The sequence below is a fragment of the Phoenix dactylifera genome, chromosome 2, assembly GCF_009389715.1.
Source record: "Phoenix dactylifera cultivar Barhee BC4 chromosome 2, palm_55x_up_171113_PBpolish2nd_filt_p, whole genome shotgun sequence".
Classification (NCBI taxonomy): domain Eukaryota; kingdom Viridiplantae; phylum Streptophyta; class Magnoliopsida; order Arecales; family Arecaceae; genus Phoenix; species Phoenix dactylifera.
The window spans coordinates 21,256,158-21,324,886 of NC_052393.1; the positions used below are offsets into that span (position 1 = coordinate 21,256,158).

The following is a 68,729-nucleotide window of genomic DNA, read 5'->3' on the forward strand; positions in this document are numbered from 1 at the left end:
TTGGCTGACACATTGTTGATTTTAGAGACATAATTTTGTACTTGACTATTTATTATTGAATAAATAAAAGGCGTCTTTTCATTCATATTGTTTATGTGTCTATGAATCGTCCAAGAAATTAATAAGATGATGATACATATTCTCAAGAGTTGAGAATTTAAGCCATGTATCATTGGTGATTAATTTCTAAATGCTCCTGATCAATGGATCATCATGAGGACAGTGATTGATCCGATCAGTGCACAGATCACTTTCCTTCTGGATGGACGAGACTTGAGTCCACAGTGTAGGGACACTGAAGTGATAGTGCAGGTGCTTGTTAGAGAACAAGGGTACTGAGCGTGACCAAGACAAGAAGTCACTTGGATGTCTATCCACTCGTCAGTGACTTGCTTGATGTTGCAGTAGTGTGACTGGTCCTTTGACCTGCGGTGCTTCGGCTACTCACAGTGAGGTTATTGTAGTTTGACTGCACACATACATGGTCTCTAGCCATATGGGTCCATGCAGTGTAGATTGGCTGCAGTAAGTTCACTGTAGGAGTAGGGTATGCACCTATAAGGAATCTATCGACCTTGATAGAAGAGGAGTGGTCCTATGTGATTTGTTAGACTGAGTTCTAAGACCTTGGCCAGGGCAGTAAAGTGGAGAAAGAGTTTTCCACTATCGAACTCAAGTCGAATAAATCTTGACATATGACAGACGATGGGGTTTGACGAGTTGTCCATGACCTCCGTCCTGTAGGGATCCACGATAGTAGGACTGTATCACATGTTAACTGCACCTAGAGGTTCATCATTCCATTCTGCTGGGTAGCCACTACATGCTGCTAGGTGTCACTGGTGGATGGTGGGACTCATAGGGATTATCTTGATGATCGATAAACCCTAATGAGTTGAGTTGGAATCGTTCCAACCCATTGAAAGGAGTTTTCAATGATATAGTGATAGAGATCACAATATATCTCACTACCAGTCAGAATAGAACCTATGGGGTCACACACACTAGAAGTATTGACCGATCCGATGGTTTTAATCGTGATTAGGAATCACAAGAAATCAATTTGATTGATAAAAGTTGAAGAAGGAACAAAGGGAATTAATTAATTAGACTTAAACACAAATCCTACTTCGGGTAGGATTCCTAGAGTCCTAATTGGATTAGGGCTGGGAATCCTAGTTGGAGTAGGATTGGAATTCCTACTTGGAATAGGATTCCTACAATCCTAATGAGATTAGGAATTTTGAATTAAAATAGGATTCCTACTTGGAGTAGGATTCCTAGAAATCCTAATTAGATTAGGATTTCGGATTCAAATAGAGTCCTAATTGGATTAGGACTAAAATTAAATACATCCTAATTAGATTAGGATTCCTTAAGTCTAAATTAATTATTAATCTAATGAATCAACATGACTCCTAATTGGATTAGGATTGAAGAGTTCAATTGAGTCATGGTTCATTCAAGTCCTAATTGGATTAGGACTAGCATAGATTAAACCCAATTTGGCCAATCCTAATTAGATTAGGATTAAACCATGAAAGAGGGACCTAATCCTCTTTGGAAGAGGATTAGGCTAACCAAGTAAGAGGGGCATCAGCCCCTCTCCACTTGATTAGGTGCGACATGAAGAAAGAGGGGGCCGGCGCCCCCTCTTGGAAAGTTGTCAAGGCTCCTAACTTGTAGGAGCCCTTCATCCTTATTAAAGGAGGACTAGGGCCGGCGCCCTAGATGACCCTTTCTCCTCTTCATCACGTGGCCACCCCCTCTCCATCTCTCCTTGGTTCAGCCGCCATCAGCAAGGGGAAAAGAAGAGGAGGCGTCTCCCTCCTCTTGGTCTTCTTCCTTGGCTTCAGCGCGTGTGAAGAGAAGAAAGCTGCGAAGGGATTTGATCTTCTTCCTCTTCTTCATCCTTCTTCTTCCTCCTCTCAAGTGCAATCAAGAGTTGATTGAAAGAGAGGACATCAGCCATCAAAGCTATCTCTGCAAGGGAGCTAGCACCCCGGTGAGATAGAGAGCTTGGATCGGATCCTGCTTCGTGTGGATACCCGTAGAGGCCGGACGTTTGAACGGCTTCAAGCGAACCCTCTTCCAAAACCACGAATTCAGATTTGCGGTGATCATCTACCCGCGCAAGGTGAAGATTTGATCTTCCTAATAATTTTAAAAGTTTTAATTCCTACCTAATTATGAAAGGTCTCGAAACAACGTTCATGCGATGAACGTCGATCCCGCACATGCCCCCTTTCCGCTGCCATCTGATTTATTTTTGAAATATCAGCGGCATGGGCGGGTTCCCAACAATGGCATGGTAAGAAACCAAGTCTTGGTCATCTCAAGATTTGGGGATGTCCGGCCCACGTCAAAAGACTACAGGCGGACAAGCTAGAGGCTAGGACCATAAGTGCTCGTTTTATAGGATATCCTAAAGAGTCATTAGGATACAATTTTTATGTCTCAGAGGATCACAATATGTTTGTGAGCCGTCACGCCATCTTCTTGGAAAACCAGTTTATCCTTGATAGAGGCAGTGGGAGGAAAATTGAGCTTAAAGAGAAAGTCTCTGAAAAGCAACGAGTCACGGATCCTATTGAACCCATTCATACAGAACCAGTACACGTTGTCCCTCAACCACCTCGCAGATCTAGTAGGGTCTCCCATCCTTCCGATAGATACTTAGGTGTACTAGTAGAGGATACCGAGGAAATTTTCCTAGTGGGAGATAGGGATCACATACAGGATCTGAAAACCTACAACGAGGCGATATCTGATATCGATTCCGAGAAATGGTTGGAAGCTATGAAGTCAGAGTTAGACTCCATGCATTCCAACCAAGTTTGGACCTTAGTAGATCCACCAGAAGGTATTGTACCTATTGGATGCAAATGGATCTACAAAAGGAAAATAGGTTCGGATGGAAAGGTAGAGACCTATAAAGCAAGGCTAGTGGCGAAAGGATATAGTCAACGCGAAGGCATTGACTATCAGGAGACCTTTTCACCTGTAGCCATACTAAAATCCATCCGAACATTGCTTGCCATTGCAGCATTTCATGATTATGAAATCTGGCAGATGGATGTGAAAACTGCTTTCCTAAATGAATATCTTGATGAAGATATCTATATGTAACAGCCTTTGGGTTTCACTTCCAGTGATGGAGATCACAAGGTCTGCAAGCTGCAAAGGTCCATCTATGGACTAAAGCAAGCATCTCGGAGTTGGAACACTCGTTTCGATGATGCAATCAAAACGTTTGATTTCATCAAAAATGAAGAGAAACCGTGTGTTTACAAAAAGGTTAGTGGGAGTGCTGTCGTATTTCTCATATTGTACGTGGACGACATCCTCCTGATAGGGAATGATATTTCCGTGCTAACCTCGGTCAAGGTCTGGTTGTCAAAAGAGTTCTCCATGAAAGACCGTGGGAAAGCATCCTATATTTTGGGAATAAAGGTCTATAGAGATAGATCTAAAAGGATGCTTGGCCTATCACAGAAGATGTACATAGAGAAAGTGCTGAAAAGGTTCTGCATGGAAAACTGTAAAAGGGGTCTCTTACCCCTAAGGCATGGAATTCATCTCTCCAAGAAGATGTGCCCCAACACATCTGAAGAGATTCAACGCATGAGCAAGATCCCCTATGCATCAGCAATAGGGAGCATCATATATGCCATGCTATGCACACGATCTAATATAGCCATTGCTGTAAGTGTCACAAGCAGATACCAGTCGAATCTAGGTGAAGAACACTGGACAGCTGTGAAGAATATTCTTAAGTACTTGAGAAGAACTAAAGATTTATTCTTGATTTTTGGAGGATCATCAGGGCGGCGCTTCCACCTCATACGCGACTATGTTGAGAAGAAGTATGTCGAGGTGCAGAGAGTAGACTCCGCGGACAACATGGCAGACCCATTCACTAAGCAGTTAAGTCAACAAAAGACTGAAGCCCATCTTGAGAAGATGGGACTCAGATATATGACTGATTGGCTTTAGTGCAAGTGGAAGATTGTTAGATGTATGCCCTAGAAGCCAATTTTGGCTGACACATTATTAATTCTAGGGACATAATTTTGGACTTGACTATTTATTGTTGAATAAATAAAGGAATCTTTCTATTCATATTATTTATGTGTCTATGAATCGTCCAAGAATTAATAAGATGATGATGCGTATTCTTAAGAGTTAAGTATTTGAGCCATGCATCATTGGTGATTAATTTCTGAATGCTCCTGATCAATGGATCATCACAAGGACGGTGATCGATCCGATCAGTGCACACATTGCTTTCCTTATGGATGGACGAGACTCGAGTCCACAGTGTGGCGACACTGAAGTAATAGTACGGATGCTTGTTAGAGAACAAGGGTACTGAGCGTGACCAATACAAGAAGTCACTTGGATGTCTATCCACTCGTCAGTGACTTGCTTGATGTTGTAGTAGTGTGACTAGTCCTTTGACCTGCGATGCTTCGGCTACTCACAGTGAGGTTATTGTAGTTTGACTGCACAAATACATGGTCTCTAGCCATATGGGTCCATGCAGTGTAGATTGGCTGCAGTAGGTTCACTGTAGGAGTAGGGTATGCATCTACAAGGAATCTATCGACCTTGATAGAAAATGAGAGATCCTATGTGATTTATAAGACTGAGTTCGTAAGACCTCGGCCGGGGCAGATTGCATAGTGGAGAAAGAGTTTTCCACTCTTGAACTTGAGTCGAATAAATCTTGACATATGACAGACGAAGGGGTTTGACGAGTTATCCATGACCTCCGTCTTGTAGGGATCCATGATAGAAGAACTGTATCACACGATAACTGTACCTAGAGGTTCATCATTCTATTCTACTGGGTAGCCACTACATGCTGCTAGGTGTCACTGGTGGATGGTGGGACTCACAGGGATTATCTCGATGATTGATAAACCCTAATGAGTAGAGTTGGAATCGTTCCAATCCATTGAAAAGAGTTTTCAATGATATTGTGATAGAGATCATAATATATCTCACTACCAGTCAGAATAGAACCTATGGGGTCACACACATTAGAAGTATTGACCGATCCGATGGTTGAATCGTGATTAGAAATCACAAGTAATCAATTCGATTGATAATCAGTTGAAGAAGGAACAATGGAATTAATTAATTGGACTTAAACACAAAACCTACTTCGAGTAGGATTCCTAGAGTCCTAATTGGATTAGGACTGAGAATCCTAGTTGGAGTATGACTGGGATTTCTACTTGGAGTAGGATTCCTACAATCCTAATGAGATTATGAGTTTTGAATTAAAATTGGATTCCTACTTGAAATAGGATTCCTAAAGTCCTAATCGGATTAGGACTTCGGATTCAAATTAGAGTCCTAATTGGATTAGGACCAAAATTAAATAAGTCCTAATTGAATTAGGATTTCTTAAGTCCCAATTAATTATTAATCTAATGAATCAAGAAGACTCCTAATTGGATTAGGATTGAAGGGGTCAATTGAGTCATGGTTCATTAAGTTCTAATTGGATTAGGACTTACCTAGATTAAACCCAAATTGGTTCACCCTTGGTCCAAGCCTAATTAGATTAGGACCTAACCATGAGTGACCTTCCTAATCCTCCTTAAAGGAGGATTAGGTTAACCATGAAGGAGTGGCACATGCCCCTCCTCCTTTTCCTGGCTTGGTGTGGCAAAGAAGAGGGGCCGGCGCCCCTCTTGTTTATCAAGGAGCTCCTACAAAGTAGGAGCTCCACATGCTATTTTAGAGGAGGCGTGGGGGCTGACCTAGGGCATCATTGAAGCCCTCTCCCTCTCCAATTCGTGGCCCCCTCTCCTCCCCTTCCCTTGGTTCAGCCGCAAGTAAAGGAAGAAAAAGAAAGATGGCCTCTTCATCCTCCCTTCCTCCTTCCAACGCAAGAAAAAGAAAGAAGGCTGCAGGGGTTTTGTTCCTTTACTATTCTTCATCCTTCTTCTTCCTCCTCTCAAGCACATTCAAGAGTTGAAAGAAAGAGAGGAGATCAGCCATTAAAAGTTGTCTCTGCAAGGGAGCTAGCACCCCGGAGAGACAAAGAAGCTTGATCGGTTCCTGCTTCGTGTGGATACCCGTAGAGGCCGGGCACTTGAACGGCTTCAAGCGAACCTTCATCCAAACCACGATCATCAGTTTGCGGTGATCATCTACCCGTACAAGGTGAAGATCTGATCTTCTAATGTTTTTAATCCAATTAGGAGTCTTGTTGATTCATTAGATTAATAATTAATTAGGACTTAAGAAATTCTAATCCAATTAGGACTTATTTAATTTTGGTCCTAATTCAATTAGGACTCTGATAGGATTCCAAGTCCTAATCCAATTAGGACTCTAGGAATCCTACTCTAAGTAGGAATCCTAGTCCTACTCCAAATAGGATTTTCAGTCCTAATCAAATTAGGACTCTAGGAATCCTATTCCAAGTAAGAATCCCAATCCTACTCCAAATAGGATTCTCAGTCCTAATCCAATTAGGACTCTAGGAATCCTATTCCAAGTAGGAATCATATTTAAGTCCAATTAATTAATTTCCTTTGTTCCTTCTTCAACTGTTTATCAATCGAATTGATTACTTGTGATTCCTAATCACGATTCAACCATCAGATCGGTCAGTGCTTCTAATGTGTGTGACCCCATAGGTTCTATTCTGACTGGTATTGAGATATAATGTGATCTCTATCACAATACCATTGAAAACTCCTTTTCAATGGGTTGGAACGATTCCAACTCTACTCATCAGGATTTTTCGATCATCGAGATAATTCCTATGAGTCCCACCATCCACCAGTGACACCTAACAGCATGTAGTGGCTACCCAGCAGAATAGAATGATGAACCTCTAGATGCAGTTATCATGTGATACAGTCCTTCTATCGTGGATCCCTACAGGACGGAGGTCATGGATAACTCGTCAAACCCCTTCGTCTGTCATATGCCAAGATTTATTCGACTTAAGTTCGAGAGCGGAGAAATCTTTCTCCACTATGCAATCTGCCTCGGCCGAGGTCCTACGAACTCAGTCTTATAAATCACATAGAATCTCTCCTTATCTATCAAGGTTGATAGATTCCTTATAGGTGCATACCCTACTCCTACAGTGAACCTACTGCAGCCAATCTACACTGTATGGACCCATATGGCTAGAGACCATGTATATGTGTAGTCAAACTACAATAACCTCACGGTGAGTAGCCGAAGCATCGCAGGTCAAAGGACCAGTTACACTACTGCAACATCAAGCAAGTCACTGACGAGTGGATAGATATCCAAGTGACTTCTTGTCTTGGTCACGCTCAGTACCCTTGTTCTTAACAAGCACCTGCACTATTACTTCAGTGTCGCCACACTGTGGACTCGAGTCTCGTCCATCCATAAGGAAAGCAATGTGTGCACTGATCGGACCGTTCTTGTGATGATCCATTGATCAGAAACTTTTAGAAATTAATCACCAATGATGCATGGCTCAAATTCTTAACTCTTAAGAATACGCATCATTATCTTATTAATTCTTGGACGATTCATAGACACATAAACAATATGAATAAAAAGATGCCCTTTATTTATTCAATAATAAATAGTCAAGTACAAAATTATGTCCCTAGAATTAACAATGTGTCAGCCAGATTGGCTTCAAGGGCATACATCTAACATCGTCGTCGTCCTCGGGTCCTCCGCCATCAACCGCGTGCGGCGTCTTCTCCTCCAAGATCAGCGACCCAGCCGCGTCGAAATCCCAGCATCGTCGCCCTGTCTTCCGCCCGTGGCGCATCCGGAGCGACCAGATCCTCCGCCACTTCATCAGTCGGCACCTCTCTCCGCCATCACCGACCAGATCCCGTGGCCCCTCTTCCTCCTCTCCCGCGATCTGCATCCCGGCACCACGCCCCAAAATCAGCCGCCGTGATCCCTTCTTCCCTCTCTCCGCGTGCGCCGAACGGCTATAAAAGGAGGGGGCTGAGGCGTTCGGTGAAGGAGGGAGGGGGGAGAGCTCGGTTCTAGAACAGAGCTTGCTCTATTTCGGTGAAGAGAAAGAAATAAAAAAAAGAAGGAAAAGAGAATAAAAAACCAAGAGAGAGTTTGAGGCGGATGGCAAAGGAGTTCTTCAGCATACCAATGGAGATGACGAGCATCATGAGCAGCTAAGCCTCGGTTTAGGGGTTTGATGAAGCCATAGAGGAGTATTCGTTTCATTTTTATTGATTTGAGTTTGTATTGTAAGATGGTTGCATGATAAAAATTTATCAATTGATCTTATGATTTATCCAATTTATGTGAATCATTTATCTTGCATAAAATATTTTACATAGATTGATCTATTTCATCGAATCCAGCACCTGTGGTTTGGAGGAGATATTCATGTGACATCGATTTCATGTTTAATGATTTAATGATCAGATGCATCATGCTAGGTTAGACAGGTCATGCTTATCGTTAGAGTAGATGGTTTGTGCTAGACTTAGATGATTCATGCTGCGAATTAATCATAATTTTTCATGATTGCTTTGGCTTGTAGTCGGAAGCAATCAAGTCTTACATACAACTCAATCATTGAAAGCATCACGGATATAAATCTATCGGTGGAATCTAGCCCTAAAACACCTCTCTCCATAGATAATTCATACTACTACACCCATATTAATTCTTAGTTTTTATCATTTACTCTAGCTTATCCCCTTTGAAGTAATTATTTAATTAGAAAAAATAACTTGTCTCCAATCCCTATGGACCGACACCCGTAATCACTATCCTACAGGATACGTGCTATTGCGTGGTTTATTTTTGAAATTGAAATAACCAATCAATTTTTGGCGCCGTTGCCGGGGATTGCTAGCATAGTTATTTTTCCTATCATTAAAAAAAATTAATTAATTAAAAAAAATTTCAAAAATATATATATCTAAAATAAAATTAAAAAAATTATTTTCTATTATTGTTACTTTTTTTAATCTCCTTTTTCTCTTCTACTAATTTTTTTTTTTAATTTTTCTTCTGGTCTTATTTGATCAGGAATCGAAGAGGAGATCTAGGCTATCAAAAAGGAATGCTTTAGAGGTTTGCTTAAAAAATTTTAAATTGCTGGAAAAATTTTCTTTGGTAATCTCTAAACCTTTCTTATTTAAATTAATTATTAGCTTGAAATTTTGTGGTGATTGTTTGATTTTAATTTTAGCAAAATTGTCAATGCATGCTTGATACACATACACAAATTAATCTGCACATAGTAAGGGCAATCATCCCAACAAGATAAGAGCCGGATTTCATTACCGGACTCTTGCCCAACTTAGGTGAACTCAATCTCACATAGTGTCACTTTAATTAAAATCAATTAGATATTGGCTCCTAGGGACATTCGAGCTCAATAGGACGAAGATCACCGAAAGTTGCACCAATTTTGCTCTGTGGCTTAGTTGATGTCTAGGCAAGCTTTGTCCCTATAAGGGAGATAGTTCATCTGTTCGAGGCAAGTGGATTTTAAGTGGGACCTTTGCGAACGCATAGTGACCCCTCCACTTACCTGGGAGCTTACCTGGTCAACTCGGTTCATTAGACCGGATTGGAGGCTTAGGTGCCCTCTTCAAACCAGTTAGGAGCTGTCGAGTGATTTTAGGACAAATACAAGGATTGATGTATTTATCTTTTATTGCATGCTTGACTGGTCAAGTACTAGTGTATGCAAAGAAGTCGTTCTAGAGTACGTGACCTATTACCTTTTGACCCTGAAATAGAACGGACCCTTAGAAATATTCGAGCTAAGATCAGAACAATAGAATCATCCCCACCTCCTGAGATGGCTGAAGAACAACCCAAAATCCTGAGGGAGTACTTTACTCTCACCATTTACACTTTCCCCATCTTGCATTCGATTACCTGAAGTAGCAGCTATACAATATGAAATAAAATCTAGTGTGATCCAAATGCTCCCATCTTTTTATGGGCTCACCAATGAAGACCTATATAAACACCTAGATGAATTCTTTGAGATTTGCACCACTGTCAAGATTCAGAACTTTACTGATGATGCTCTAAAACTTAGATTATTCCCCTTCTCCCTTAAAGATAGAGCCAAACAATGGCTGAATTCTTTAGAAGCCAACTCGATTCGTTCTTGGGATCAAATGCAACAAGAATTCTTAAAAAAATACTTTCCCATTGGAAGAACGAACCAGTTTAGACGTGCCATCACAAGTTTCTCCCAAACTGAGGGAGAAGAATTTCATGAAACTTGGGAGAAATTTCGGGACCTAATCCGTAAATACCCACATCATCAAATACCTAAATGGCAGCTAGTGCAATGTTTCTATGATGGATTGACTGAACGAAACCGTCTGATGATTGATGCCGCATGCGGGGGGACATTCATGCTTCAAAATGAGCATGAAGCATGGCAATTATTTGAAAATCTTAATGAAAACTCCCTCCACCATGCTTCTTGTTCTCGTCAAGCACCCCTGAGTTCTCAAAGAAAAGGGACCATTTGTGAAATAAGTCATTCTATGGACCTGTCTAGCAAGGTAGATGCATTGTCCCATAAGATTGATCAACTGATGATAGGTAGGTATTACATGAACTCTTCCCAAGCACAAGTGTGTACTATCTGTTCTAGCCCATCCCACCCTATTCATGAGTGCCCTTCAGTACCCCAATTTTTCGAACTCATGCAAGAACACATCAATGTTGCTCAAACACAGTCTAGACCGGATAATGACCCATTTTCCAATACATATAACTCGGGATGGCGAAATCATCCAAACTTTTCTTGGAAGCAGCAAGTTTCGAACACAGCCCAACCCTATTCCCAAAATTTTGAAAATCCTCAAAATTTTCAAACCCGACAAAATATTCATCCCTACCGTCCCTCGACTTAATTTCAACACACTCCTCCTCCACCCCAAAGAAACACAGCCTTTGAGGAGAAAGTGTTGAACGCCCTTCAAGGTTTGGAAACCATTACACAATTGGTGCACTCTCACACGCAATCCATCGTCAAGCTAGAATCCCAAATGGGGCAACTAGCTAATGCACTGAACAAGCGAGAGGAAGGAAAGCTTCCAAGCCAACCACTAAGTAATCCTAGGGGACAATACATGGCTCAAGAAAATCAATTAAATGCAATTCATCATGAACAAGCCAATGCTTTGACTACCCTAAGGAGTGGACATGTAGTAGACAATAAGATTGGGGAGGACAACAATAAGAAAGGTGAAAAAGAGGATAAAAATGTGTCAAATGAAAATCTAAAACCTTCTTCTTCTTCTTCAGCTAGTCTACCTTCTGCCAAAACTCATATCCCAAAGGCCCCTTTTCCTGAAGCTCTTAATTCACCCTCTCCCTTTGGCAACAAAGGAACTTCACTAGAGGAAATGATGGAGGTTTTCAAACAAGTGAAAATCAACCTTCTGCTTCTTGATGCTATTAGACAAGTTCCCTCCTATGCCAAATTTTTCAAAGATCTTTGTACACAAAAGCGAAAATCTAGGACACATGTACCTAAAAAGGTCTTCCTAACTGAGCAAGTGAGTTCTATTCTCCAACACAACACCCCTCCGAAATTCAAAGATCCTGGTGCTCCCACCATCTCCTGTGTCTTAGGAAATAATTTCATTGATCGAGCATTCTTAGATCTAGGGGCAAGTGTCAACCTTCTACCTTATTCAGCTTATGAGAAACTTGGGTTAGGTGAGTTAAAACCAACCTCGGTATCCCTTCAATTGGCTGATCGATCTGTAAAAACACCACATGGGATAATTGAAGATGTTCTTGTCAAGGTAGACAAATTCTATTTTTCGGTAGATTTCATCGTCCTTGATATGGAACATGAACCTAATCCTAAGAAACAAATCCCCGTGATCCTTGGGCGCCCCTTTTTAGCAACAGCCAATGCATTTCTCAATTGTAGAACAGGGATAATGAACATATCATTTGGGAACATGAAGGTAAAATTAAATGTGTTCAATGCGGACGACCAACCCGCGGAAAAAGTTGAGTATTTTATGATAGACAAAATAGATGAACTCATAGAAAGAGATGCAAAAACTACCTCACTGTGTCTAGCTGAAGACAATAAACTTAGCGCTTGTTGGGAGGCAACCCAATTCTTTTAGTTTTCTTTAACATTGAGGACAATGTTAGGTTTAGGTTTGGAGGTATTTTTAAATATTTTAATCATTTTTTGTTTTGTTTGCATCTCTTGCATTCGTTTTCACTTCATAATGTCAAGTTTATCAAAAAAAATAAAAAAATAAAAAAATAAAAATATCTTTTAAAAAAATGTGTACATTTTCATTTTTTATAAAATAATAATAAAAAAAATAAAAAAAGTTTTTATTTTTAAAAAACCTCATTCCTATACATTAATGCGAGAATGCTAAACACATAAGGTATACAAAATCTAAAAAGCCCAATGACTAGTCGGAAGTAATACAAATTTAAGTTCTTTTCATTAAGTCTCTCTTAGGGAGTTGTAAGCTAATTAATACTTTGGAATTTTACTACACACTGGCCGACACTTCTAAGGTCTAGGCTCGACATTATGTTGATAGTATAGTAGCAACCTTGGACCCTGATGAATCATACTTATCTAATCCAAAAAAAAAATATCAATAATAATGGATTTAGTCAGGAACATCGAAAAGGGCTACCTATTGTCAAAGATCAAGTGGGCTTATGATGAGAACTCCGAGCATAAGTCCGTAGGGGAGTCTTGATGCCTGACACCTTGTGCCAACTAGTGTGAGAGTTGTCGACTGATTGCTCGTTACACAGAGAAATCACCACAAGAGTAAAAGTGCACAATTTATATGTCTTTATTAAAAAAAAACTCTGTATTGACCTTGAAAAAGATAATAGTGTGAAAGCCGTCGTTGTAAAAATTCGAGAAAACTGGAATATTACAAATAAAGCCCGTGAGGTACTAAAGTAAACATCCACAACTCTCGAAATCTTGCAGATAAGATGATTTTGAATCAGTGAGCAGGTTCTTTCGACCAATCCTTGGAAACTACTGGTATTAGCAACATTTTGAAGATCCAAATCCTTAGCTTGTGAACGGTCCAGATTTCACCGAGCACTCCAGTATAAATGAGTCTTACACTTCCCTAACAGAAACTTGATGACTTCAACTTGAATTGCATCTTGACCTAGGATTTGGGCTGACTTAGTAAATAAAACCGTGTGTGCTTTGAAATTCTTATCATTTATGTATCTTAAATTAGATTTTAAAAAAAAATTCATAACAATAATGATTTATTTTAATATTGAAGTTTGTGGGTATCTTTACTGAAAACCCTCACGAGACTATAACTCGTCCACTAAGGTAACCTAGGGGTTTAAAGCCTTGTTGCATGTGGTAAATGCAATCGCGATGCCTGCGAAAGTGAGTTAGAGCTTTTTTTTTTTTTATTTTGCTCGAGGACTAGCAAAATATAGATTTGGGGGTGTGATAAGTGCTTAATAATTCATAATTTAGTTATCTTTCCATAGCACTTATCAATGTTCTTAAACTAATAAATACATATTTTACCAGAAAATTGAATAATCATTGAAATAAATTTGAAATATGTTTTTGGTTACGATCTTTCATGAAAACTACCCAAAAAAAAACATATAAGGAGGAGATTGTGTTGATTCGGTTTGGTAACCTGATGAAGTTAAGGTTAGAATTAAATAGGTTTTAGTCCTGGCTCGATCAAAAGTTATAATTAAATTTGCTAAGGAAAACATTTGATTAACCCTTTTTATTAAGTCATGGTCTTGTTTCTAGTCTTAACTGGTCGAGTTCGATCTGAAGCAGTTTAGCAATAATTAAATTTGGAAGACATTAGGCTCGAAAACAAGTTCAAGCAACTTAACGATCATGACCCATCGCAATCCAAAGCCAATTTCCAACCAATTCATTACTGCCTTCATATAAAATTTATAATAATAATAATAACTAAATATTCACGATTCACTGTTCATATCAACAGTGTCCAGTTAAAATACTGTTCATATGAACAGTGTTAAAAAAAAAAAACCAAAATGCCGAAAACACTGTTCATATGAACAGTGTTCGTGAAAACACTGTTCATGTGAACAGTGTTAAAGAAAAAAATAAAAATAAATAATACATAATAAATAAATAAATTGTTGCCCAGAGATGGTCACCCAAGAGGGGGGTGAATTGGGTGTTTTAAAACTTTTCGCCTAATTAAAAATAAAACACACAAATATATGCACTAAAGTAAAGAAGGAGGAATGAGAAAGGTCAATCGCAAACACAAGGTTTTATAGTGGTTCGGAGCTTCCACTGCTCCTACATCCACTCCCCAAATCACCTTTGGGAATTTCCACTATAATCCAAGATTACAGTACGGTAGTTTTGCGAGTTCACTACCTAACTCGTTGTTTTACACCGGGCTCACAACAAACCCTAACACCCCCAATTTCACTTAGGCTTGGGACGCCTTTCCCTTGTTCCACGTCCCTTGACTGGAACAAGCACCACAATGAAAGAGTTTACACAGAAAAGAAAAGCTCTAGAAAAGCAAATATGGCAATGATGAACAATAGAACCCGGAAGAATCTGTTGCCCAAGGTGACAAGCCAAGAGGGGGGGGGTGAATTGGTTTCTTCTAAATTTTGGTGATTTAAACGTTTTTTAATTAAGTGCGGTGGATGCTTCCTTAAACTATTTGAATGATTTAAACTAGTGCAAAGATAGAAGATGATGCAAGAATAAACGTAAGCACAAGCACAACACAAACACAACAATATATAGTGGTTCGGTGCTCTCCTTAGCACCTACGTCCACTCCCCAAGCGTCCCCTTGGGAATTCACTATAATCCCGCGGATTACAGTTGGATTGTTTTCCGGGCTCACAATCCAAAAACCTTTGTTGGTTTTACGGGCTCACCAACGAACCTATACACTTTGGTTTTTCGGGTTCACCAAAAACCTTTGTTGGTTTTACGGGCTCACCAACGAACCTATGCACTTTGGTTTTCCGGATTCACCAAAAACCTTTGTTGGTTTTGCGGGCTCACCAACGAACCTTTACAAAGTGTTTAATAACAAAAGGAAAGATTCAAACTCCTAAATGAGCATATGAAACAATATAAGCTACAAGGAAGAGTTAGAAAGTATTTATCGCTTTGAAGTCGCTTTGCTCTTCTTTGTCAAGGATGCTTCACTCTTTAAGGGGGATGGAGCTCTTGATGACTCTTTGAATCTGCTCAACCCCTTTCTTTTGACTCTTGAATGAAGCTCTTGGATGAAGCTTGCCTTGCTAGGGTTCTCTTTTGAATGCACTTGATGTATTTTCCCAAAAGCTTGCTTCCTCTGATGAATACTCCCTCTTAAATACTTCTCCAACCTCCAAATAGTCCTTTCTGACCGTTGGATTGAAGAAACTAGCCGTTTATAGCCGTTGGGAGTCCAAAAAGCATTTCTGCACAACTAGCCGTTATGTTCAGCCCGTGTTTGGGTCGGCTCAACCTGTCCTTGGGTCGACCCAACCTTCACTTGGGTCGACTCAAACATTCCTTGGGTCGACCCTCTCAAAAACCACAGAAACCTCAATTTCAGCCTTCCTTCCCATGGGTCGACCCAACCATTCTTTGGGTCGACTCAAAGTTCACTTGGGTCGACTCAACTTCTTCTTGGGTCGACCCTCTCAGTAATTCCAGAGAACCATTTTCTGTCTGTCTTTCTGTCTTGCCTTTGGGTCGACCCTCTCAGGGTTTGGGTCGACTCAAGATTGGGTCGACTCAACCACTGTGTGGGTCGACCCTCTCAGTAAATTCAGAGAGCATTCTTCTGTTGTGTTTTGAGGTTCTTTGGAGGTTGGGTCGACTCATACTTACCTTGGGTCGACCCAACTCACTGTTTATTTGTGCCATTTTTGCAGGAGTGTGCCAGATGACTTCTTGATGTGCCGGGGTCGACCCAATCAACCTATGGGTCGACTCAAACCACACTTTGCTGCATTCTCAAGGTTAGATTCATCCAAATGAACAAGGCCATTTATCCATTTTCAATTAAACAAATATACTGAGAGTAATGAACTTATAAATGAAGTATCAATTTAACTTATAGCATGCTCTAGATAATTGCTTGTTAATCATCAAAATAACACTATCATCCTCAATCTCCCCCTTTTTGATGATTACAAAATAAAGAGTATAAGCCTATTGATACTTGTCTTTAAAATCAGTTTATAAAAGGGATTAAACTGCTGAATTTCAGCTTTTCATATATACTTGTGAAATCTCCCCCTATATCATTTAAATGTTGCCAATTTGACTCTTTGAATTGCTCCCCCTTTCATTTATAATTCATTAGCGATAAAACTTCAAAAATTTGAGATAATATGAGTTTCAGGCTATGTATCGGGGTGCGAGAGGTGCGTGCCAAATTCTGAATTTATGTGTGCCAAATTCTGAAATTTGATATAAATTTTTGAGTTGATCATTTTCATTGTTGCAAATTGCTCCCCCTTGGATGTATATGCTTTCCTATATGATTTTCAATTTGTTTTACAAATTATTTCTCTTTCTTTCTTTACTTCTCCTCTTATTACTCTTTCTTTACTTCTCCCCCTTTTTGTTACTCTATTTACTCTAAAGATATCTTTACTTCTCCCCTATTACTCTTTCTTTACTTCTCCCCCTTTTTGTTATCATCAAATAGGTACATGGGAAAAGATGCAATAAATACCAAACTTCAAACTTCATTGATCAAAATAGGAAACATTTTAGTATATCAAAAGCAAAAGCAAATACAATATTCCTCAATCAAAGTTTAAAGATGCATGATAACCACCAAATACATATGAGAACTAGATACATATCCTAGTCTCTAAACAAGATCGTGAGACTCTCCCGGATCGCTTGGCTACGGCTCTCTCGGGTCCCATTTCTCCAAGATCTTGAAGTAATCTACTGTTTGGAGATGATTGGAGAAGATTTGAGAGTGGAAAATAAGGTTTTCGGAAGAGGACAAAGGGTAAACAGTGCCCTAGATAGCTCACGGGTCCCCCTTTTAACAGTGGGATCCCGACGTTGGGTCGACTCAAGAAACTTCTTGGGTCGACTCAACGTTGGGTCGACCCTATTCTGGGTTGGGTTGACCCAAGTGCAGAATTTTTCTTTTCTCTTCCTTTTTGCTTCTAAAAATTTTCCTTGCTTCCAATCCTTATAAATTCTTTCTGGGACAATGATACATGAGTAAGGAATCTATAGATAACAAGTTTGACTCATGTTTCATGGATTTTTAGAAATTGGAGGAATGTATCATGAGACTACTTGCTCCCTTTTATATTTCTTCAATAAAAAGGATCACATATACCTAATTCTCTCCTTAGCGTGCAGAATCTATCTTCACTCAAGGGTTTTGTGAATATGTCGGCTAATTATTTTTCAGTACATATATGCTCAATACATATGTTTCCATTTTGCACACGATCCCTAATAAAATGATATCTTATTTCTATGTATTTGGCTTTAGGAATGAGATATTAAGGATGTAAGCCAGAAGTGATCTCTAAATGTAGATTCCAAAGATATTTTTCAAATCAAGTGTAGATGGAATCTTTTTCAAGTTATTTCAAGGAGTATCAAGAATAATATTCAAAGAAGGCACGAATGAAAACTCAACATCTTTATATATATATATATATATATTAAGTATATAACAAGATGAGAGCAATCTAATTAATTTTCAGAGTATAGTATAAGAGCAAATAAAGATCAAAACTTATATACTCGAAAAACATAAGATTATGTTGAATCCTTAATTCTTAATAACTTCAAAGTTCTTTCATGATATAAAAGTATTGGGGCATATATACCAAAACATGAATTTATGCAGTGTAGGATATAAAATTCAAGGCTTTGAAAGTTCTTTTAGAGCTCTCTTAAAAACTTTCTTTTACTCCTTTAAAGATCATAGCATCAAAATCAATTAAAATGAATTGGCTCAGGATTGAAACACCAAAGTGCAAGCCAATAAGAACTCATAAGTAGATTCCAAGATAAATTTTCAAAACTAAGACAGATGGAATCCTTTTCAATTAAATTTTCAGAAATAAATGATTTACCGATGAATACAGATGGAAATCCAACTTTCAAAAGATATTCAATGAAGCACAAAGTTTAATACCACTTTACATTTAGTATTCTTTGTCTCATCTTTAGATGCGAATTTATACGATTAAGTTCTATATGATCTCTCACTCTGAAATTTTCTTTCTCCCCCTTAATTAATCATTCCATTTGAGAGTTTAGAGTTTGAAGATAATTTTCAATAAAGAGATTGAGTATTTAAAGCTCCCCCTCAAAAGATGCATTTTCTTTGAAACCTTTTTTTTTGTTCTTCTATAATATCAAGAATGTAGAGTGATCTAGAATTTTTTCAAAATTTATAGCAATCACTCTTTTTAATCTTTCAAGAATAAATTATATTTCCTCTTTTTTTTTGAATATGTATGGAAATATTAATCAGAAAATAATTCTTTTGAAGCTCAAATTTCTTTCAAAAGTAATTACATTTTCTTTCCTATAAGAATTATTGAAGTGAGTTGAAATATTCTAAGCTTTAGGATCATTAACTCTCTTCTTAAAAATAGCTTTTCTTTTTAATGATAGAAGCATTTAATTATGTAGGAGTGTATATTCAAAATATTAATTTCTTAGTCATAGTTTTTCAGCAATGTATATATGAAGCACCATAAATCTTTTTAATATCAAAATAATATCATATGTTTAGAACCAATTATTTGCAATCAAGATCATTGAAAAACGCATCATTTAGACTAATTTTAATAAACTTATAAGATAGAAAATGATATGTTTCAGATGCGTATCGGAGCAAACAATCAAGGCATCAAAATTAATTCTATTTTTCTTAGACCGTAGTTTTCATCTAGGAATCATATTGAGTTATTCCTCAAAATGATGCAATCATTGAAGCATATAATGAAAGTTACAAAAATGCAATGATAGAAGTATTTTTTTTTAAAATTAAGTTTAAGCTTTTATACAAAATCAGATTCTGAATTTCATAAAAATTTTCAAGGAGGCTTTCAGGATTATAATTTGAGATATGCATCTTCTACATTGTAGCTCATCTTAAATTATTAAGATTGAAAACACATATTTCAAGAACATTAGAGCACATCCAGAATCTTTGTAATTCATATTGAATTTTGGTACAAATTGGAGGACATTATGTACTAATGTTAGACAAGATAAAAGATAAATCAGAATCAATTCATTTTGCCTAATTTGCAAATTCAAATTATTCTTTTTTTTTATTTTTCAAAATATATTCATTAAAACAAAATGATGTTGTTGTTGGTAATAACATGTTTCAATCAAATTTTATAGGCATGAAGCATTACAAGTTATATTTAGGAAAGATCTTTGTTATTTGAATATTGAAAACACATAATTCATAACATCATGTTACATGCAAAACATAATATGCATTAAGTCATAACATCATGTATTAAAACATTAAGAGCAAGCATGTCAAGGATCAAAATTTATTCTTTTTAAATAAACTCTCCCTATTTATATATAATTCTACACTGATTTTATCCTAAAGGTGTATTTTCAAGTGATCGAAACTTTATTTGGGCTTTTCACAAGCTTTTTATATACTTTCATTTATCTTGTCATTCATTTCCTCATTTTTGAATTTCTTCCTTTAACCATTCAATGAACATTTTTGATTATCTTCATTTATTTTTCGGTTTTACTTTTCTATGCTCTATATTCTATTTGCTCCCTATCCGGTGGAGTTGGAAGGAGCACGAGGTACTACCACTAGCCTCCCTCTTGTGCCGTCCCTAATATGCCCTACACCGAATAGTTGGGTCAAATAGTGCCGGGTACTACCACTAGCCTCCCCATTGGCACCATCCCTATAATGAGCAATGTAGAAATGTTAAACTGTTCTCTTTAGCAACAAGATATTCACTCCAAACTCTCCTTATTTAAATATAATTAATTACGGATTTTATCCCTTCCAAAAGAATGTTCACACAAGTCTCACAAATATGCTGAATATATTATGCTTGCGCTGCTTTTACTTAAGATTGGAGTATTTACTTAGCTTTTACTTCTTCTGAGCAATGTTCATTTTCTTTTTCTTTATCTCTCTCTCTTTTTGTCATTTTCAAGTAGTTACATGAAAGAGCAGAATAAAGAATTAATCTAATATGCTGCATATAAATATATATCATGCAAACAGCATTTTCATTATGCCCAATGATTCATAGCTTATCACAAGTTATTTTGAATTAGAAACTTGAGGCATAAACTTGTGTATTTCATGGTTATACATTATACAGGCAAAAGTGAACTTCAATTTAATCATACCATGAAACAATTATCATTAGCATGAGAATGAAGCATGATATCAAGAAGATTAGCAATTAAATGTTTAATCATGCTACCATATAATTTCAGACTATTAATTTTGCTCAACTAACTCACAAGAGAAGGTTTAGATTACCAATGCATTTAGCATTCTTCAAGCCAAATACCTTTTAGATTCTTTACACCCTTGGCTGAAGAAAATCTCTCTTTTTTTTGTTTGCAAGGGGATGTTTATTGTATCTTTCATCGAGGTGTCCTTCAAGTTGAAATTTCTTGCTCATAAGTCCTATATCATTAGCTAAATCTTTTTCTTTTCTTGAAGGCAATTCATTAGGTTCTCTAGGATACAAAAACATTCATACAACATATTTCTTAACTAGATGACTCAACATGAGACATGATAATAATTAAATTTGAGTCACTTTACTGAAGAGATTGCCTAAATATAAGCAAGCACAAGTCACTTGAACTAAAGAGATAACTACATTAAGTAAAATGGTTCAAGGACAAGCATGTGAGGCAATAGAAGGATTCATCAAGGTCAAATCAAATTTTTTTTATTTTTAGAATTAATTTAGCTTAGATTCTATTTGCTTAAGATAATTATCAATAAGATATACAAGTTGAGTTTTAATCAAATTATCTTAAACAGTTGTTTCTATCAAAATTTTGATTATGATTAGTTTTTCAATACTAATAATCATCGTTTCAGGGAGTTGAGCAATCTTCTTTTAAGAATAATATAAATTGATCTTTCTACAACTAGTATCTTTTCATTGAATATTCTATATGCATTGCTTAAAGAGTAATATCCAAAGAAATACTTGTTTTATCAGATTTGGCATATATTTCATTCTTGAGAACATAATATGTATAACTGAAAAACATGAAGGTATGCAACATTTGATTTTCTGTTTTTCATGAGTTCATATGGGGTTTTCTTTAAAAATAGATTTAATAGAAACCTTATAATATGACAAGCTGTGATGATAGTATTAATCAACTGCTATCACAAAGCATTGTCCTTACACAACAAAGGTTCTATATTTTTTTTTATTTTTATAACCCCTATATGCAATAGTGTTCTTGGTGCAAGCACAATTGTATCCAATACCATTTTATCAACAAATTGGTTTTCAAAGCTGTGCCATGAATTTTCACAGTTTGCAAACCTTTTCATTTGAAACCTTTTGTAAGTTTGTGCCAAAGCAGAAAATATTTCAATTTAAGTGCCAAGAATAAAACCAACATTAGCTTTGAGAAATCATCCATAATTACAAAATTAGAGAGCTTATCTCCTAGGTTCACAATCCTAGAGATCCAAATAAGTTCTTATGGAGAATTTCCAACGGCTAAAAGGTGGAAACAATATTTTCAAATTTAGAAATGATTCTAGTTTATTTTTCTAGATGACATACATAGCAAACTTTGACCTTGCAAAAATTAATCTAAGTGAACCAATGACAAGGTCTTTTGAGATTAAGTCATACTAGTATGAGTTGATTTTATATGCCAAAAGTGGTTTCTTTAATCTTGGTATTCATAGTGCATATATTTAAAGGCATACCAAGTATACATTCTCATGTCTATGATCAATAAGATAATACCATTGATAAAAACTCTCAATCAAGTAGATAGAGAATTCATAGAGTTATTCTTAATAAATTGATTAATCATTTAGCAACTTATCCAGCAGTAAGTAAGGCATACTATAAAATGAAGTGATTTGATTATATTTTTTAAAAATATTACCTATATCACAAAATTGATTAATACCTCCAATTTATGTTTTAATTAGATACTAAGGCAAAGAGAATGATGAGATGCAAGGATTACTAATTTCATTATTCTTTTCATTTCAATTATTTTTCTAAAGTATATTTTAAGTTTCATTCTTTAATATATGTCTAGAGCACCCAATTTCTAAATTAGCATCTTTTGTTGGAGCCTTGAGTGCTAGACACACCTACAGAAAATATTCAGATTTTCAACTTAGGAAACCCAAGCTCTTTTGGGTCCTTGTAGGTTAGCTATTATTGTTCCTTTTGGAACCCATATTTTCTTAATGGCTATTTTGTCCATAGGCTTGCAGAATTTAGGATTATAAGGAATGTATTTCTGCATACTCTTATTAAATTTAACAAACATTGATTTAATATAAGTGGATGATGGATTTTTAATTTTTGTTTTTGTTCATTAGGTTCATCAGATAAATTAGAATCCGTTTTAGGATAGATAGTGGAGGATTTAACACATATATCATTAAGGAATTTTTGTGTGTACCAAGATTGATATCCTAATCCAGCCTTTTCAAATTCAGTTCTTTGATCATTTATCATTAAGTTCAGTTTTTCAGAGCTGATAGTAAATTTTTCAACTATAGGCTTAAATTTGTTAGCTTCTTTAGTTAGCCTTTCATTGTCTTCTGAAAGTAATTTATTATTTTTCTGAGTTATATTATAGCTTTCAGCAAGAGATAGATTTTTCTGATTTAGCTTTTTATTCTTTAAACTAAGCTTCTTATATTCTAAGTATAAATCAGAAAAAGCATCATGAAGTTCATCAAATGTAAAATTTGATTGAGCTTCAGTATGTACTTGATTTTGAATGAGAAATCACTTTGTGTTCGAGTACATACCTCATCTTCATGTGCTCCAAAGCATAGATTTTAGTTTCAGTTTGATGCTCTTCTTCTTCGGAACTAGTTTCAAATTCACTAGAAACGTTAGTGCATTCATATTTAACTTCAAGCATATTCCATATTTCCTTAGCAGTTATGCAAAAAGATATGCTATTAAGTTCACTATCATCCAATGCACAATATAGAATATTCATGGCTTTTGCATTTTGCTGAGCCCTTTCTTTATCATGATTAGTGTTTGTGTGTAGCCCATTGACTATGATACTCCATAAATCGTAGTCATGTGCTTGAATGAAAATGCGCATGCGTGCTTTCCAATATGTGTAGTTTATACCATCAAATAGTGGAGGTCTATCAATTAATTGTCCCTCACTCATAGAATATCCCACTTGGGTTGTCATGATCTTTAACTCTTGATTGTGAGATCAATGAGTACTATTAGAGCACCTTGCTCTGATACCACTTGTTGCCCAAGGTGACAAGCCAAGAGGGGGGGGGTGAATTGGTTTCTTCTAAATTTTGGTGCTTTAAACGTTTTCTTAATTAAGTGCGGTGGATGCTTCCTTAAACTATTTGAATGATTTAAACTAGTGCAAAGATAGAAGATGATGCAAGAATAAACGTAAGCACAAGCACAACACAAACACAACAATATATAGTGGTTCGGTGCTCTCCTTAGCACCTACGTCCACTTCCCAAGCGTCCCCTTGGGAATTCACTATAATCCCGCGGATTACAGTTGGATTGTTTTCCGGGCTCACAATCCAAAAACCTTTGTTGGTTTTACGGGCTCACCAACGAACCTATACACTTTGGTTTTCCGGGTTCACCAAAAACCTTTGTTGGTTTTGCGGGCTCACCAACTAACCTTTACACTTTGGTTTTCCGGGTTCACCAAAAACCTTTGTTGGTTTTGCGGGCTCACCAACGAACCTTTACAAAGTGTTTAATAAACAAAAGGAAAGATTCAAACTCCTAAATGAGCATATAAAACAATATGAACTACAAAGAAGAGTTAGAAAGTATTTATCGCTTTGAAGTCGCTTTGCTCTTCTTTGTCAAGGATGCTTCACTCTTCAAGGGAGGATGGAGCTCTTGATGACTCTTTGAATCTGCTCAACCCCTTTCTTTTGACTCTTGAATGAAGCACTTGGATGAAGCTTCCTTGCTAGGGTTCTCTCTTGAATGCACTTGATGTATTTTCCCAAGAGCTTGCTTCCTCTGATGAATACTCCCTCTTAAATACTTCTCCAACCTCCAAATAGTCCTTTCTGACCGTTGGATTGAAGAAACTAGCCGTTTATAGCCGTTGGGAGTCCAAAAAGCATTTCTGCACAACTAGCCGTTATGTTCAGCCCGTGTTTGGGTCGGCTCAACCTGTCCTTAGGTCGACCCAACCTTCACTTGGGTCGACTCAAACATTCCTTGGGTCGACCCTCTCAGAAACCACAGAAACCTCAATTTCAGCCTTCCTTCCCATGGGTCGACCCAACCATTCTTTGGGTCGACTCAAAGTTCACTTGGGTCGACTCAACTTCTTCTTGGGTCGACCCTCTCAGTAATTCCAGAGAACCATTTTCTGTCTGTCTTTCTGTCTTGCCTTTGGGTCGACCCTCTCAGGGTTTGGGTCGACTCAAGCTTGGGTCGACTCAACCACTGTGTGGGTCGACCCTCTCAGTAAATCCAGAGAGCATTCTTCTGTTGTGTTTTGAGGTTCTTTGGAGGTTGGGTCGACTCATGCTTACCTTGGTAGACCCAACTCACTGTTCATTTGTGCCATTTTTGCAGGAGTGTGCCAGATGACTTCTTGATGTGCCAGGGTCGACCCAATCAACCTATGGGTCGACTCAAACCACACTTTGCTGCATTCTCAAGGTTAGATTCATCCAAATGAACAAGGCCATTTATCCATTTTCAATTAAACAAATATACTGAGAGTAATGAACTTATAAATGAAGTATCAATTTAACTTATAGCATGCTCTAGATAATTGCTTGTTAATCATCAAAATAACACTATCATCCTCACAATTCCTTCTAGGTAAAGAGTTATTTTAAACTTTTTAATGTCTACCTCACAAATTTTGTGAGTCACCATATAATAGTGTCTCCAAATTTTTAATGCAAATACGACAGTTGCAAGCTCAAGATCATGAGTAGGGTAATTTTCTTCATATAGCTTTAGCTGTCGTGAGGCATAAACAACTACCTAATCATTTTGCATCAGCACACAACCCACTCCTTTCTTTGAAGTATCATTGTAGATGATAAAACCTCCACCACTAGAGGGAAGGGTAAGGATAGGAGCCGATACCAAATGTTGCTTAAGCTCCTAGAAGCTCTATTCACATTTATCTGACCACTCAATCTTAACTCCTTTACGAGTTAATCGAGCTAAAGGTGCAGCAAGAAAGAAAAAAACCTCAGCAAACCGTCTATAGTATTCGGCTAGACCCAATAAACTACAAACCTCAGAAACACTGTTCGGTCTGTTATAGTTGACCATTGCTTCTACCTTTCTTGGATCTACATAAATCCCCTCTTTAGATATCACATGCCTTAGGAACATCACACTGTCCAACCAAAATTCACTTTTCTTCAATTTAGCATACAACTGCTCATGTCTCAGAGTTTCTAGAACTATCCTCAAATCCTGCTCATGCTCGGCTTGACTTCGAGAATAAATTAGAATATCATCAATAAAGACAAGTACAAATTTGTCTAAAAAGGGTTTAAACACTCTATTCATCAGCTCCATAAAAGCTGCAGGAGCATTGGTCAGCCCAAAGGGCATGACCAAAAATTCATAATGTCCGTACTGCATACAAAAAGCAGTCTTGGCACATCCTCCACCCTTATCTTCAATTGATGGTACCTAGGACGAAGATCAATCTTGGAGAATACCTGAGCATCCTTTAATTGATCAAATAGGTCATCAATCCTTGATAGAGGATACTTGTTCTTTACTGTCACTTTATTTATCTCTCGATAATCAATACATAACCTCATACTACCATCCTTTTTCTTTACAAACAATATTGGAGCTCCCCAAAGAGAAACACTAGGTCTAATGAAGCCTTTATCAAGAAGATCTTATAGCTACTCCTTTAATTGTTGTATCAGAAATCAAATCAATTGCAAATTCAATTGGTTATGTAGTGGCAAACTAGAAAGATCTTTCGAAAAGACATTAGGGTATTCATTCACTATTGGGATATCTTCCAATTTTTGGTCTGTTTGTCAGGTGTCAACTATTGTGGCAATATATGTCATACTCTCCTTCCCGAGTAGCCGCTTAATTTGCATAGAAGAGAACTCGAGGGAAAGTAAAAGCGCCACTACCCAAAAAGCTAAATTTAGTATCCATAGGGATTCAAAAATTTATTTGTTTGTCATAGCAATCAATAGCAGCAAAATTAGATGCCAACCAATCCATACCCAAAATTATGTCAAAATTATGAATGTCTATCACTAGCAAATCAGCGGTCCATTCTCTACCTACTATCTGAACTAAACAAGACATCAATATCTAATTAGCAATCACCCCACCATCGGTAGGGTTGCTAACATACAAATCAAATTCTAACGGCACATAGAGCAAGTTATGCCTTTACACAATTACAGATGACACAAAATAATGTGTAGCACCAGAATCAAATAACACATGGACATAAATAGATGAAATTGGCAATATACTTGATACCACGATGTTGGATGCCCGAGCATCCTGTTGATTTAATGCATAAACATGTCCCTGAGTGCGCGGTCTCCTCCCTTCTGAAGCTTAGGAGAAGAAAGCTGAGCTGACTGAGCTAGAGCAAGAGAAGCTTGCACTTGCTGGGACTTAGTAGCTTGAGGCCTCTGAACTAATTTAGATTTTTGCTGATTACGAGGGCACTCCACTATCTTGTGACCTTGCTGGCCACATCTGAAATAAGCACTAGATAACCACCTACAATTCTCAATCTTATAAGTACCACCACACGCTTTACACTTCGGCTTGTCTTGCTGAGTAGTCTTATCATAAGATTCTTGCTTCCTTGACCGCCAAGATTTGTCACGAGATTTTTGCAGGCTCCATAGAGTTCTATCCACCACGAGTATCAAAATCTTTACTCCTCTTCTTTTGCTTCCCACCTTTAGTATCTTGAGTTTCTTTCCAAATAACCTCCATATTCTTGGCCCTATCTACCAATTTATCATAGTTTGTTGAGTGCACTGCGGCCAAACCCCAATATAAGTGAGGCTTCAATCCTTTTTCAAATCTCCTCATCCTAGACTTTGCATCCATAACGAGGGTGGGAGCAAACCGGGACAATCTGTCAAACTCAGCCTCATATTCATCCACAGTCATAGCTCCTTGAGATAGATTAAGAAATTTCCTCTCTAGCTCCCTCGGTCGACTAGAAGGGTAATACTTGGAGTAAAAGGTTGTGTGAAACCTCTGCCAGGTAATTAGCTCATGCTCGGGAGCCAAAGTGCACTCCATAGACTTACTAGTAATAGTAGGCTCATTCCTATCGCATAAAGATGGCCAATCTAACCTTTTCTTCATCAGTGTACTTTATTGCCCTGAAAGATTTCTCCATTTCATCAATCCAAGCTTTGGCCTCATAAGGATTTGTGGTACCTTTAAAAGTCGAAGGGGTCATTCTTCTAAATTCTGCCATACCCCTTCTTTGATCAGTTGGACCAACATCCTGCTATATTGAATGCTAAGGTTGCTGCCTCTGCTGACGTACTAATCCAACAACCTCCTCAATCAATTCAAGTACCCGAGTTTGTGATAGTCAACTTTAAAGACCACGCAATAGCACGTATCTGGTAGGATAGTGATTACGGGTATCGATTCACAGGGATTGGGGTACAGTTGTTTTCTTAAAAATATTTGAAAAGAAGAGTTTGTGAAGAAAATTAAACTAAGAAATTTAATAAAAATGCAATTGATAATGATATGAGTAGAAGGAACCTAGGACAAGAAATTCACCGCTAACAGAGGACAAAGGGTTATTCGTAATTTATTTCGTTCTCAGGTTATTATGCAAACTGGCTACAAGCCCAATAGGCATTTGAATAAGATCTCACAAGAGTAGGTTAGGCATAGCGCATCTTCAGTTAGTTTGAAATGTCTACCCTAATCTAAGATGGCAGTACATCGCATCTTCCTTCAGCATGAACTATCGTACTTGTACTTTAATGATCATGAAGAAAATTTGTATAGACATTATACTTAAAATCACAAAATCTAAGCATAAGATAAAATGATATTTATTAAAAGCAAGAATGTCTATACAATTTCGAGAACATGAAATTAAAGATATAAAACCCGTGTTCCTTTGTTAGGGCTACATCGAGCCCTAGTGAAGAATTTAAGCTTCCATGCAGACAGTGGTCGGAACGCCAAAGACTTTCAACGCCAAAGACTTTCATTGCAATGGTGGACTCCTTCCTTCTTCTTCTTCTTCTTCTTCTTCTTCTACCTTCTCGGACTTTTCTGGGATTCACTGAATGGGGACTCCCGAAACAAGCCGAAGCATAAAATTTTTGGGCGAGAAAGGAATGCCTCCTCTGTTCATGCCTGGGCCTTTTATAAGCTCCAACCTTCATCTCTCCTCTTCCCTATTTCCCATGGAGATAAGGATGGATCGAAGCTGGATGGAGTTGAGGATTTCTTGCTTGATCTTCGGACGTGTTATAGATGCTGGCTCTGGTCCCGATGGCTTGAACAACCCGTGAGGATAAGCTCAGGTTCTGTTTTGCTGTAACAGGGGATCCGGCGAAGATCTGATGGCTGGGAGCTTATCCATCGAGAAGAATGCAGCTGCTGTGATTCATGATGAAGAGGAGATAATTTAGGAGCAGGGGATTTGAATGAATCAATTGTTTCGTTGCAATTTGTTGGGAATTTTGCTCTTCACGACTGAAACAGGGGATTCAGTTTGGATGAGTAAGAGGGAGCCGTACGCGTGGAGTAGGTGATAATCCATCGGGAAAGAGATGAAGTTCGAAGCTGGTAATCCATGAAACTCGAGAGACTGCTGGTTGAGATGTTTAATCAGTTGTGATGATGCCGTTTGAAAGTTTAATTTGCTGTTGTTCGCGCTGGGAGAAAGAACCGATGTGTTCCATGGTGATGCTGAGAATTCCGTGGCGTTCGGGATGAAGTTGTTTGGGACGCAATCAGCTCGGGATGCTGCTGTTAATCCAGATGCTGAGAGGCTTAGGCTTGGGGATCTAGCTGGAACGTGCTGGGAATGCTGAAAGAATCATCACGGATCATGGGATCCGGCCTTGGAAGCTATCCACGAGTGCTGAGATTGGAGCTTATCCGGAAGAGGAGTTCCGTTTTGAGGCAGGGTATGATGTGGATGAAGCTCATGGCTGAGAAGACTTGATCCTTTGATGCTGGGATATTCGGAGAAGGAAAGATGAGCTGGGAGCAAATCCGGATGGGGTCTGGATTCGGTTGAGGATGTGGATGAAGATAAAAGTTTGTTTGCTTGGCATGCATCGCGGGAGAAGCTGGGAGATATCCGGGAGAAGAAAAGATGAGTGCATGATCTGTGCTGGCTCTCATCCGGACACGCAGAGCAGGGGAGCTTCAACTCGGGCGCAGGATATGGATGGATCACAGAAGATCGCTGGGATGTTGGGCAGCTGGGGAAATCCGGAAGGAGGTTGGAAGAAGAAGATCTGCGGCTCTGTTCCTTGTTCTGTTTTGGGTCTGAATGAAGGCTGGAGTGTTGTTTTGCTGGGAAGGATGACGTGGATGCGAGATAAATGGCTGAGATGGCTTGCGGTTGGAGTTGTGGTAGAGTAGCTTGGATAAGACACGGAGCAGGGGAGAAGGCACGTGAATCTTGGGATAGCCATGTGTTGAAGAGGAAATTGGAAACCTAGGCTTCCATACCACCAAATCGGTCATGCCCCAAACCTAGAGCATAACAGACATCGCATACTTGTATAGTAAACCATACAAGCATGCAAAGCTACAAATCATATCAAAATAATAATAATTTCTAAAAATTTATTCAATCAAGAATTTATCCAAATGATTTTTACAATAGTTTCAAAGTGACATAAGTCAACATATAATAACTACTAACATAAATTAAATAAAATATTCTAACTAGACTAACTAAAACTCCAATGACTGAAAGTATCTTCAAAAGAACTAGCGGACTCTTCAAGTCCCGAGCAACTATGCATCCAGATCTGAAAAATATAGCAATTGTAATAATGAGCTATATTAGCCGATAAGCAACACAATACGCCAAAATGGGTCAATGCAACATAATATTGACTAAGAAATAAATTATTTCTCGAATAATACATATTTTTTTTGAAGTATACTATTGTTTTTACAAAGAAATACTAGAAACCAGATATCAAGCTATAGCCACGTTACCCAGTGGCATGGGACAGAATGCACAACGTGCCAAACACCACTATTATTATCCACTGGTGGTACGGTGTCCAAATACCACTATTTTAATCACCGGTGGTGCGATGTCGAAACCAGTTTCTCATAGATTATAAGTCGACGGGGCCAACGAATAATCTCTATCGGCGGAGCCAGATCATAGTCATGCTGAGAATGCATATATATACAAAATAAATTTTATCGAGACATATTTTTCATATTTCAAAACATAACAATAATATATTTTAAAATAATTACTATCATAACATCAACATGTCTGATATGTTTAACTAAGTATAAAACATATTTTAATCAATATTTAATCAAATAATTATTATTTTATCAAAAATTCGAAAAACATACTTTAAAGTATTAGGTTGCTTACCTCTTGTCACTTTAAAAATCCCACTTCAGTTAGACAGGTCAGGTACACATGTTTTAATATAATTAAAACACCATAAATTTCATCATCATTCCAGAAGTCAAACGAAGTCAAAATCAAACACTACTGGAGAACAACCTTATGCCCCCAAATCAGGTCGATTAGGTGACGGTGCCCGACTGCCCAGGTCGGTCCGAGCAGGGAGAATTTAACTAATCCAATAAAGATCAAAAGTAGTTAAATTTCAAAAGATCTAGTTGGGACTGTAGTGATGGGCCGGTCTATCATCCGGATACCAGGACGGTTTAGGGTCTCCAAACTGGGTCAACTTGGATCCGAGCAACAAGAAAAACAAGGCTTACACAAGGATCCCTAAGCCTGTCTAGAGAGAGAAAGGAGGAGAGGAGAGAGATTCTCAGTTCGGGTTCAGTCAGGGGCCTGGGTTTGGGTTTGTCATAGTGGCATAGATCATCACAACATGCGGTCGATGGGCCAGGAGGAAAAATTAGTAACTAGGAAAGAACATAATCCATATATTTATAGGGATTAATAGATAAATATAAGAAACTAAGAATGGGAAGAAGAAAAATAACTAAGAAGAAGTCGAGAAAGGAAGAGAGGGAAGAGAAGGAAGAAGCCGAGGAAGAAGGTCTTGCGGCGGCCGAGCCTAGGTGGTCGACAGCCAGCCGTCGCCAGTTGGTGGTGTCCAACAACAGCTGTGGTAGCCGGCAGGAAAGGAAAAACCAAGATCGTTTTTTGTTTAGCTCGAAATAAAGAAAGAAAAACATCTTTGTTAGCTTTGGTTGGAGGAACAGGAGAAGAAGGCTTACCAGCAAGCGGCAGAGATGGAGGATCTCGACTAAGGAGTTGGGTCCGACAAGCTAGTGGCAGCAATGCTCAAAACAGGATGGAACCTCGAAACAAATTATACAAAAGAAATAGAGAGAGAAAAGAGAGCTTCAGGTGGTGGTGCTCGACCGGGGTGGCACGCTGGCTACCGAAGAAGAAAAAATAGGGAGTAGAGGGTTCGGTTGTGGATCAACCACAGAGAGAGAAGATTTATAGGAGAGTTTTCGAAACGGATAGACTCGAGGATGTTGTATCATTGCGATTCTCGCAGCGGATGAGCTCGACCAACGGCCGGTGGCCGTTCAAACAACCTGCAGCCGTTTAAACAGCCCACGAAGGCCTTACCGGCCACAACTCCGCGCGGCCTTATCTCCTCAATGGCGAGCGATCGAGCCTCTCAATCGAAGAAGCGAAGAAGTTGAGGATCACGATACTTTGGTCCAATCCATTCTCCTCACTGAAGCCGGTTGGGCCTCCCAATTTTAGCCCAAAACGGCCCTTTCTTGGGCCAGATCTCACACAATTTAAGTTTCCACGTTCAAACAAGCTAAACTTAAAAAGCGAAGGCAGGCTTCACAGAGCAATTGGCAGCGGACATGTAGAAAGAGCACAGATGCAACGATCACTTATTTCCAGATGTAAGCAAGAAACACCATATTGAATTTTCTAACCTTTTATTACCAACTGATAATTTTAATTACCCATAAAAATTGGCCACACATGAGTGCGAATAAAGTAAATATAACACATTCTCCAAATGGAGAGCCAGCCCCTCTGCAAAGGTTGGGGGCAAGGGCTCATCCAGCTCAATGAGCTCTCACATGAAACACTGGCATATCACTATGTTACATGCTCCCTGACTAGAGACAGGCATTTCAGCGACCAACCAAAAAATTGTGCCGATGGCATTCTCTAGACCCCGCCAAATCAGATGCATCCATGTATGAATCAGGCGAAATCCATGGTGCCAAATTCAGCCTAATAATTTATCTCCTGTCCAACCCTGCATATGAATGAAATCTGCATTGAGGCTTCAATAAATGCTGAGCCTATCATACATCAAATCACAAATTGGTTGATTGGCAAAAGAAAAGGCTATAAATAGAGGTAGTAGCAAATCCAACAGAAGCTATATACCAACAGGCTCATGTTTAATATCTTAAATTCCTAAGCAACCACATACCTTTTATGTATATGTCACATGCCAACATTACTGCCGCCGGTTCCCTAATTCATTCCACAAGATGGCATATGTCAAACTCAGGCAGATGAACTGGTATTAATATAAAGAATTGATGACTCGTATTTTCCGATGTTTTATCTAGAGATATTCCCTGATCTCTTTCTAAAAAGCTGAGTCATACTTTCTAGCTCCTATTTACTTCCCTGAATTCTTCTGGCATTTGTAATTTATTGTTTCTCACCATACATCAACTAGAGAACAAAAAAGAAAAAAAGAAAACAAGCCACAGAAGACAAAACGTATCATAAATTGAGGAGCCAAAACAGAGCGAACCAAGGACTACGGGACATTGATTTCACCAGCAAGTCCATCTCCATGGGTAATAAGGGATTTGGGGATTTGCACAGCTAAACAAATGACCACATAGCCTACACCAAAATAATTCCTAATATGCTAGGTAGCCTTTAAACATTTTTTCCATAAAACAAGTCTCCCTCATCGCTAATGACAATAGTCATTTATGTTGAATTTGGTGATGTTCTATATTTAAGCTTTCAAAGAGTTCCAATGCCTCCACCATTGCACAAAACCACATCATTGACAAAGGCTGTTAGAAGACTGATCTTAACAGGGACAATAAAAGATAGGAGATGTTTACTGCAATTTGATTAGTACCACAAGTGCTGGAATGGCTTTCCATTGAACAAGGATTTAACACTAAGAATGAATGTAGTAGACAATCACAAATATGGCGTGGTTCCATGTCATGTTACAAAATGAGATGTGAGTATTAAATAATGCTACCCACATCTTTCTTACGTAGCCAATATAATACATCACTCTTGCAGAAACAGATGTCTTTAGAAATACTAGATTTTGCAGATGTGGTGCGCATGATTTCTTCAAGAAGCATCAGATGGATGGCTGTGATCCCATCAATCAGGATCATTTGCAGTAGATTTGACAAATACACTTCTTATTATATACTCATTGTAGTAACTTATTGATGAATGAATGTTGGGGAGTGAATTTTGGATGAGTTTATTTATAGTGGGATTTACAGATGGTCGGCTCAAGAAATGGGACTGACAGGCCCCATGGATGGAAGCTCAGATGAGTTTACATTATAATTATAGAGATTAAACAACAGTAATAAATCTAGTAATATCTCTAGCTGACTATATGAAGAGATATAGTTTTCCTTGATTAAAGTTGTTGATTATGTATTGCAATCTCACCACAACTTGAACATTGATCAGCTTGGCAGTATTATGAATCCATCTTCAGTTTTTATTCTCTTACGGGTCACCTCCACCTGAAGGAACAAGCTTAAAAAGCCATATACAGCTGGCAGTTTTTATGCTAAACATGCATCTTGTAGTTTTAGGTCTTTCCCTCCTCCATCCTAACCCATCAGATAAAAAAAAGAAAACTTTCAAAACCATCCTTGCCACCTCAGGTCTTCCAGTTCTCAAAAAGTTCTACGATTTCATCCATAATATCCCAGATTTTCCATTCTCCTTCCCAACCCTTAGACCCAAGTCCAAAGTTCCCTCCTTGTATGTGCTATGCCACAGGAGCTACTAATATGTTAGACTCTCAAGTTTTTCCTTTTACTTTGGGCTTTATAGTGAGTGCTTTAAATTATATCTGTCAATCCTACTTGATCCTAATTCGACACTAGAAGTCCCTTGACCTAGAAAGAAGATCGACAAATTAGTAACATGCTAAGGTATGCAAGTATGTGCTAAAATAGAATGAATAACCCATTACTATATGCCAAGTGAAAATGAATTATAGGTGTCATTGACAATGAAGTTGTATAGAGCAAGACTTGGGCGAAAAAAGGGTTTAGTACGTAACTAGCACCCTTATGCTGTGTTTGGACATTGATTAGTTAACCAGGGTTTAAATAAAATAAACCATTGGTGACCACTCCTAATCGGATAACCATGGGTCAGAATTATTCACTGTTTGGTTGATATTCTGGCATTGGATATGTTATGGAAAAGAGAAAAAGCAAAAGAGAGAGAAGAGAGAGAGCCAGCAGTTAAATTTATTTCACCCTCCTCCATGAAATAAAGTTAACCAGGTTAGCCTACTTTTTGGGGCGTTGACTGATTAAAGTCATCATGGCATTTTGGGCTCTTGTTTGGATGGTTAAACTGCTAACCACTTCCTAACCTTCACATAACCAGCATCCAAACAGGGCCCTTAATATATTATCAACAATATGATAATGGATATCATAGATGGAGTTGCGAGACAAAATTCAAGAAAGTGACAAGAATTATTGGGCCCAATTATAACAAGGTAAGTCAGGAGCTGATAACAAGAAAAAGCGCCTACTTTGACCGTTATGAGAAGTGTTAAAAGCACCTATTGGAAGTGTTAAAAAGATGAAATACACAACAAACAAAAGACGCAAACATCACAAGTCTGAGTTTTAGAAGTTTTTATTGACATGTAGAGTGAAGTAAAGATGAGGAGATAATAACAATACAAGGCACCTATTTGGACCCCTATGAGAAGTATTGCTTGGATCTGACACAATAAACAAAATACATAAACATCACTGATATGATTTTTGGAAGTTTTAATTGACATGTACAGAGTGAAGTCATAGTGTGAAAAGTTTTGTGACATGACTCATAGTACTCAAACCTTTGAGAATGACACAATAACATGGAATGACTTTCAACTCTGACAGTGAACCACCTCTAGTTGTCCAAGATCCAGTGGAAAAGAAGTTAAGAGGCAAGGACAAAAACTAATGTGATACATTGAGGGAGACGGTGGAACTTTCTCAATAACATTTAATCCAGTGCATGAACTGATGGAAAAGATTTAGGGTGTGGCATGAGTGTGTGTGTGTGTGTGTGTGTATTAGCAACTTATCCTGACCTATAGATGGGCCATGGACAAATGTGTTTATGTTAGCTGGGTAGCTGCGTGGGACAGAAAAAATACTATGCAAAAGAAATTTGCCAGAAATTCTCATAGATGTTATCTAGTGAAAGAAATCACCAAGGCAGGTCACCATTTTAATTATAATAATGTTCCATTGTATGTGACAATCCCAAAGTCAAAAACTGTAAGCAATATATATACGGGGCCGGCTTTTGGCTTAAGCAACTCAACCAGATGTGGGTAAAATAGAATCATTTTGAAACGAATTCTGTATCTTGAGAAACGAAACAATTCTCCTCCAGTATGAGGTACACTTTTCATACGAAGGCTGTGTATAATTCCAATTCTCGTGTCATAGTTTAACACAATGTAACCAACAAATTAAAAATATAATTTTAGCTGCAATTCCAATTTTACTTATGACATGGGATTATGTAGCTAATGATAACAATATGCAAAATAAATTTTAGCACTTAACTAAATAGGATTCCCAACACAGATTTGAAAAGATTAAAAGACCAGAGAATTATTTTGAGCAGAATAAACTTTATTGGATGTACGAATAAATAAACATGTTGCACAAGAATAACCTAACATAGATTACAAAATATGATCGGAATAAGCTCTTCAAAGCACAAAATTTGGTATGTGAACCTAAAATGACAACAGCCCTCTGCTAGAAGTTAATTCAAAGGCTGACTTATTACTAAAGGAAGATTAAGAATGTCAGGCAAAGAAACTAAAATCCCATGCAATCTATGAGAAAAGAGAAAAATAAAGAAGAAAAGAACTAGACCTGTGTATCTTTGAAGGGACCCATTCCCATTCATTAAATTTGGAACAGCCCTTCTTTCTTGGCTTAAAGATAAAATTTCTTGCATTCTCTCAGGCCAATCAGAGTTCAATCTCCTAGCAAAATCTTCCACTTCTCTGCATTAATCATCGAAAACAAAACGAGGATACTTGGATTATAGATGCAAAAAAGACATGTTGAGTCATATCAGCTAAATGCATCAAGTGCCAAAAGGTAATCAGTGGGAAGTACGTAAATGAAAAATAAATGTGTGTGTGCATATATATAGAGAGAGAGAGAGCTGGACTTGGCTACACTCGAGTGGATCTACACTCAGACCATGTATAAAGAAGACTATATATATATATATATATATAAAATGATGATGATGATAATGACATACTTGAAGCTCAATAGTAAATAGGACATTAAGAAAATATATTAGATGTCCCAAATGACTTAAATGGGTAAGAGTTGTTGGCTTACCCTATATAAAGGAAGAATTTATTAAACCACAAAATGGTTCAATATTCCTTTTGGTGCATTATGAGCTACCTGTTCAAGATATGTTCCTTGATAAATTGCAGCATCTAGTAATATATATATATATATATATATATATATATATATATATATATATATATATATATATATATATATATATATATATATATATATATATATGAGTTGGACTACACACCCTACATTGCATCTTCGGTAAAAGATTTAATGATTCTAAATTCAACATCAGGGCATCCAAATCAAAGATCCACACAAATAATTACGATCTACATTCTACACTTTACAAACACCTAAAACTTTAAAAAAAATCATATCTTTTGGAAATCTAACCTATACATCATATGGGTACAAAAATGGACAATTCCCACTATAATAGTATACTAAAATACTAGATAAAGCATATAAATCAAGAATCCACAGTATTCGTTGTGATTTACAAATGTTGAAACATGTACCAATAAAAAAACAATAGGCTTTGATATATCATTAAAATCGTTCATTTTTGCACCTACTAAACATAGGTTAGAGACCAACAAACCATGTAATCTTTGGTTTTTATGCCTTACTGATGTTGTAGCTTATGGTCAATAGTGTGGATATCCAATTTGGACGATCCATAATTGATTTTGAATCATTAAATCGTTTACCAACTGCCCCCCCCCCCCCCCCCAAAAAAAAAAAAAAACTCTCTCAAGCTTGTATATATAATAAATATATGTAAAAAGGATAGACTTCTAAGAGGGGAGAGTGACTCACGATTCACTCAGAAAAAGGAGAAATTCCACATGCAAGTGCAATAACCTTCATTCTCTAAACTATTTTCTAGATTAGGCCATGTTTAATGGGATATGTGGAAGTTGTGCTATCCAAAGATGCTCATATGGACTATATTCATGGGATATCTCTCCTTTACATTGAATGGACTATATTTAAGGGATTGCTTACCCCTTGCCCCTCTGTTTGAGACACCCAGAGGCAATGTCTACCAGATTGTTTGCAATAAGCAAGATGTATACTACATCCCATATGAGATATTCCAATCAGGATTCCCAGAATGATATGGAATATCGTAATACTTTCCAAATGAAATATGTCAGAGATGCATTAACAACAATTATTTACTCGATATATATAATAATTAATCATGAGTACGCAGGCTAAGTTTTATTAGTTATCCTAGACTTAACTAATAGTTCATACTATATCGGATCCCTACCTTTGTTGACTGTACATATTTATCATATTCTTGAACAAGGTTCGCTATACCGGTCGGTACCGAGCGTACCGTACCCGTACCAATGGGTACCGGTATCGGTACACCAATGTCGGTACGGTCAGTACCAAGCGTATGGTACCGTACCGACACTCGGTACGCCTATACTAATGCGGCACCGGTACGGGGTTTGGTACCGGTACGGCGAACCTTGTTCTTGAAGCCCAAGCATCATTTTCATTGCTGAACCTTCCTTGTCAGCCCAAACATATGGGTTACTCAAGTGCTGTGCTGACTGATATTTTTACCTTTTATAACATATTTATGTTTTAGAATCGTGCCAGAGAAACATCATAAATCAGCCTGACAAGGAAAAATTCACCAAAAAAAAGAATGGTTGGGCTTCCAGATTGCAATGAATGAACAGGCATAAATAAGATAAATGATTGGTCAAAATGAATTATCCATTTAGAATAAAAAATGTCGTAAGAATTGGTTTACATTTCAAACAACTTTCGATACGTTGTTTGTGGGTTTTCGGAAACCCTTCATGTTACAGCCTCAGAATTATACTTCTGAAGGGTTACCCAACAATCTTAAGTATGTGATGCTTCGCAACACAATTTCACAGTCCAAAGTAAAAAAAAAAAATGCAATTTTTTAAAACAAAAACAACAGAAAGAGACAAATAAGGATAATTGAAAATTATATCCTCTTATAGAATAAAATCAAGGAGTATCGCCAGGACCATACCATGAACTAAATTGCATATTCACCAACAAGGACTTGATCCATCAAACAACAAATAACTCACAGACAAGAAACTTCAAAGCCAATATCAAAAGATCAACATCACACTGGTCCTTCTGTCAGTTTATAAGGAGACTTATAAATTATAATGATCCCACAGGTAAAATTCGAGCACTTGACATAAAAGCAAAGAGTTTCTGAATATTTAACAGAAACTTTGTTTACCTAGAAGCATAAAAAGGAAAAAACAAAAGCAACTACTCTAAAACCTTTGCGTGCCACCCACCAAGCAATGTCATATAAGTCGCAACTTATTCGTGATTCCATTGTCCAAGACAAATTCTGTCACAAGAACATTGGTTTTGCCAAACTTTTCGGCAGATTTTTCTCCTTCATTAGCTAAAATTTGAGTCCTAAAGGGGCGTTCAGGGAATAATATCTATTATGCAATTGAACTTGTAAATAAACTCATGAAGAATTATTTTGGTAACATCCCCAACTTCTCAGAGCTCAAAATTTCAACCTGTGTCATACTCCAAATTTTGTGGTAATCACTTCACATAGTTCTCATCCTATAGCTCACCCTCGTCTCCTATCCCTATAGGCTAAATTTTTTCAACTATGAAAAAAGAACAATTGTATAGCCCAGCCTTAGCACTCTAAAACATAATTCAAGAATCTAAATGATTCTATATAAATCACAGTATGCAATGCAAATGAATTAAAATTCCTACCTATTGGATACAAACTCTTTCTTTAACCTGATCGACTAGTATACAAGGAAAAATGTCCACATCAGATTGTGTACTTTCCTCTTATGGTATGCCTTGTATGAGAAAGAAGATATAACCGAAGGGCACTAAACATCTAATTAAATTTTCATGAATTGTGATAATCTTCAACCACTCTATCACATTGCTGTGGACATTCTTTTGACAATTCCCACTTCAACTGTCATAAGTCTCATCAGATCTATGTTTAAGGGATCTACAAATTGAATTTCAGTCTCAACGTTCATCATTGTTGTCTAAATCTTATAATTGGATCAAAACGGTCTTAAACAATGCAGATCCCATCCTTGGATCGGAATCAATTTAGGACCACAAGATCTAGATCCATATGATAAACTTTACATTTGGTTGGACCGAACCGGTACCGAACCGATTAGGCGTGCCAGTTCACGCACCGGCACGCACTAAATTTTTTTTTTTTTTGGGAGTTCTCTCTCTTTCCGAACTTTTTCTATGAATTTAAGTCTAATTTGATGTTTTCTTGATTTTTTTTATATATTTTCTGATGTTTCTACAATCCCGGTTTAAGCTAGATCATGCATCTTATTGCTTTAAAATGATACAAATCATAAAATGAACATAAAATATCTTCAAATTAAGATACAATCAATTATATACATAATAATATCTAAAATCGGGTCGAGTGGCGATGGCTCTCGTAGATATCCGGATCATTAACATAATCAGGACCCCTCTATTCAAGCAGCATTGTAATCTTTTATGTTCATCCCATAAAGAATGTGCGTCGGATTATAAGTACTCTCGGATCTTTCACTGAAGCTCTAGCTCTGAGAAGAATCCTCTAGCTGATAATACGGCTGTGGAAGGGCCCATCCGAATATGCCGGCAACAAAATCCGACACGTGAGATACTCCGGACTGCGTAGGATAGTAGCCACCAGAAGATGCCTCAGACGCACCATATCCATATCCATATCCGTATGAATCATAGGTTGTTTGTGGCTGCGGATAATAGAATCTAGTATAAGACTCGAAACTTGATACGTCTATTGATCTAACTTCACGTGCGAGATCATCTACAGCTGCATCGTGTCCTCCTGAATGATCTTGAGGAGCCCGTCTCTTATATGCAATCGTATCATCGCGGGCTCTGCCAGATCGTCCATCGTGGTCCCGATTCTATATAGCATGCGTAAATTGAGACTCACCGGTATATTAAAGACCACCCTACGGCTGTCTCATGAATAGTGGTCTCCTGTTCTCCACTCCTTCCATGGCCAAAAGATCCATGACAACCAGAAATGTCATCGTTGCTCGACAATTCATTGAGGTTGCAAATATCTTGTTTTTCTTTTTTAGTCTGCTAGGCAGCTATCTTCTTACCCTTCATGCTTCTCTCTGTCTAATTATCGCCCTTCTGACCGAGTTGACCGAATAGCATAGTAGCCTTGTCCGAGCATCTCTGGATCATATCTTTAAGAGAATGTTTCGGACAAAAAGTCATGCGATGACTAGCTCTCCTGCGGTTGTGCCTGATCAGCTCTAGGAATGCGTAGAATGTTACGCTCAGCGCATTGCCCTACATCTACCCTAGCTTTGCTGGCTACAAAGCTGGCCGGTTGTGGAGACAATTCTGGCTCATCAAGCACCGGCTCCTGCTATTCGCCTTAAATACATTTCTAATTTTACAGTTTTTTATTTTTATTTTTGAAAAAATTATTTTTAATCCAAAAATATATTTATAATTTTTAAAAATTATATATAATTCAAGAATTAAAAATTTTTGTGTCAGCATATACATCATCCATAGATCTACAACATATAAAAAATCAAGCCCAAATCAAAAAATTTGGCATGATCTTCTCTTATTTTGTAATTTTTGAGCTATTTTTTCGAGGTTCCTACAAAAAAAGAAAGAAAATAGAAAAAAGAAGCACACCTTATTTAGCCTTGGCTCTTGCTTCTGATAGTATGAATCAGTGTTGTTTGTGGACTTTTCGAAAAAGAAAACCGGTACCTGACCGTTGGGAAAGCCTTCTTGGCCTTCTCTTCGGTGGTGTTCGGCTTTTAAAGCCGACACCACATTGCCACAGCACCGCATTGTAGCAATTATTGCCACAACGGGCCACTGGCCCCCGACTCGGTGCGAATCAAGCAGTTCGCACTGAGTCCGAGTCGAACCGGACAGAACCGGTGAGTCTGAGCCAAACCGAACGGAACCGTCTAGTTCCGTCCAATTCCAACTGGTACCGACTAAAAAATTATTGATTTCGGGTGGTATTATTGAGGTTCCGGCCCCTTCGAGGCCAGAACCATTTTCCTATAGCGAACTGACCCAGTCTGGGAACGGGTCGGCTCGGTACGGCCTGAACCGAGCGGTACGGCCCGGTTCGACCATCCTCGGTTTGGATCAAAGTTGGTCGTACCATTCTGAACTATTTGGTTCAGGGTGTACTACATCGAACTGACGGAGAGCCAGGACAGTTAGCCCGGTCGGCTCAGTAAACAACAAGTCGAACCCTCATCAAAAGCTGATCCTCGGTTTGAGAACAGTTCAAGGAAAACAAGATGAACCCAAGCCCCTTCATTTACATAGGCCACCCCCTTCGCAGTTTAGGTCGCGATCGTCCCTCCTACATCCTCAAAACCCTTCTCTAGCCCCTTTGCCTCCTTTTCTGGCCTCTCTCTCTCCCTCCCCTCCTCCGATCCTTCGAAACTCCAAAGGGACCTCTCTCTGGCAGCCCTTCGAAACGGCCTTTCGAGTTATAGTCACTTCCTTCTCGCTCGCCAGGGTGAGGCAAGGGCTCGGTGCTCCCCCTGCTCCCACAATAGGGCCGACATTTTTCTGGCTATGAAGACTGGCGGCCGAGATGGCGAAGGGGGTAGTACCAACCCTAGACGCGGTGGCAATGGCGGATTGGAGGAGGTTGTGAGTCAGAGAGTCAGCATGGTGGCTTTGAAACTGGCCTCTCTTCAGTGAGTCCCCTCTATCACTCCTCCCTTCCTCTCCCTCCCTCCCTCCCTCCCTCCCTCCCTCTCCTTCCTCTCTAGCCCTCTCCCTCCCAATGGTTCTAGTACACTACGATATGGTACAGTACAGACTGGTACCATACCATCCAATCACCATGCCTGGTCATACCAGTTTAACCATCCTTGGTTTGGATCACAAGATCCAAATCAATAATGTTATTTACATACTGTGTAGGCCCATTTTCTATAGTTTCTATGATTACATGGTTCTTAAATTGCTAATCAATAATAAAGTAAAATCAGCAAGTCTGTTATTGGGGTTTATAGAGTTTAAAAAAAAAAAGCTGCAAGTGTTGTATTTTACAACCACATGCAAAAATCTTACCCTAGCATTCTATGTTAAAGAATACTTAAACTGAAAATAGTGTATAAATATCCTGGATAACTGAACAGAAAGTTTTTTTTCATTAGAAATACTATATATGGGCCTAAATGGTGAAAACTAGACTAGTTGTGTGTATGCTTTATATTTTCCATTCATCTACTTTATAGTTGACTCATTTTAATTTCCACACTTCTTTTATATTCAAGAATTTCTCAGAGAAACCAGAGGTAAAAGGTTGAAATCAGGGGGAAACCCCCTCCCCCATCCCCCCCACCCCACGCGCACACAGATTTACAACTCGTTCCAGATCTTGACAATATAGGCTCAGACCAAGGATGGGTTCTCAGCCCGTAGATATCTTGGATGCATTATATCAAGCAAGCACAATAGCTATGGCCCACAGTACATTTGCTGTACATCTTCATATTTTGCAATCCCTTAACAATCATGACCTCAGAAACTTCTTTTGAAGAAACCTTATAATCGTGTCATCCTTTTTCATCAATAACATTGGTCGCAAGAAAGACACCTATCTTCCACATATTACTCCTTATAGAAGACATAGGAGAAATGTCCAGATCCCCTTTAAGACTCATAGGAGGGATTTCATAAGAGACAAAAGCTATTAACTACGAATGAAGTGCATACCTCAAGACAGAGAGTCTGAAAAGTGAAAAAATATATCAATTTCCTAAGTAGAATCTCTTGTTTTCAAGTAACCAAACACTAAACTACAGTAAGAAACAAGTAATTTGAATGATGGGACATGCATACTCATGAAAGCATATATGATTAACACAACCAAATAAGCCCACATCATACTAGCTTCATTTACCAAAAAAAATGTCAAAACTCAAGGTCCACATGAATAGAAAATGTGAACTTAAATGAAGTTAACTAGTTTGCACAAAGCATGCTCAAACATATAGCACTCACCTGTCCAGCTCTTCCTTCATTGCAGGATCTAACTCGTCGTCTATATCACCATCTTCAAAATCAACCCTCGTTGGAAAAGCATCTTCAGCCCGACTTGGACTAGGAGAATTACTACCACCAGGTTCACTTCTTCCCATAGAAAGAGTCAATGCATCCTAACACACAAATATATAGGCAAAATGTATTAACATCTACAGAATACAGTTGAGATGAAAATGCATCATCAGAAAAGCAAAGAGAATATTGGTAACCTTCTTGTGCGATTTCTCAGACTCAATTCTAGAAGGATCCTTTGGTTGATCTTTTTTCCTCCTATTTTTCTTTTTATTCTTAGCAGCTTTAGCGCTCTTTGAGTCTGTCAAAAAGTGAAATTGAACAAGGACCAATCTCAATCAAGTAGATTGCTGAATAGATAAGTCACATTTTGATAGCTGGCGGTATAGATGACGTTGAATGCATAACCAATCAATTAAGTTTCAATTAAAACTTCAACAAGTCCATCATATTTCGAATTAGAACAAACAATCACATTTCACCGTAGTTAGTTACAGAAACCATTAGCTCTATTCAACACCATGCTCCAAGAAGATGTCGTTGGACATCAAAATATGTAAATTTTATATCACAAAAACTGAAAATTCACAAAAAATGTAAACTAGGAAATGTTGTGTTCAAGATGAATTCCTCCTTAATTAGTAACTCAACATGCAAACCTTCCATCATATATCACCATAAGCCATCAACCAAGACAGCAGATTTCAGAACAAAAACTAGGATACCAGCATGATTTAGGTGCTTTCAAGTCCTTGATTTTCATATAGGTAATCATAAATCATGCCTCCTTCATTTGCAGTTTACAACACCCAAAGAATTAAAAACAGACCCTCAGAAATGACAGCCAATTAGGCAAACAGACAAGGTATCAATATATTTCAACACAAAAGGCATACTTTCTTGGTTCCCTCAGAAGACCAGTTTTCCTGGTTTCACTTAAGAAGGCCAAAAATTAAGTATGTTAACATGATCTCCAGCCATAATGCAATTCCAAATTTTCAAGATTTTGGCTTAATCAAACAGCAAATAAGTTATTTCAGCAGATAATAAGCAAGAACTTAAATTTAGGAAAAATCCAACATGAAAGAAGGAAGAGAAAATTTTATATTGAAAAAATGAAGAGAGAGAAGAAGAAGAAGAGGCAAAACATATAGGAACCAAATGCAGTACAAAAGCATGCGCATAGGAGGAAAAATAAAAATTACCTACTCAGAGAAGAAGACAAAAAAAAAACATTTACAATCATACAAAATTTAAAAAAAAAAATAAATACATGACATTCTCGTGAGTTCGGGTAGTAATTTCTTGTAATAGTTCACAGGTTGTAATTATCATAAGCCTTGACTAAGTAGTTATACAAAAGGAAGATTACTTAATTGTGTACTTCAAAGATTAGTGGAGAAAAAACACTCCACATACTTTGAATTTCCTGATCAAATCATTTAAGGATACTATATCAGACAATGTCATATTGTTTTTGGCATTCAACTGAAATTTTGGATCCTCTTCATATACAACGAATATATATGGATAAAGATATATTTATTCAAATAAAAATATCTAGCCATATGCCCATCAACATATTGTAAATACATATAAATATCTAAGCAAGCTAACATATTATATCACCCAATGGAGATCCCAATACTATTGACTACATAGCTAGTTGCCATGCCCAACATTTCCTATTACCAGAAACCCTCTCTTCAACAATCCCAGCATAATAATGAATATGTTTGACCATGACAAGTAGTTTGCTCTAAATAAGGGTTTTATATACACCATTTCAAGGTTTCATCACTCAGACTCCCATAAACCTAAAATCTAGATGTATCGATCCAGAACTCTTAATCTTCGTTAGGTGTTCTTACTGTTCTCATTGCATATGAATATCACCTCATATAAATGTTTATGATAACCTGAGAATGTAAGGAAGGATTTATGAGGTCCAGTTGAAAGCAAACATGTCCTGAAAACTAAGGGTAGTCAATAATAATTGAATGAGACTGCAGATAGAGTATAGCATATCCATTCGTGATTCATTTTTTTATACTAAGAAAAAGTTGTTCAGCTTATATTTTAATGATATAATAAATATTCAAAAGAAAATTGCAACCTGACACTTCCTGAAAGAGTAAAGGGAATAATTTATATGGTTATAATACCATTTAAAAAACAACAAAGAATATTATTTTTAAAAAGAGAGATGATTGCAAACTATAGTACATGGATGTAATGGGGAAGGAGACATATTGGAAGAAGGGTGTGGAATGCTGCTGTGCATGCACATGAGAGAGAGAGGATAGCAGGGAGGGAGAGGGGAGGGGGGGTGTGGGGTGGGAGAAAGGTATAAAGAAATAAACAGCGAAGCCCCAACCTACCTATTGTGCATCTTAAGCCTTAGTCTACCATATTTGTGAGGATCCGGCGTGTATAGTCCCACATCGGCTATGCACTAAATAAATCTTGGATACTTATTTAGGACCAAGGAACCCAAATAACACCTTCCAGCTTAGCCTTTTTGGGCGAGATCCTAGATTACTGACTATACCTACTGGCACCAATGCATATCGATCGGTATCGATGAATACCGACCGTATCGTACCGAACCGATACATGATATAGAGAACGTATCAACACTCAGTACACCAAACAGGCACCCATACCAGATGCACTGATACTATAATAGGATGGTATTGATATGGGGTCCCGTATCGAGATGGCGTATCTTGGTTGTTATAAATAATATCAAAACGGACCCATCCCAAGCCCATCTATATTGCGGGCCACCACAACACAAACCCATTTCTGTTGACCATGGGCTGATAATGGCGTTTGTGATTAGATTTGTAGTACTTGTGATTAGATTTTAATGAATTTGGACCCTTAAACTAGTAAGAACGTTAAGATTTAAATAGAGAAAGTATGTGAGGATCTGTGAGAGCTTGTGTTTAGTCCTACGTCGACTATGCACTAAGAAGATCTTGGGTACTTATACAGGACCAATGAACCCAAATAACACCTTTTAACAGGCCTTTTAATATAAGGTCCTAAGTTGCTACAAATCATGGTCTGCCGAACCGACCAGAACTGATCGGTTCAAGCTGTACCAAACCGGTGCCAACAGCTACCGGTACGGTTCAGCTGTGAAAATCGGTACCGAACCGAAACCGATGCAACCAGCACCGGTCGAAGCGAGGAAGAAGAGGAGGAAGAAGAAAAAGAAAGAAGAGAAGAAGAAGCGGGGAAGAAGAGGAAGAAAGAAGAGAAGAAGTGGACAAGAAGAGAAGGCAAGTATTGGAAAAAGGAGGACCTCTCTTCCTTGTTCGCGGGCGGGACCTCTCTTCCTTCCTTGCTCGCGGGACAACGGGGGAAACCGGAAAAGAGAGAAGAGAGGAGAGGGGAAGGAGGGTTCGGGAAGAAGAAGGGGAGGAAGAAAATAAAGGGAAAAAAAAGACCCCGCGCGGGCGCCGAGTGGGGAACCGGGCACGAGTGGGGAACCGCGAGCCTGCTTGCGCCCGCTCACAAGGAACCGCGCCCGCACGCGGTTCCCCACGCTGCCTCGATTCCCTGCGCGGGCTCGCCGTGCGGGGCAGCAAGCCCATGCGGGCTGCCTCGCGTAGGCTTTAAATGCCGCATAGAGTGGTAACGCGCGGGCACGCGCACGTCCACGCGTCGGACGCATTTTTTTTTCTATCTCGACCGGTCCGGTACCATACCGGAACCGGTCTTCACTGATACACCGGTACTATCAGTACCAGAGACCTTGTTACAAATAGTATCGAAACTAAGTTACAAATTTTTGGATGAGCTCCATTTAAGCCCTAGCGAGGATGCCCCAGTTTAAGCCTAACAAGGATGCCAGAGCTTCAATAGAGGAAGTATGTGAGAATATGTGTAGGCATGTCTATAGTCCCACATCAGCTATGCACTATGTAAATCTTAGGGACTTATACAAGATCCAAAAATCCAAAAAACACCTTCAAGCTAGCCTTTTTGGATGAGGTCCTGGGTTATTATAATATTATAATTTCATAAAATCTTGTATTATGACATTTAGAAGCTTTGATTTATTAAGGGTTTTTTGCACATAACCTAACCCTTTAGTGCAAGGACTCAAGTATTGTATTAGTCTAGATTGGTCATACTGCACTATACCAATGATGGACTGATACTCAATAGACCCTCGATATACTACCATACAACACATGAAAACCAGCGTCACCTCTGCTATGTTGACACTAATTAGATTACCAACATCCAACCCGCAATGGTACCAATACCAAGATTTTAAACCTTGCCTTTTACAAACTAATGGCACATCAATACTCTCTTTTACATATTTGCATATTATACCTCTTTTATCCCAAAATACCCAAAGAGGGCCACAAATCAAATTTCCATCACCCATCAATAAAACCATAGGTATATACACCCCCGAGCAATTGCCAAATGGTTCTTCATACCCTACAATAAACATTCCTTTTCTTTCAAAAACACAACACTTTGTTGCTAGGAAAACAAATAGTATTTCCACAATTATGAGATTGAACTCCAGCAAGACCACCAAGAAAAAGGTCAACTATGATGATAGTTGTAGCTAGCAGCATGACGCTTATAATGGCAGCAATGAGCTCAAACATGGTGATGAAATGTGGCAAAGAGCTCAATCTCAATGAGGACAGGAGCTTCGGCTAGAAATGGTAGCTACAAAAAGCTTGCACCAACAACCACAGCGGATGGATCAACACTAACGGATGCAGGATACCGCGTATATTACCTCCTTTTTTATCGGAAGATATTGAGGAGGAGAAAATGGCAAGAGTGGTAACATGGAATTGACATTTTATAAAGGTGTTGGAGACAAGAACCACAACCCCAATAGCAATGGTGGCAAAATAGCAAGGACGAACCCAGCCGAACAAGGAAAGTGGTAGAGAATATGACCTCAAAAGAGTAGAAATAAAAAAAATAAAAAAAACCACCAATGGCAACAATGAGAATTGGGATCCCAAACCTGGCACTGGTAGTGGTTTGGAGCTTGAACTTGGAGAATACAGTGTTGAGAATGAGTACCTTAAAAGCTAGAAATTCCATTGGGTCGAGTTAGAATAAGCACAGAAATAAATGAGAGAGATCATATATAATCGTTCTTAGTAAAGGCACCAGTTACAATAGATAAATGAAGGGTAATTTAATCAATTGATTTAAGAGATTACTGCTAGTCAAAATATTTGATGAGTGCCCCATTATGACTGACTTGATTTCTAGGATAAGGGTGCAGTGACCTACAAGTATGTAAAAGGGGGTTCTTCATATGCAATTAATATTTGAAGGCAGGATTTGCATACAAAAAAATCTTATTAGAATTGCATCCCTAAAGATGTATCCCTCATTAAAGAATAAAGATTCTCTTAAGTAACAATGATTATGTTGAAGTTTCATTCGTTTCTTATTCTAATATTTACATGTTTGGGGTACATAATTTCAATTTTTTAATTAGAATTCTGATAAACCAAAATTGTATATCCAAGTTAACAGTAGACCTTCTTCAATGTTTTGCATGTTCATAGTAAAAGCAACTTAAGACGCAAGTATCAGTCAAAAAGAGAACATATCACCTAAAGAACTTCCTGAGCAGCATAGCTATAATTAGATAATTAGTGATAGCATGATACGCAAGTATCTGCTTTGATTGGGAAAAATAGAGAAAGTGCCATAGCATGTAATATACATCTTTGGCATGAAGTAAAGATTAACTGATTAAAAATATTTAGCTTATCAGATGAATCATATTTATTACATACAAGTTACAACTGTCTTACTTCCTTTTTTCTTCTTTGTTCAAGGAAGGAAAAAAGTAACTCTTAAAGCAAATTAGGGAAATGGATCCAAACAGTGGATCCATCTGAAATAAACAAAAAGCAAAAGCTTTCTTACATGTGGATTTTTTCCACATACTAGCAAGCAATTGACTAAAAGAGAGAGACATGCTGCAATGAGCCTAAAGAGCTTGTCGAATCTTCAAAAGAATTATTAAAACCAAACTAAAAGAATAAGAAGACAATTTTGAAGAAGAGAAGAGGCAATACAGAATTCACCACAATATCCTCAGTTTTCTAAATCTCAACTCCCAAACTGACTTGCTCATAACCCTTCCCTTAGATATTTATATATATGCCCAGCTGTACTAAACCTAGTTAACTTCTAATCCAAGACCTTATATCTAACTTAAAGACTCCTATAATGAAAAAAAACAAAAAAAAAGATCACTAAATTATAGAGATAACTTCCAAGTCATTTCTGACCCTAAAAATTGAAAGTGACCAAAATCCATTAAAACAGTATCAATTGTAGAGCTCAAAAAGATCTTTCCAATGAGTCCAAGATCTCTGAAATCTGATATTTGTATGAGAATTTTTATGTCTTCTAGAAGCTTTCATGCAGATTGCATTAGGCTGCAACTCTTTCATCCAATAGACCTTTAGATCCACAAACCATGCAACATCATAAAGAGAGAAGGGGGGAGAGATGGTGAGAGAGAAAAACCCACAACTTTGTGTTATATATGGCAACAGCAAAATAATAGTTGACATTTGCAGTCATTCTTTTAGCCCATATCCCCCATAGGTTCACTCACAGAGGAAACCACCAAAAATGTCTTCCACAAAATACAAAAAAGAATAACATTCATCAACCAAGAGGGGAACAAAAGTGGTTGTCAAGATCACCCATGACAGTACCATAAGGTATAAACACAGACTCCAAATATGACTCCAAGAGAAATAGTGTTGTGATCCAGGAACCTTATGGCCTAATGATGCAGAATGTATATTCGATTTATAGATTGTACCAACATACTCAGCTTTCATAATTGAGCATGATTAAAAATCACCATCTACAACTTTCTCAATGCAACTTTGAACAAATGTAGATATGATACAACAATTGGAGCCTATAATACTAGGAATTTCCTCAAAGAAGTACATGATCGAGATATAAATATTAAAAATGCAACGTGTAGACATCATAGGTATTATTTCTTTCATAGGTATACCAATTCAACAAATATGATCACGTGTTGCACAGCTTCCTAGGTACAAAACATTAATAAGTTTGCTATTTCAAAGAATCAAACTCAGCAAAAGCTCAAGAATTAGACCAAGGTTTTGCTGTTTCTTTTCTTCTTTCAGAATAAGATGGTTACCAATCATAGTAAGAGAGGTTCTGGTGGCTCATACATTAAGAAGGATCGTGATTAGTTACATTTGGATAAAGGGTGAAGACCTGAAGAGACCATACAATGTTTCTTACGACTCAAGTGACTTTTACATATATAAGGAGATCAATCAACTTGTTTTCAAGTCTATGATTTTGAAGAACTTCTGTTTGGTGGATATTACATATCCCTTCAGTGTCTGTCCCTCCATCTCTAGTTTCTCTACCTTGTCTTTAATGATCGTGATTTGCATTTTACTTCTTAATTATAAGTTGAAATGGTGAATAAGTTAATACATGATTCTTCATCTTGCTTGGCTAACACACCCTTGCTCATGAATTAAAACATATCGATGGTTGCCACTAAGTAAGGAGCATGCTATAAAATGTCAACCTTCAGATGAAACATATTTCAATCAATTAAGATGACCCATGCTGGACAAAGATTGTTGGTTAAGTATGCCATCATACTTTGATCAATAAAGACAAACATTTTCAAATATACAAGTGACATAATTCATAGTCTTTCATTCAATAAATCCCTAAAAGAATAAAGAGGTACTTTAGCAACAAGATGAGATTGGCTATCAAAAATGCACTAAGGGATGGTTTAATTATATATGGACTTATAAGAACAGACAATTGTAAAAATTGGATTTATATGGACTGACAAAATGGGTGCCCCTGGTTCTCATATTAGTCATTTTAGGTTGTACAAAAAGCCAGTTCCAAAACAAGTTTACTAGAAAGCAAACAATCAAGCGTCTCCATAAAGCTCACATATTCTAGGTTTTGTGTGAACACAGGTAAAATCTAACAAGCAAACAGCCCCTAAGAGTTAAAAGCAAATATTTTCCTTAAATCTCTCAAAATTAAGCAACGTACATGATAACAATATGAAGCAATAATCTTGACGTAGACAAGAATGATCTTATATGTTTGTAAATCAACAGAAATATCCAGAAAATGTTATTTTTGCTCTCCTTATGACCACTTTGTTCCAATGTAGAGGAGTATGATGCACAAGGAATGATAGCTCAATTCAAGAGGAAATAATAAACCATATTGATAAGCAGTTTTGACAATAACAATTGACCTACATTCTAGAATGTTGCTACAGCCAATAATCAAGTTAAGGAAACATTCCGATGTCGCAACTGTATAAGGCTTGAGGTCAATATTGACAAGCAAAGATACAACAGCTGGATGAAAATAAGCTATTGAAGTCTTCTCAACTAGTTAGAAAGATTAGTTATTGACTTATTGCCCTTGCAGCTAAAACATGCATTATCAAAAAGCAGAACAGATAACAAATGCTGGTGTTAGCACACAAAAGTTGTAAATTTCCAATGGAGAAAATAGACAACTACCTCCATCTCCATTTATAAAAGATAATATTTCATCAACTGAACGCTCATCTTTTTGCGGTTCTTCAACTTCCACATCCTGGAAAAAGTGTTTGTGTTCCTTCAGTGACCAAATCTTAGGAGCATTCAAAATGTAAGACATAGTAAATTTGCTATAATAAATAAAATAATTAGATGTCTAGACCTAATAGCAAAGGATATATTGGATCAATATTCGCAATCTCGGTATCGAACCCCATACCGATGACATACTGGTATAGTATTGGTATATCCGGTATGGGAGTTAGCTTGACACCAAGAATTGGTATGCCCTCGGCACCGAGTCATAGTTTAATACTGGTATGATACAATACGCCTAGTCTGGGGCAGTACACATTGATATAGCGAATCTTTCATTGGATTATACTTTCAGAAAAAGTAACAAATGGTTGTACCAAAATAATCACCAGACTATGATAGTGTCACTACCTTTTGTTTCTGACGCTCCTTCAGTTCTTTTCTTTTTTTAGCATATAGTCGATTTAGTAGCCTGATCCGTAAATCATCATTAGTATTTTTCAGTGGCTCTAACTTCTCTTCCTAAAATAGCCAAGAGAGGAATGGCATGATTGTGAGAAGTCTCTAAAAAACAAAAAGAAAAAGAAAAGAGGAATTTAATGCAACAAAACCTCGGTAAGATCATCTGGCAAATGAAAAGTCTCACGAATTTCCTCGGGTGTTTTTCCTTCAATCATGCGGGCAAGCGCTCGACTAGTGAGATCAACCAAAGGCTTTAGCTGCAGGCTGTCAGCTGCAGAAGTCAACTCGCATAATCTTTTGGTATCTATCCTGATGAATTTCTCATCGAAAGTTTTTCGCTCCTACACATTACAAAGAAAATTTATGATACAAGAGATTGTGTACAAAGAATACATAACTTTCAGTATCCCTTTATACAAAAAGATCTTACGGCAGGATAATAGCCACAATAGCAGATAGTTATTATCATCATACTAGCGAACTAGCGGGTCATACATATTAGTAATAGAACTTTCCAGAGATAAATCTAGTATGCAATGGACTATGCTAATGAAAACCACAAATACAGCAAGATTTATCAAAAGAAAAGAATGTGATATCAATAAGACAAGTATTGAACTTTATCAAACCTTGTTAGAGCGGCCTGGAACCTGATGAAAGCGACAATAATCAAGAATCAAGCTAAGTATGGGTGGGTTAACTCTTTCTGGTAAAGAAATGGCATAATTCTTAGAAGATCCCATGCCCGTCTGAAGTATTTCTCGACATATCATGGGGCAGAACATAGCAACCTCCTCCTCAACTTGCTGGATTGATCCATCAGTACATTGGAGCCAGACATAAGACTTCATAGCCTATTAGAGTATAATGAAAGAATGTTGTATCATTCAAAAACTTTATTAGCGGGCTTCATAGGTACACTAACATTGGAAAGTTCAATGGACAATGAAAAAGAAACACTTTTTAAAAGTTACAAAATGTGACCACATTTTTCTTATGATGACTATAGATATAAAACCAAATGCATAAAACTGACATACAAAGAATAGATAAAAATTATCTGCTATTAAATTTGAAAATGAAGCCTACAGGCAGAGTAGATCCAGGTACAAGTCTCCAGTAAACAATCATTATAGCAGATATACCGTTGCACAAAATTGTCAATGTGCAATACATATGAAGGTTTAAGTTAACATAAGAAAGATTAGAGCAAAATCTGACATACCTCTGGTTTGATAATTGCCATCTCACTTTCTGACATTTGATGATAGCCTCTTAGTACGTAAGGCAAAAGAGAATAAACACATAGATACAGAGGAAATTACTAAACTGCTCCTCCAAGCTCAAAGTTTCTAGACTGGACAATATATAACGATGTTCCCAAGCACAAACACTTCTGATTATATAATAGGTAGTGGCTGTTAACAAAAACAACACCAAACAATAGACATTTCAAGAACATGTTTGTCCTCGTTTCTTCTTGGGATAGCCTCTTTAACAATCATCCAGTCATAGGCATCACTTCAGTAGGATGTTAATAAAACAATTGGGTTATCAAGTCACTTGCTTGACCTACCAAAAGAAAGAGAAAAATTAGAAAGATGATACAGGATCCTTCCTATAAACATAACAATATATGCCAATAACAAAATGCCCAAAACAGAAAGATCTGCCTGCACTACAACAGGCTCTAGCATCAAACTAGAGGCTCCATGCATGGGTTTTTCTCCGATTGCTTCTTTTGTTCCAAATGGACTTCCTGACCTGACTCCTCTATTTCTCTAAACTAGTAATATCTTTCTAAATTCAAAAATCTGAATCAGATTGTTTACCAGCTCTACACCCATGGGAATATGCAAGTTGCAGACAATAAAGTACAAGCAAATATTACTGTTGATGAGGAAATTGAAGGTGGGAAATCATTTACTCAAACAAAGGTCACATTTTTTATGTAAGATATATTCTTATTGTTCTTTTAACCATTGCAAACTTACAAATTCAACATGAAATTTCATGGACTGAGATGCAAATCTCTTGCACATTCGGCCAAACGGCACTCACATCAGCCAAATATAAAATAATAAGACGTGAATGAGCGAATAAGAAATTGCCTGATTTAAATGTGACATGGATAAAAATGGAGTTGAGAAAATGCTAGATAAGGATCCTGACACAAACATCTTAAGACACACTAAACCATTTAAGATGAGCTAGTTAACAAATTCAACCAAGTAATGGAACAATCTAAAGAAAAACAGATCACGGAAAAGCATGTTCCCTGAGAACCAAAACCCAACAAAAGAACATGTGCAATTGGAAAAAATGAGCTATACTAATCATTGCATGTAAGCACATTACTAGAAGCAGGAAATTTAAGTCAATTGACTGAATGAAATCATAATAATCAAAAGACATCTTCCAAGAAGCAAGAATTTTCAACATAACCATCTAATACTATTCTACTTCAGCAAGAAATTTATCATAAATCACTTGGTCAGAGAACTATTTTGAGGAAAGAAATCAAGCATGAGATACATATAAGCCTCCGCAAGATGTTCAGTAGAAACACTATTCAAACCTCACGAACAGATATCATTGTTCAGATAAATTATAATTATTTCGTAATAGCTTCTTTTTCTGTTTTTGTTTTCAAAAGCCCCAGGACAGTGAACTAGACTATTCAACATGTACAGTGGAACCTTTTTGTTTTTTAAAATTGTTTGTAAAATCTCTAAAGATTTTGGTAGGAAAGATTTATTGCATTTAAAAAATAGTGAAAATCCTGATAATGCTTCCGCAAGAAGCATTATCAGGATTTTTCTCCAAATGCTATCTTCATCATCAATCTCCTTATGTATTTCACTAAATTTGTAGAGAAACAAAAATACTAAAAAGCAATGATGGCATAAGCCTGCATAAGCCCAGTTTTACCAAAAAAAGAAAAAGAAGGAAAGAAATGAACAAAATATCAAACGGAAAAAAAATAAAATGGATTACCAAATTAAAATCCATTTACATGTAGCTTTAGAAGACGCTACAAGAAATCTATTTAAACATCTAAATCCAAATTATTCTCAATATTAACCGACAATCCCATCCAATCATGGAATGAGAAGAACTCCAAAGAGTTGTAATCCATAAATATGAGCTGCAAAAGATCTTGACAGAACCAGTAGTGCCCCAACCCCCTCCCGCCAACCTAAAACCAAATGAAAATAGCTACTCGGGACCAACATTTAAAAGACAACTGCCTGCAATAATAGACATGGAACCCAAAAATAAACAAAAAACCTGGAACCAAATACCCGGAAAAATCCCACCTTTACTCCAATATCCGAGACCTCACCCAAAATTCGTCCCAAGAACCCAGAATCCCCCGCTAAAAAACCCTCCAAAAGAATGAATCTCTCCGCACTTCACCCACCAAAAGTAGCGTCAAAACCCAATAAACCAGCAAATCCACGCCACCTCGCGGATTAAAAACCCACAGCCACCCGACTCCCAGCCCATTTCATCAAAACCGACACACAAATAGAAAAAGGAGACCAGGATTCAAGATTCCGCTACCTGATACCGAGCCGCCGCGAACTGCTCTCTAGGGTTCCCGGCCGTCCCCGATGACAGAACCAATCGAGGAAGAAGCGAACACGCGAGAGAGAGAGAGAGAGAGAGAGAGAGAGAGAGAGAGAGAGATTACTAAGTAGGTGAGGGGGCCGGAGGGCGGGATGGGGGAATTCTAGGGTTTTGAAGGGTTTCTTCCCGATTTGGGACCGGGGAGGCGGGGAGCCGCTTTCCGAGCCTCGGAAGAGAGAGAGAAAGGAGGACAGCAAGGGGCGAGCTCTATCTCGTGCGCACGCCGCTGCGTAGCTTGCCGACCCGTTGTTTCTTACCCTCGTTGGTGCCCTCCGACCCGCATGCGGGAACCATTAGGCGCGTGGAGTCGAACCATACGGCCGATGGAGGCATCTGAGCGGACGGGTGGGCCGTTGCGCCATGTATGCAGGACTTGTCTTATTTCTTTCTATGCTAGGGGGGATTCTGCATATAGTCTTTGTTGTGGTGCGCATGGTGAGGTCGTTGCGTAGAGAAGGTTGTGCGATTTATGTTTAGGAATTTTTTTTGTCCGGATAATGCAATATTATTGGACAATCATATATAGGATTACTTCTTATGCCCTAAATCTGGAGCATGATTGTGTACGGTCCACAATAACACAAAGCCAAACATTAGATCTTAGATTTCAAATTAATCTCAAACAAAATATGATTTATAAAGATTCAATTTCATTATCCATTAAATACAACCAACATTGGTTCAAAACGTCTAAATCAAATGTAAATACCAGACATATAATCTTCAACATTCAAAAAATCATTAACTACAAATTTATAGTCAATTTAAAAGGACCATCCTTGGTTCCTTTCGATTCAGCCCTATTCGTCTAGAAAGAGAAAAATAAAAATAGAGATACATGAACAGCACAACTCAGTAAACAAATATTACTCTACCTTACCAGATCAAGCATAAATTTTTTCATGTCAATACATCATTTAAAGAACATAACAAAAATTCCAAATTAAACATTTTATAGTATAGTATATCAAGTCATAAAACAAATCATGCATGAATAAATCATCCATCTTTCATAAACATAGTTTTATTTATATTACAAATAAATTCATAAATCATTCTTCACGTCGTTTAATCCTATCATAGATCAATCATTGCTCACAATATTCATACAATGGTTACTGTAACTAGTGACCGGGCCATCTTCGTAATCGATAAAATATTATAGTCCATATTTATTGTCAACTTGAACCCATTGGCAGATAGCCATTTTCATTACATGCTAGCTCCAGGATGTCGATTGGCCCCATTTCTAGAGGCGGTCATAGTAATCTAAGAGTCTTTAGCAAACTTATATATTTTTCTTAAAACACACACATAAATAGATAAAAAATACTAATGTCATGATCAGATTTATATTTCATAATATTACTATTTTTATTAAAATATTCATAAAACTATTTTTTATAATAAAAATATGATTTTCATAATACATATGCTGACCCATAATTTTAAGAAAAGCATGATATTTTTACAAGCAAATTTTATGTACGAAAAAAGTGATCATTTGAAAAAAATAAGGAGTATAAGATCTACTTACTTTTTTTGTCTTAGATTATCAGATTTCGCTAGGCGGCTCTGCTAGACCTATTTGAAATAATAATAGCGAATTAATTTCTAATTAATAACTTTAAATAAATAATTCAGACTGAGCGTATAGAGGTTTCGTGTGGGTCTGGTCTAAATGATTAGCTTAATAAATTTGACTCAATCAGGGCCAAGATCAATCAACATAGTTCATCAATAGAAGTTTTAGGGACATTCAATAGGTCGGAGTGATCGGTCCAAGAGGTGGCCCGGGTACCAAGGCAGTTCAAGGCCTCTTTCTAGGGGTCAACTCGAATTCGTAGATCATGTCGACAAGACCTGATTCGAGATTTCATAGATCTTCTAGACAGAAAGTAGAGAGAGGAGAGTGAAAGAGAGAGAAAATATAGAAGAGGGAAGAATCTTTCTTCTCGTCTCTCTTCTTCCTTTCTCCCTCACCTCGATAGTCCAGCTGCCCACCTGACATGCGGCCTCAGGTGGCTGCAACCTCAGCCAAACCTGGCGGTTAGCGGTGGCTAATTATGGCCGAAATAGTGGTGCTATGTTTCAGATGATATTCTAGTGATTGTCGGCTCAAATCCAAGAAAATGGAGGCCCAAAATTCTAAGAAAGAAAGAGGAGGAGATGAAGAACTCATACCTTAGTCTGGCGAGGCTTTCCGGCAACGAATCGACGAGAAGACTCGGAGAAGAATCGTCGAGATCGGCAAAGATTCTTGGACTCATTATAGAGAGCTTTCAATGGAGGAGGAGGAGGAGTTAAATAGGCAAAATGCTATAGTTCTAATCGAACTCGAATTGGAATCAGAGGAGGATAGGAGTCTTCTTCTCCGATGCATCATGCCACAGGGCACGGTGGCCTTGGGTCTGGCCTCTTCAGGCCGGCCCACAAGCCTAAGGGCTAGGATGGGCGCTGTAGGGTTGGGCGCTATCAGGTTGAGCCTGGCCACTCCGAGATGGCCCATGAGCTCTAACAATTAGGGTTATTACATTGCTAGTGGCCACAAATACATATTTGTAAATTAATTTGGCATGGCCCTCGTGGATGCTCTAACGACAAAGTACGGAAGGAGAAATATTGTACATACTAACATGGACCATCTTATAAATCTTGAAGAGTGAACAACAAAAAAAATAAAATTTTGCTTTAGAATAAATAGATAAAATATATAATCCTTCTTTTTATTATTCCATATGGTGATAGTGATGTCGTACACACTTCTTAACATAATGGAAAGTAGATGTTTATGATTTTATTTGATGTTCTCTGTAACAATAGTCGCTACAGTAGCTATTGTTGTTATGCAAAAGAATGTACTTAGGACAAGTAAATAATCCTTTTAAAGCATTTTTAAAAGTTAACAACAAGCATTCATAAAATAAAAATTAAATAATTAATAATTGTTGTATATCACATTTACATCTCAATATGAAACCATATAAGGAAATCACAATTAATCAAGAAGTGACTTTTTGAAGCATTTTGGTAATTACTAATTCATATATGACACTAGTTATATATCACGAGACCATTACTTATAATTTAGTAAATTTGCAGAATACAATTTAGGATCTACCAAAAATCACATACATCTTTACCGACACATATACATACATATATATATATATATATATATGTATGTGTGTGTATACTTATACATATATGCAGGTGTGTATGTATATATGCATATGTGTGCATGTATTACTAACCCTCCCTCCTCTTAAAGAGAGAGAGAGAGAGAGAAAGAGAGATGTTTGTTTATACATAAATTTTATATACGATAAACAGATGAGTTACAACCGTTCTATAATTTTATATATTATAATAAGAATTTTTAAAAATCAAAATTTTTTCCATATAATTCATTAACTTTTTAACTAAAGCGCATGAACTTCGAAATTTTTTACACTTTCAAAAAAATGAAAAAAATTCTAATTTGGTAACTTTTGACTTGATATTTATTTCTTATCCTTAAGTTCTTTCGAAATAATCAGCTTTCTACTTTTAATCTCTAACAAATAAAGAAGCTGGTTAAAATATTTATTAAAATAATTATTATTTGGCTTAATATTATTAGAAGAGAGTGCTATGTGGCAAAAGCCTTTAATGGAAAATGCATAATCAAATATTACGAGATTCAACATAGTGTAGGCTATGAAGATGATAATGTTGATAACTATAGAATTTTGTTGTTTTGTATATACTGGGTAGATCTTGTACACTTATATAGGACTAAGGAACCTAAATGATACCTTCTGGCTAATTTTTTTTGATGAAGTCCAGATTGTTACATGAACAATGAACAATAATAAAAGACATTTTGTATCTAATAGTCAAGATTTGTCTTATTAGTTTTGTTTCTTCCTTTGTTAATGTAGCTCCACATACAAAGAACATGAATAGGATGTGAGATTTAGTGAGCAGATATCATCTTAATATTTTAATGTTTGTCATCCTTTTATATTTTGGACCAGCAGTTAGGCATTGTATGCTGTCAAAGTTTGAGAATCTATATTCATGCTATTCTTTGAGAGCCAACTATTTGGCATTCATATCACTTTTAAGTAAATTTTAAAAGCAATGTTGGAGCAAAGCAAATTTTCTGCTTGTTGGATCAAAATTGTTCTATAAGTCTTGTGAAAGTACCTCCTTGTCTTTTTATTGAGACTATGCAGTACAAAACAAAGGCATGTTATTTGCTTGAACACAAACTCTTGCTACTCTAAAATAAGCTTTTATGTTGTATTTCTTTCAGAAGTTTCAAGAACAAAGAGCACGGCATGGGAGCAAGCACCTCTGTCTCAACCTAGAAAGATCAACCTGCCTCTGTCTTTTCCTTGAGCCTTCCAATAGATGATTTTCTTGGAAGCAAGCTCATGTCGACCCTGTTTCTCTGCTATCTACCAATCTTCTTATTTAAGGTCGAGTTCCTCTTGACCTACATTATAAGGTTTGCATCCAAAAACTTCCATCCTTCCAAGAGTTTGGATGTTGCCTGCCTAACTTAGCTCCAAAGAAAATCATTGAAAGTGACTCCATTGGTAGTCTATTAGACATCTTTAGGTGCTTGACTTGGTTGCAGCATGGAAATTCACTTCATCTTTTTTTTTTTCGTTGCAGGACTTTTTTTTTTTACAGTTTTCAGTTATGACATGCTATAGCAAGATTGGAGCTGTATTTCCTGTCAAAATCTATAATGCAGGTGAATAGTTTACAATTTACTCTTTTGTTCTTGTATCATCAATTATTCTTGGTAGGAGGAGCAGTTTTTTGACATAGAATGTAAGATAATTAATGATCCAAGTTCGGATCTGAAAAATGAAAAAGTAAAAATAGGCCCAACAAGGGATTCTATTGAGTTAATAGAAATTTCAGCTGAAGACACTGCACAATAAAAGATTTTCAAAGTATGAACAAGGTACAAACCTAGTTTTTGATCCAAAAAGATCACCACACTCACTGCAAACTTCAAGAGATCATAAACTTCTAATATGATGTTTTCTTTTTGGCTTCCACATGTCATAAAAAGTCAGCTCGATGTGGCAAGCCATCGAATGCTTGTAAATGTTATTTGAGTTCATTTTTCACCTCAAAACACTTGATCGGACTCATTTTCAGAAATTTTAAAAATTGTTTGAATGGCCATATTTTTCAATCTATGAAGAATTTGGTGACGGCAGATGGCAGCATTAATAGTGGGTCAGGCCATTCTATGGCCTGCTTGACCCAGCCCACATCATTAAAAAGGTTGGGCCAATATTTCTACTGGGCAGGGCTAGGGTCACAAACTTTTCGCCAGATTTAAAACAGAGCCAGCTTGGACTGGTCAATTCTGAGCCCCAAGGCCCAACATGGATTGGCCCGGATCAATATATAGCATGTATATATATATATATATATTTGGTAATGTATATATTATAAAAATATAGTAAGAATATAATACTAAAATCTTCAAACTATGTAGCTAAACATACTAGTTGTTTAAAGAAAAAAAAGAACTATTCTTCTAAATAAGGATTGTTTATAAACATCACTATATGAGGGGAATGAGAGTGTTCTGTTTTTAAATTTTGATTTTTGGCTAATTTCTGCTGGCCTAGTTTTAATCCGAGTCCACATGTAACTCATTGGACTGAGCTCAGGCCCATCCGAGTCCACTTGTAACCCAAGCTGAGCCCAAGATCACCTTTGACCTAGCCCAACCTATCCCATGGGAGAACTATTTCCCCATCCAATTCCAATATTTCATTTTAAATTTTGAAAATATTCATTTTTCATAAAGAAAATCCAAATTAAATGCATAGATTTGAACCTCATTAGTATTATAAGTCTTGTACGCTGGTTTTTTATATTATTTTTCAAGTAGGATACGAGGCAAAAATCGTATCTTCCATTTTGTTACTAAATTTGTTTTATTATAATGTATTAAGGCTACCAAGTCAAAAGTCAACCTAATTAGGATAGCATCAAAAAATGAGCAAGGCTCGATTGAGTCTTGCCGAGTCTTTCATGGCCCAATCCAATTGCAAGTAATAAAAAAGTAGTCAAATCATATTTTTATTCTTTTTCATTTATTTATTACATTAATTTGGTCGAGTTATTGCAGAGTTAGACTGCATCTGTAACAACCTATGATCTTACCTAAAATGGTCAGCCGGAAAGTATTATTTGGCTACTTTAATCATATATAAGTACTCAAAATCTATCCAGCAAATAACTGACGTTTGACTAAACACACATACGTACGGATCCTCACAGCATCATTGCTGAATATGTAGGAGTTGAGAGTCTAAAGAGTACAGTGGAAGCGGGATTCTACTCAAACCAAACCAACCTGGTACTCATTGGGCCAGTTCATAGTAGTTCTGCGACTGATTGATTCGAGTGTAATTCTGAAAATTAGAAACCTATTGGTATTAGTTTGAGACTTCCATCTGCACCGGTAGGGTTACAAGTTTTCTCTTGTTATTTTGCTAGAGTTCTGCATGTGGAATGCACGTAGAATTCTCCTTTCTTTTTTCTTCCAATCAGCGGGACTTGCGAGAGGAGAGGAAGAGGGGTTTACAGTTTTTTTTATCTTCTCTCATGTATTAAGGTGGTGACATTTGAAAAAGAATAATACAACGAAAGCATGGAGAAAGAACCAGGGGACTTTTGATGTTTTATATTGGGATGGGGCTCGGATCCAAAGCTGAAGGGAGAAGAAAAAGTATTTGTTCCTTCGCCATTTTGGCTTCATGAATTACCTATTGGTCAACTAATAGAGCACATCCTTTGAGCCTTGACTAGTTCTCTCTGAAAAAAAAAAGGAGAAGAAAGAGTACCACACAATCATGCATCTCCTGAGCTTTCCTAGCTGATAACTAATTCAAAAATGCTATAGTAACTCAAATATGTCACTTTTGTATAAAAAAAAAACTCTCAATGTGTCACTCGAAGTCACTCAGCTGGTGTGGCGTATTTGTCCATTATTTTCTTTAAATTGGTATCACGAAGTATTAAAGTTTTTTATTTAATGAAGCAAAGTGTTTTAATTAGTTAGACGCAATCAATTGCATATAAGAGCTTTAATTAGTAAGCTGCTAAAGCTAAGCTCGTTTGATGAAAGGAGCAATCGAGCTCGAGCTGAATTTGGCAATATATGCTCAACTCGAGCTCAATTGCAATGTGTACGGAGCTTGAACAAGCTGGCCTTGTCGAGCCAGGCTGCAGTTTAGAGTATAACTCAAGCTCTAAATGATAGTTGATCTTGGCTAAGAACAAGCTCGAACGAGAGTAGCATCAAGCAGAGCCCTGGCCTTTACGGACGTCACGTTTTCTTTGCAGGCTTGGATCTGTGCGCGTGAATCAGAAAGTGTATCACTTCCAAAGGTCAAAGAAAAGCTATCATAGAGCACATACATCCAAATCTAATCATCTTATAAATATGCTGATCAAGATACTAGCATTTGTTCCAACCCAAGATTATTTTGCTGCATAACATAATGACTATTTCATTTTTTTTAATGACATTCAATATCAATTTGGGGGCATGGGTTTTAATATTATGTGGCTAATAGAATGCTGTGGATTGATGGCCGCTATCAGAAAATGGACAGTTATCAAATATGATAACCTTACGTGCTATATACGGCACCAAATTGTTGATAGTCCTCCATAATGTCTGTGGTCCTATGTCAGCTGGCTAGCAAAATAGTTAGAGAAAAGAGAATTATTCTTAATATCATGATTTAATAGGACTTCCATCAACCTCAATTTGTTTTAGCTAACTACATGTTGCATAGCAATTGGCCAGATGGTGATGCTGAGATTGCCGACGTTATGTTATATATAAATATAAAATTTACTCGAAAACCCAATATTAACTCAAAAAATTATGCAGGTTATGTGTTGTATTCGCAGTGTTTTTTTTTTTTTTTTGGCTATAACAGTGATTCATACTATTTTAATATGAATACATCTAAAAAAATCAAAAAAAGCAAATATTGAAAGACTTTTGGCAATTGTGCCCTCGTCGATCTTGAATGATCCACCATAAAAGAAGTCATCTTGCCTACGCTACCATTTGTCTTTCTATAAATATATCTCATTCAACAAAAGACGCATTCTTTTGTCAAGCTTTAAATGTCGCATATCTCTGCCTTCAAATTGGGGTAGGGAGTGGAGGAAGAGGTTGAGCCATATTGTTTTTTTTCTAACTATAGTAGAGAGAAGATATACTTTTTTAATTATCCCTATAGATTAGTAAAATCATTGGAAATTGACGTGACAGCATTTCGCAACAAATTTCCACCATTCTTTGCTTCTATTTGGCATTGCTTCAAAACACCAAACTGATTTCACCTACATGGCTCCATTCTAGTATACCTTTTCTCCTTAGATTTTTTCCAAAAAATAGAAAATAAAAATAGTACAGACAAGCATATATCATTTGCACTTTTATGATTGCTCGCAATAGTATAGAAATTCGCATGAAAATCTATCCAATTAATGATTTTGCACGAAAAAAGATAAATTTTTTTATTTTGCAGAATCATACATATTAATTTGAAAATTGATGTACAATGTTACCTCAAAATCAAAGTACCGTGTAAGCAATCCATAACAATACATTTATTATACATCCAGGACTCATTTGGTTTACAGAAAGAATTTTTTTAGACTGAATTTTTTTCTTCTGAAAAGATAATTCCTAGAAATGTGATGCCTGAAAAAATAGTTTTAGCATCTTTTATTGATCATAGGAAAGTGACACATTCAAAAGTAGCTTATGTTTAGTCGAGCATCTACTTTTTTAAAAATATGATATGAAATACCTATTATATACTTAATAAAAAAAGATCTTATCCATAAATTTCGATGGCTTAAGAGTATTTTTGAAAAAAAAAGAGACTCTAATTTCCAACTGGTGAGAAATAGCTTTTATATGTCCCATATGAATTTATCTTTCTCATAAAATATAAAAAATTTATTTCCATGAGAATGCTACTTTTTCATCTCCCTCCTTTAAAAACTCCAACCAAACAAAAAGTTTTTTTTTAATTAACCACATTTTTTTCTTTTCTTTTTTCGCGAGCCAAATGAGTTCCCAATCTACAATTACTGAACACTTGTGATACATAATTTAAATATCTAATTTATATTTATTTAGACAATCTTTTACCTTAGATCTATAAGCAAAATCCTTAAAGATTATGAAATATATATCATTTCACAATGAAAAAAAAATAGTATATTCTTTTCTCGCAAAATCTATAACTAAATAAACTTCTCATGCAAAACTATGAATAAAATAATATTAAATTCATTTTTAATTTTTCAAAAGAGTTTTATCATTTTATAAAAATTAATTTTATATAGTGAATAAAAAACAACAGTATAATTTCTCTATTAATACCTGTATTTTTCATCCTTGACATTGTTACTAAAGTCCTTTTTTTTATAAAATTTATTATCTAGGGCAAACTAATACTGGAAAATTTGAAACCGCACATTATGCGACTGCACCACGACGCCAAAGGCCCAAAGCTATGAAGCATCCTTCCGTGGCACCATTCTTTGCCTCATAGCATTACTCATCTTATGTCATAATGGTCATTATGGTGTCATTTATTACAACAAAATCATGTGGTTGCAAAAGACTTCGGAAATAGGCATCAAATGGTTTCTCTCCAGAGAACGCTGCCAAGTTAACCTATAACATGGTTTATTAGTGTATCAGCATAAGAGAAGATATTTTTGAAACAACAAAAAAAAGATAATTTTACTTGGCCGATGCTAAACATGGTTTGTTAGTGTATCAGCATAAGAAAAGATATTTTAGAAACAAAAAATCAGATAATTTTACTTGGCCAATGAAAAAATATTATTTCGATCCATTTTATAAGTAGATGCTGTTCGTAGAAAAATAACTTAGTAATTTCTTTTTATCGAGGCATGAAAATATAGATAAGTTGGTTGATGGAATATTTTTTTATTTGAAGAACGGTTAGCAGCTATATTTGGCCACCTCATCATGTGAGGCTGGTTGCTGTCGAAGACCAGACAGCTGATCCGGTAATGACGCGACGTGGGGACACGTGGAGAGAGGGTAAGGTGCGGTGGGCCGGACTTTCCTTGTCACTGTGGTTGGCAGTGGGGCCCGGGTTTCATGTGGCCAGCGGAGGGAGTGAGGTGTTTCACATGCGATTTCTCCTCTTGTGGTAGCCCACAGAAAATTAGAGTGAAGACTTAAGGGGATTGAGGAGTGGATACAAGGTGGAGGATTCCCTTTGGACCCCCCTACCTTCTTCCAATAATGCTGAGTCCTCAAAGAATGATGATGATTGACATGTACACAAACAAATGTTAAATACCAAACATTCTGTTCATTTGCCACTAAATTAAGCTACATTGTGAGAGGATGCAACTTGCATTGTGTTGGTGCAAACGTTTACAGGCTAGCTAACACTATTGGATAAGGAGTAACATTGATTTGGTTGAAACCTAGAAGTTTTATGTGAGAGGATCACTTGTATAGTTATGGCGGAAGGCAAGGTTTACATACCTTTGAGATTGCCCTGCTTAGAAGTTTGGCACCAAATTATGGAAGGTTGGAGCGGAGATAAGTTCGATGTAAAATGGTTCACAGCATATAGGGCGTCTAACATTCATGTAAATATTTGTTGATTCTCTTGGAAATCCATAATCATTTATTCTATTTGTTTGTTGCTATTAATCACGATGACCAAGATTAGATGAAGTTACGAGTTAATACAGACTCGATGCGCAAAGCGTTCATTATATGCCAGACCAAGATTGATTGTGTTTAGTAATTGAGACTGGCATGTCATCGGGCGAAATGGTCAATTTTGCTACTTCTAATCAACTTTGGGATCTCGATTATTCTAAAAGAATGCACGCCATTTTCTTATGAAGAGCATTAAATTCAATATGCACAAAATTCTATTAGATGAAGAGCATGTGTAACTTAAAATCATGTATGCTTCCAGATACTTGGCATAGACTTAACAGGGGTCGACATTAGGTTTAGTAATAGAAGTAAGCGGACTCTTGGAGCTTGAAATAAACCCTTCTATTTAGAATCTCGATGTAGTTTATTAAGTGCCATTAACCATGATTGTTTGAACTGGATGATGCTTGTTATTCCATGTTAGCTTTATTTCCAAACAATTGAGGCTTCCTAGGTATTACTACACAAATGAATGTACACTGTGTACAACCAGAAGGGAAGGAAAGTAATAAAACTTCGCAGCCTCATATAATAATTTCTTGTGCTAAGTATATGCGTATTCTCGTGGTTAAGGCCAACCATACAATGACATCGATGTTTTGGCTCACACTAACAAAGACACGAAGCGAACATGATTTTTTTTCCTTTTTTGCTTCACATTCCATGTATTACAAATCAAACACAACAAATTGTTGCAAAGGCTATAATTGATGACGACAAAATTGTATTAATTTAAGGGGTCTTGTAATGCTCCATTGGAGCACATATTAGATATGCAAGATCTGAACAAAACGTACCTATGATCAATTTGTAATTAGAATCTCAAGCAAATGCATTGTAACTTTCTTTTACAAATATGCAACCTTAATTAGAATCTCAGCTTCTTCATTAAGCATGTTTAGTGATCCCAACAAGTTGAGGGAGTTCTTCAATTGCTTGTCTCTGGTCGGTAAATCAAGCCTTCTCTGTTGGTAGTCAAGTCTTAAAATCTATCTCGAATTTGACTCTCTGTTTTTTACTAACAAGTTTCAACTAGCCAGTTGGTCTGCCAAACCTGAAAGCAAGAAGCTCCAAA

General features: G+C 37.1%; 1 protein-coding gene and 1 long non-coding RNA gene across 6 annotated transcripts; both read right to left on the bottom strand.

Annotated features, from left to right (window-relative positions):
- Positions 1 to 28,265: 28,265 nt before the first annotated feature.
- LOC120109912 lies at positions 28,266 to 29,776 on the bottom strand. The gene is made up of 2 exons (XR_005510715.1): positions 28,984 to 29,776; positions 28,266 to 28,843 (listed from the first exon to the last, which is right to left on the bottom strand). It is a non-coding gene; the product is annotated as an uncharacterized LOC120109912 (long non-coding RNA).
- A 2,552-nt stretch (positions 29,777 to 32,328) lies between these two features.
- On the bottom strand, positions 32,329 to 57,159 carry LOC103717429 (SKP1-like protein 21). Of its 5 annotated transcripts, none has more exons than XM_026808566.2 (11): positions 56,812 to 57,155; positions 54,470 to 54,816; positions 53,874 to 54,098; positions 53,394 to 53,585; positions 53,194 to 53,304; positions 52,729 to 52,804; positions 44,338 to 44,441; positions 44,087 to 44,241; positions 36,563 to 36,696; positions 32,857 to 32,900; positions 32,329 to 32,722 (listed from the first exon to the last, which is right to left on the bottom strand). In XM_026808566.2, exons 2-10 carry the CDS (start codon positions 54,503 to 54,505, stop codon positions 32,884 to 32,886), a joined length of 1,050 nt encoding a protein of 349 aa, XP_026664367.2. In that variant the 5' UTR covers positions 54,506 to 54,816; positions 56,812 to 57,155; the 3' UTR covers positions 32,329 to 32,722; positions 32,857 to 32,883. The 5 variants fall into 5 exon arrangements, with proteins under 5 accessions (XP_026664367.2, XP_026664366.2, XP_026664368.2 ...); XM_026808565.2 differs by having other exon boundaries at positions 32,329 to 32,676; positions 56,812 to 57,154; XM_026808567.2 differs by lacking the exon at positions 32,857 to 32,900 and having other exon boundaries at positions 32,329 to 32,676.
- Positions 57,160 to 68,729: the final 11,570 nt, after the last annotated feature.

Bases quoted from the DNA above. Each gene is read 5' to 3' on its own strand.
- LOC103717429 (XM_039123658.1), bottom strand. From the start codon at position 54,505: ATGTCAGAAAGTGAGATGGCAATTATCAAACCAGAG. The intron at 53,586-53,873 runs GTTTGATAAAGT...TGTAATGTGTAG, and splicing joins TTCCAGGCCGCTCTAACAAG to GAGCGAAAAACTTTCGATGA. The intron at 44,242-44,337 runs GTTACCAATATT...TTTGTGTGTTAG, and splicing joins CTGAGAAATCGCACAAGAAG to GATGCATTGACTCTTTCTAT.